This window comes from Saccostrea echinata, unplaced genomic scaffold (assembly GCF_033153115.1).
Source record: "Saccostrea echinata isolate AGI-Se365-2 ecotype Australia unplaced genomic scaffold, CSIRO_AGI_Sech_v1 ptg000003l, whole genome shotgun sequence".
NCBI classification, from domain to species: domain Eukaryota; kingdom Metazoa; phylum Mollusca; class Bivalvia; order Ostreida; family Ostreidae; genus Saccostrea; species Saccostrea echinata.
The window spans coordinates 14,115,750-14,187,838 of record NW_026889752.1 but is presented as its reverse complement, the minus strand read 5'-3'; the positions used below and the strand labels follow the sequence as shown (position 1 = coordinate 14,187,838).

General features: G+C 34.8%; 4 protein-coding genes across 4 annotated transcripts; 3 read left to right on the top strand and 1 right to left on the bottom strand.

Moving 5' to 3' along the window:
• Nucleotides 1-9,122: 9,122 nt before the first annotated feature.
• On the top strand, nucleotides 9,123-16,423 carry LOC133178608 (MAM domain-containing glycosylphosphatidylinositol anchor protein 2-like). The gene is made up of 3 exons (XM_061313341.1): nucleotides 9,123-9,235; nucleotides 14,215-14,390; nucleotides 16,276-16,423. The coding sequence occupies exons 2-3, from the start codon at nucleotides 14,250-14,252 to the stop codon at nucleotides 16,357-16,359; spliced, it is 225 nt and encodes a 74-aa protein (XP_061169325.1). The 5' UTR covers nucleotides 9,123-9,235; nucleotides 14,215-14,249; the 3' UTR covers nucleotides 16,360-16,423.
• A 7,286-nt stretch (nucleotides 16,424-23,709) lies between these two features.
• On the top strand, nucleotides 23,710-25,819 carry LOC133178915 (uncharacterized). The gene is made up of 2 exons (XM_061313573.1): nucleotides 23,710-23,789; nucleotides 24,622-25,819. The coding sequence occupies exons 1-2, from the start codon at nucleotides 23,715-23,717 to the stop codon at nucleotides 25,816-25,818; spliced, it is 1,272 nt and encodes a 423-aa protein (XP_061169557.1). The 5' UTR covers nucleotides 23,710-23,714; the 3' UTR covers nucleotide 25,819.
• Nucleotides 25,820-43,380: 17,561 nt separating this feature from the next.
• LOC133178913 (uncharacterized) lies at nucleotides 43,381-45,552 on the top strand. The gene has a single exon (XM_061313572.1). The coding sequence runs from the start codon at nucleotides 43,495-43,497 to the stop codon at nucleotides 45,550-45,552; it is 2,058 nt and encodes a 685-aa protein (XP_061169556.1). The 5' UTR covers nucleotides 43,381-43,494.
• A 12,337-nt stretch (nucleotides 45,553-57,889) lies between these two features.
• On the bottom strand, nucleotides 57,890-70,648 carry LOC133178492 (uncharacterized). The gene is made up of 9 exons (XM_061313186.1): nucleotides 70,644-70,648; nucleotides 70,009-70,039; nucleotides 69,800-69,886; nucleotides 69,548-69,709; nucleotides 69,277-69,381; nucleotides 63,112-63,216; nucleotides 61,963-62,103; nucleotides 58,026-58,165; nucleotides 57,890-57,976 (listed from the first exon to the last, which is right to left on the bottom strand). The coding sequence occupies exons 1-9, from the start codon at nucleotides 70,646-70,648 to the stop codon at nucleotides 57,901-57,903; spliced, it is 852 nt and encodes a 283-aa protein (XP_061169170.1). The 3' UTR covers nucleotides 57,890-57,900.
• Nucleotides 70,649-72,089: the final 1,441 nt, after the last annotated feature.

Here is a 72,089-nt window from a genome sequence, read left to right as displayed (position 1 = left end):
ATGTATACAATCACAACTCTCTTTTTTCACCCCTTCTTATATATTTTTTTCTTTGCAATCCTCATTCATTTTTTTTCTTCCAAAATCAAAGGGAGGGGGTTGCATTTCCCGATACCCATCTGAATCCGTCACTGCATATCATATTTAATTATGATCAATTAATGTGGTAGTTTAATTGTTTGGAAAATCTGCTAAGAACGAACTATTTTTTTATCTCTACCAATCTCTACAATTCTTACCTATTTAATTGTTTTCAATTTATTCGTTTTAATAGATGTCAGAGATAATGAAATAAATTCTCAAGTAAATGTTAAAACGTATTTTAATACGCTCCCCGTAAGTTGTCTTTTGTTCTCAAGTCCGCTGTCCGAACTGCGATGTCAGGTGTCTGAGATTCCGAAAATGTTCATTACCACCTGTAGTGGTTTAGATTTCTATTTCATAGCCCTCGTTTCGTAAATTATATTTTGCAAGTATTTGTTGGTATTTCAGTCTGATAATTCTATTTACCCTATGTTTTCAGTTGTTACTTACGTAAAACCCTTTTATTATTTGTCTTTTATAAGTTAGGACATGTGTTGACATTCCACATGTTTTACTTTTTAAACAGGAAGTGTCATCCATGTTGGGAGTCTTTCCATAGTACTTTTGGTAGCTGTGTTCTAATTGATTAAGTTAGTTGTAGGATCTTTGATGTTTATTGGCTTTTATTTTTGGGCCTATAGCTAGGGTATTTAAAGCCGTGTTCGTGTAGTTTTATATTCTCCCTCACTATGTTCGTCCAAATATAAAACAATTATATTTTAAGTATGATAGTAATGAAAAAAACTCACATGTTAGGAATGGTACTCGCTATAACATTTTATTTTGCATTGCCTTATATAATTATAATATTGATTCAGTCTATTATAAATAAATTTTTCATTAATCAATACATTCAGAACCGTAAACATACATAAAATATCAAATACATAATGTTTATCTCATTTTTAAATATTAACGTGTACACCCGTAGGTTATAGCGAGACTCGATAATCGAACATGAATGAGTGAGGATATATATAGTATGTGATCACGTGATAAGTATGGAATGCAACGAATTTAATTTTATTTATATTCTCCCTATGTTCGTCCGAATATAAAACAATTATATTCTAAGTATGATAGTAATGAAAAAAACTCATATGTTAGGAATGGTACTCGCTATAACATTTTATTTTGCATTGCCTTATATAATTATAATATTGATTCAGTCTATTATAAATAAATTTTTCATTAATCAATACATTCAGAACCGTAAACATACATAAAATATCAAATACATAATGTTTATCTCATTTTTAAATATTAACGTGTATACCCGTAGGTTATAGCGAGACTCGATAATCGAACATGAATGAGTGAGGATATATATAGTATGTGATCACGTGATAAGTATGGAATGCAACGAATATAATTTTATTTATATTCTCCCTATGTTCGTCCGAATATAAAACAATTATATTCTAAGTATGATAGTAATGAAAAAAACTCATATGTTAGGAATGGTACTCGCTATAACCTAGATTCAAAGGGTAAAATATTATGGTTAATTTATTTTCTTTGTTTATTATTATTTTCGATATATAATGTAATGGTTATAAAATTATATTCCCAAATTTTTAGATATAACACATTGATTTTCCACGTTGTCTTTTATGTATCCGTCCTTAGCAATGTCAGAACGCCATCTCCCGTGTTCTTTAATTGGTCTGTCCGGTAAACTGTTGTTCGCTGCGGCCGTCGCCCCACCACTACGTAAACTGTGAAGACAAAATTCTTTCCTGTTTAATCCGATATCTGTCAAAGCATCTAGAAAAATTTCCCTTGCTCTCGTGTACGAAAACGGAGTATTTCTCACAACTAGCTTGTACACTTTCTTAGATCTAAAATAACTCACTGATCTAAAAATATATTGATCGGAATTGAAATTCAAATCAGCAAGCTTTATGTATTTCAGTAACCAAGTAACTGGACATGTGGAATGACCTAAAGAAAAACCAAACGGCAAAACTGTAAATACGTAATACTTTTGAATACCGTCTTTAAACCACGAAAACCCGAGATATTTCTGATGATCAGGATGAATGTTTATATGATGATAACCGGAGCGCAAATCGAACTTGATCATGTAATAACCTTTTCTGGCGTACTGTTTAGCTTCATTGACCCCCTCGAATTTGATTTTTTGTTTTAATACAAACTCGTTTACGTGTCTTAAATCTAGCACTAATCTTTGTTTTCTGGTCTCACTGACTGAAACTGTCAACGGATTTACAACATATGGAATATCTGTAACTTCTATTACATATTCATTGCAAACTAATTCATTTATAGCTTTTGCAACAAAATCAGCATTATCAAAAGCAGATCTGTTGTTTTTTAAAATTTTGGAAGAAGGCTCTTGAATGAAAGGTATTACATAACCATATTTAATTGTACTTAACACTAGTTCTGAGGGGTTTAAATTTTTCTCCAAAAAATCAGAATGATTGGTCAATCTGTTTTTTACAACATTTTCACTTTTAGCAAATTCGAACTTATCATGTGTATTATAATCAACTTGTTCAACTTGACTGCTGTGAACTGGAACCTGCGCTTGCGGAAGCTGCTTGTTTTCCACGAGGGAGAACTGGCTTGAACGGACAGATTCTTGCTGTGTGTCCGGGCCTTTTACAATAGAAGCAGAGTCCGTCGTTAAATTGCTGGGATGCTCCTTGGCTGAAGTTATCGTTGCGCTGTTGTGAATAGCTTTGGCTGAAGCCACGAAAAAAGGAACGTGCATTGAATCCACTCCTGTTGGATCCTCTTGTGTACGGCTTGTATTGGTTCCTCTTTCGAGATGCTCGTATAACTGCTGTTCGTAGCTTATTAGCGTCTTCACTATTATCAGCGAGAGGATCGTCAAGATACTCTTGTACGGTATCCCAACCATGTCTGTCTGCAATCTTTAAAATCTTATTTCTTTGGTTTAACGTGTTTATCTCTGACTTGATTAGTTTTTCAATTTCTTTAGTTTTGCCTGCGTGCACGAGCGATTCTATATTCCTTATTGTTATTATTCTTTCTGAATTAAAGACAAATTGAATTTTTGTTCCCTCTTGTTTAAACTCGAACTTCTTTGGCTGACAAGCATTTGAATCTTTCAATTCTGTTTTTTCATTAAAATTATAACTCACGCTAGTAGAAGGTCCCGGAGGTACTGGTTCGGCAGACTGAGTTTTGCGTATTTCTCCCAGAATATCTTCCTTCTGTTGTGCTAGTGCTTTAGCAAGTGATGTATTAAATAATGAAACAGCATCTGCTGTAGAAATATCTTGTTCTTCTTGAAGAATTTTATCGTTAAAATCCAGATCTTGTCCCTGTTCATAATTCATTTCGTGGAACTCATGTATCACGTATACCCGTAGGTTATAGCGAGACTCGATAATCGAACATGAATGAGTGAGGATATATATAGTATGTGATCACGTGATAAGTATGGAATGCAACGAATTTAATTTTATTTCTTCACTTGGGTTGGGGAACACGACCTCATGGTTAGTTCCTCTTTACTGTGCTAAGAAAACCTAATGGTTTATGAGCACTATTTGATTAGTACCTTAGAGTGCTAAGAAAACCTCATGGTTTAACAGTACTCAAGGTCTTAGCTAGCTTTAGTTTCACTTTTTTCACAAGTTCTAGATTTTTGTTGGGAAACAGTTAGGATGTAGGTTTAATAGAATAAATTTATTTTCCCCTTCCCAAGTCCAGCCTGGTCTAGGGATTTGAGATAACAGGTATAATTTCTAGAACCACTATTTATTTATTTATGTTGTTGTTTATTTTCTGGGTTAGATTTTTTTAGAATCAAGATTTAGCATTAAGTATTATTTTAAGTTCAACTCTAGAGTGTTGATTAGTGGAGTTCATATTGGGTGATGTAGCTCATTTTCCTTACATTTTTCTAAATCATTGACACTTATAGCAGTTTTTAATAGGATTTTTAACCTTTTTCATAAGTATGGAAGCTCAGTAGGGACATAAATTATTTTCATAGGTTTTTCACATTCCTCCCGTTATTCTTGTTTAAATTTTGACTATTATTTATTATTTGTTATTATTTGCAAAGGTTAATTCTCACGTTATTAAATTTCTAAAACTTACAACTGTGTTTTCATTTAGCGTTGATCATAGTTCAGATATCCTCTTACCTGGGTTGACAAACATATCTGGAGATAGTTTACTGCTTTAAGCAAAGTTGGCTAGTAACTTTGTTAATTTATCCATTAAAGAGTTCTACTTCCGGTTACACACCGAACAAATCATCCAAATAATGTGAGGCTTCTGTAGTAGCAGCGCGCTTGCCACTCGATCAAGGAAGAGAATTTCTTGAATGTAGAACAGGATATCAAACACCCAAAGAATAAGCAATTGTCAAAATAATGACAGTCGCCGAATTTGAAACCCAGATGCTCGAAATCACCCGGCCAAATGGGCAATAAGCTGAATGCACTTTTGATATCTGATCCGTACCCCATCATGCTATTGATGACCCATCCTGCTAATAGTTTCTTCAGAATATGCGTTACATGTAACGGAACAGAGCGAAGCGTTAATGAAGTCATTAACAGAATTCTGGGTGTAGGGAATGGGTAGGGAATGAGAGGTGAACTTTAGTCAAGAGTCATATCACAAACATGATTTAAATACCACTACTTTTCAGGAGTTTTGTAGCGTAGTGGTAAACGTTTTAGTCTCAAAGAAATTTCAATAATACTCTGGATTTTTATTGCTAGGGTTCGAATCCCGGGAATACCACTTTATATTTTTTTGATAATAGAATAATTTTTGACGAGAAAATTTGTCGCAGAAAGTTTTGTTTACTTTAGCTTCATAGATTTCATAAATTTCAATAATAACTTATCTGTAAATACTTAAACTGACACTGACGGACAAACGGGAAAATTGACAACATAGAATTTTTGCATGATAAATGCAAATTTTGTTCAGTTCTTGAAGATATTAGGTTTAAGAAAATTACAGGTTTCAGAACCTAAAAAAATCTAATTTAATGGAGAAAAATAAAAGTAAAACAAATCTTTGTATAACCCATCACAAAAATATTGCTTCACTTCTTCCTCTTTATTGTACGCATGCGCTGAAAAGTTGAAGAATTTACCATGGTTTCAATTCCATAGATATAAATGTCGGATGACTGAGAAATTTGATATAATCTTCAAAAAAGATTATAATAACTTATTCCTTACTTCTGCTTGCCCCAATTCAATGTTGTTTACAAGTTTCATGCTAAAAATAAAGGACGCGTGACCTTGACATTGTTGACATTGACGATAAAAACAAAGCGATAGATACAACATTAATTTTGTTTTTCCGGCACTTACATTATGCAGGTTTTTTTTGTTTGTTTGTTTTTTTTTTTTTTTTGCTTTACAGTGCAGTTAAATTGTCAAAACTTCGCTATATTCATATTTCACGGAAATCTTTTGTTTTGTGATAAAATTTTCTTAAAAGAAACACATGGTTTTGACTCATTATGCAACTATTGAATATGATCATTGATATGCATCTGAAACTACGGGCAATCTACACGCCCTGTTCGCCAATATTCTGTGGATATATTTAATAAAACTGATGTTTTAATAGGAGAATTGATACTTCAATTTTTTTTGTTGGTTGCAGGTGTGTTGTTCAAAATCCTTGAGGTACAAAAATTATCTATTTTTTAACAGCCTATTTCGGATGCTTTTCCTTACATATAGAACATATTAAGTGCGCATATCCGCAGTTGGCTATGTTGAATCGGCCCCTATTTTAGCTAAAACAGACACCATTTGGGTTGGCACGTGAGCTGCAGCATGGGTAGATTCGGGCTGGGGACGGACAGCAATCAAGCGCAATTATAAATCTGAAGAACTGCGAACGATAGTTACTGTATTGTTCTGCCGCCTACCTCCAAGTTAGCATATCTGAATGATTTTCATATTTATATACATATTCATATGGATTTTCACAAAACATAACTTATTTGGAAAAATAGAGAGAGATAAGTCTATAATTTTGGTAAAACTTGTATTTTTCACTATAGAAATCAATGGAAAACGGAAAATAATTTTTAACCACCCCCCCCCCTCCCGTGAAACAAAAATTCCTTTTAACAGGTAAAATGAATTGTTATGTAACAAGTTCATACCAAAGCTTTTGTTGTTTCATGGGGGGGGGGGGGGATATGTTTACAGCCAAAAAAAAAACAACAAAAATGATCATTTTTCACCAATTTCAAAGAGGTGTACAACTTAAACATTGTATTTTTTTTTCAATCATATACGTGTAATTTTACATAAGTTAAATATAAGAAAAGATTTAAGGGTCATTTATCCATATCCAAGAATATTTTAAAATCTGGTGATGCTTTAGAGTCTGATTTCAAGGAAAACCCCCTTTATGAAGAGTTGAAATTAAGATTAATTAACTATTTGACACTAGTAGTAAAATTATTAATCAATTTCCATTGAACTCTTCTTTGCATTCAAAAAAGATTTTTTGGCCAGATTGCCATTAGTATTGACTTAAATAGGCGTAAATATAAGCGGGAATCGAGAGTTAGCATGTGTAGTTCTTTAATTTCTACCAATTTCGGTAAGAAATTGCTTGACGTACTCGGAATTGATCGTAGTAATTTCTCCAGTTCATGCCCGGAATTTCTTCGCTGTATTGCGAATGATAAGCATACATGTATACTGCACGAATTCCGGTGTGTGGAATAAAATTTTCCCATAGCCAGCTTTCCCCCTGAAGGGAAATCTGACAATAGAGCCAAATTCCCCGTCTTTGTTTTTCAGAGTATCAGAGTAGGATCCCCCCTTTTTTTTAATCAATGCTTAAATCATATAAACAATATTTTGGCTAAAAGTTTATATGGAAGTCAACTGATTTTTTAATGGAAATATGTGTTTTCTACTCAACAATTGTCAAATTTAGTATGAAGTCTTTAAAATATATAGTTCAAATCATTGTGTCAGCCCATAAATTTTAACTCGTATATAGGAAATTGTAAAGTAAGTCACTCAAAAAATCATGACTCGATGTCTCAACTCTCTCTCTCTCGGTGCAGTGGTACCTATTTGTTCACGAATTTTCAAATGTATCTCAATTTGTATGCCCAGTATTTTATCCATGTATGTCCTGTCCTCTCAACCCCAGCAGCGTTATATTGGGTTTGAAAGCAGTTAAGCAAAAACACTTTTAAAATTTTGCAAATTTTCAAAATTTTGAAATAAATAACCAATTTTTAGTTCCATGGCAATTACATATCAATATTATGTACATGTTGTTTGAAATACATTGGAGATTGATGTATGTATGTTGTTTTGTCACTCATATAGAGACGTCACCATATACCGGTGAAGGGCTTCAAATTTAGACCTTTACTCGGCACTCAGGGCCATTGAGCAGTGAGGGATCTTTATCGTGCCAACGCTTGTCGTGACACGGGGGTCGGTTTTTTAAGGTCTCATCCGAAGGACCTGCAACTTTCACTTCAAAGGACGAAGGAACAGTTGCTACCTATTTTTTATCGACTTAGGTCAGTCGCGGCGGGGGCTCCAACCCACGACCTTCCGATCTTCCGATCACGGAGCGAGCGCTAAATACATTGGAGAAAAAAAATCCATTTGAAATAAAAAATTCATTTTTTGTTTCTATGGATACAGTCAAAATTTGCCCAACCAATACCTTATTACCAATTTATTTTCAGAAACCAGTTTGACCTGATGAAAAAAAATTGATTCTTCTAAAACTAGTTGGACAGTGTCTGAGAAAAATAAGATTTAAGATTTTTAATTTTCATACTTCGTGTGTTTAAATGTTACAGTAACTAGTCGCCATTTTGAAGAAGGTAGAATTGTAACAATGTGTCGCCTCTTCCCCTCATACATAAGTATAAGTCATGATGTTTTATTGGGGGGATTGGTTCTGGAGGAAATCGCACTCTATAACTAATACACAGGGTAGGGTTTCCCCCTATGGAAATCCTACTCCAGAGCCATTTTACAATAGGGGAATTCCTACTCTTTAGCCTATTTTCCGGGGGGAAATCCTGCTCTAGAGCCAGTTTCCGTGTGTGTGTGTGTGTGTGGGGGGGGGGGGGGGGGTTAGCCTTCTAAAAAGGCCTTCTCTATAAGGCTAGTGCCCTTTATGAAAGTGGGACATGGGCACCTATATCGTTCCCAGCATAAGCCTCCATGTTTGGCATATCCCAAAGTTGTCTTCCGATGTCGCGGCAGCTCTCTTCAAGAAACTCTAGTGAAACCTAGCTGCCTACCCTTATTAACAAGAAGCTAAAAATCCTCTCATCGCCCGGGGGGCTAAATCAGCTTCCTGCAAGGACGTAAACATTCCGTCCGAGGTCGAGGAATCCATCGTGGTCTCCATTCGGACTTGGCGGACGGCAGCTTAGAACCTCCTTCCACATCCGCTCGCTACTTGAAACCTCTGGTTCTTTGACTTGTTCTTGCCCTGGTGAAACTGGCAATAGGATTGGTCTTCTCGGATCTTACGGGTGCCTAGCAAAGCTTTTCTAAATTCAGTACAGTTGTTCTAGGAGTCTTAAACGATACAGTTGTTTTAGGAGGCTTAAACAATATTTCAAGTGCAGAACGCGGGGGCTGGTTACTTGAGTAAGAGGAGCGTGCACCTCTCTTTTATACTCAAAGTAATCGTGGGAAAGTGTGAAAAAGAATTCTATCATTTTGTTTTCTGATATAAATAAAATGCGTTAAATTTACAAATATTTTGTTTAATATAATCTAAATAGTGTTTAATGATTTATTTTTTCAAACCTCAACGATATAAATTGAATTTGAAAACATCAACCACTTATTATGAAGTCACTGTTAAATTACATCGACTTTCTATAACTTTTAACGTATTACGTATACTCAAATAGTGTAATATAAGGGAAAACATTACAAATGCAAGTATATTTTTTACACTATATCTTCCTACCTAATTCAAGATAAATAGAGGGGTGTACCCAATTGTCTCGTTATCTACACATGTATATTTATGTTATAGAGCACGCCAAGTCGTTACACTGGTCCTCAGTCTCCTTTCGATGGAACGTTTGCTTACATCGAGGCCTCCGGTAAACGCTGGGGAACCACTTACATATTGACCACCACAGGAACAGTGTTTGGTAATTAGGGACTTATATTACACTTTGTTCACTGACATATTGTACTTACGCACCTTTTCCAAACAAAGTTTTTATGCTTCGAGATATAAAATACGAGTATAGTACATCTTGTTTAAAAAAAACACAGAATATTTATTTATTATACAATAAAGCAAAAGAAAGTGAAAGGGGAAAAAATGTTGCTTAATAGAGGGTTTTTATATACAGTCACTTGTTAATAATTGGTGAAATATGTGGAGATAACGAACGGTATTCGAGTTCAAATGTCCAATAAATCATTACAAAATAGGAGCAGAGCAAACACGGACCTCTAAGACATCAGAGGTGGGATCAGATGCCTTGGAGGAGTGAGCATCCCCTGCCGACCAGGCACACTTGCCGTGTGCTCTTTGTCATGATCAGGAAATAACGGAAAAATTTGTCGACAATTCAGTGTGTAAATAATGGCCTTACAATAAGTATGACAAGAGGCCCATGGGCCACATCGCTCACCTGAATAACTTTGGTCATGCTGTTCTTTACCAGATTTCCCCCTTTTAATATACCTATTGTGGCCCCGCCCTACCCCTGAGGGTCATGATTTGAACAATTTAGAATCTACACTACCTCAGGATGCTTCCAAATAAGTTTCAGCTTTATTGGTCCAGTGGTTCTTGAGAAGAAGATTTTTAAAGATTTTTCTTTTATATTTCAATGTAAAACTTGGATTCCCTATTGTGTCCCGCCCTACCCCCGGGGGTCATGATTTGAACAATGGGTGCTTCCACTTAAGTTTCAGTTTTTCTGGCCCAGTGGTTCTTGAGAAGAAGATTTTAAAAGATTTTTCTTATATATTTCAATGTAAAACTTGGATTCCCTATTGTGGCCCCGCCCTACCCCCGGGGGTCATGATTTGAACAATTTAAATTTAGAATCTACACTACCCCAGGATGCTTTCATATAAGTTTCAGCTTTTCTGGCCCAGTGGTTTTTGAGAAGAAGATTTGTAAAAAAATTTTCCTATATATGTCAATGTAAAACTTGGATTCCCTATTGTGGCCCCGCCCTACCCCCGGGGGTCATGATTTGAACAATTTAGAATCTACACTACCCCAGGAAGCTTCCATATGAGTTTCAGCTTTTCTGGTCCAGTGATTCTTGAGAAGAAGATTTTTTAAGATTTTTCCTATATTTTTCAATGAAAAACTTGGATTCCCTATTGTGGCCCCGCACTACCCCGGGGGTCATGATTTGAATAATTTAGATTCTACCCTACCCCAGGATGCTTCCGTATAAGTTTCAGTATTTCTGGCCCAGTGGTTCTTGAGAAGAAGATTTTTTAAGATTTTTCCTATATTTTTCAATGTAAAACTTGGATTCCCTATTGTGGCCCCGCCCTACCCCCGGGGGTTATCATTCGAACAATTTAGATTCTACACTACCCCAGGAAGCTTCCATATAAGTTTCAGCTTTTCTGGCCCAGTGGTTCTTGAGAAGAAGATTTGTAAAGATTTTTCCTATATATTTCAATGTAAAACTTGGATTCCCTATTGTGGCCCCGCCCTACCCCCGGGGGTCATGATTTGAACAATTTAGAATCTACACTACCCCAGGATGCTTCCATATAAGTTTCAACTTTTCTGGCCCAGTGGTTCTTGAGAAGAAGATTTTTAAATATTTTTCTTATATATTTCAATGTAAAACTTGGATTCCCTATTGTGACCCCGCCCTACCCCCGGGGGTCATGATTTTAACAATTTAGAATCTACACTATCCCAGAATGCTTCCACATAAGTTTCAGCTTTTCTGGCCCAGTGGTTCTTGAGAAGAAGATTTTTTAATGACCCCACCCTATTTTTGTCTTTTCTTGATTATCTCCCCTTGTGAGGGGACTTGGCCCTTTATTTTAACAATTTACACTCCCCTTCACCAAAGAATACTTTGTACTAAGTTTGGATAAAATTGGCCTAGTGGTTCTTGAGAAGAAGTTGAAAATGTGAAAAGTTTACAGACGGACGGACAGCTAGACGGACGACGGACAATGGGTGATCAGACAAGAGGCCCATGGGCCGCATCGCTCACCTGAGCACATTGGCTGGGCAAAAGCACAAATCAGTTCAGTATTGAAAAGATTACCGGGAAGGGGGGGGGGGCTTGAATTTTAAACTACCTGATGATGCTTCCATGTCAATATAACAAATGGCTTTGTTGTTCTTGAGAAGATTTTTAAAAAAATTTCCAATATATTCCTTTGTAAAAATTTGATCCCCCATTGTGGCTCCTCCCTATCCCAGGGGTCATCATTTGAACTTTAATCTACACTACCTGAGGATGCTTCCATATCAGTATGACTAAACATAGCTTTCCTGTTCTTGGGAAGAAAATAGTTTTTCTATATGTTTCCATATCAAAATGACTAATCATGGTTTGCAGTTCTTCAGAAGATATTTTCCTTTACATTTCTATTTAAAACTTTGATCCTCCATTGTGGCCCCATCCTACCCATGGGGGCCATGATTTGAATAAAATAGAATCTACACTACCTTAGGATGCTTCCACATAATAATACATCAATCAGGGCTTTGCTATTCCTGAGAAGAAGATTTTTAAAATTTTTCCTATATATTTCTATGTTAAACTTTGATCCTTCATTGTGGCCCCACCCTACCCCGGGGGGTCATGATTTGAATAAAATAGAATCTACACTACCTTAGGATGCTTCCATATAAATATATACCATCTGGGCTTTGCTGTTCCTGAGAAGAAGATTTTTCCTATATATTTCTATGTACAACTTTGATAGTCCATTGCAGCCCCGCCCTACCCCCGGGGGTCATGATTTGAACAAACTTGAATCTACACTACCTGAGGATGCTTCCATATAAATATTGCTCATCATGGCTTTGCTGTTCTTGAGAAGAAGATTTATAAAGATTTTTCCTATATATTTCTATGTAAAACTTTGATCCTCCATTGTGGCCCTGCCCTACCCCCTGGGGTCATGATTTGAATAAACTTGAATCTACACTACCTGAGGATGCTTCCATATAAATATGACTCATCATGGCTTTGCTGTTCTTGACAAGAAGATTTTTAAAGATTTTTCCTATATATTTCTATGTAAAACTTTGATCCTCCATTGTGGCCCTGCCCTACCCCCGGGGGTCATGATTTGAACAAACTTGAATCTACACTACCTGAGGATGCTTCCATATAAATATGACTCATCATGACTTTGTTGTTCTTGAGAAGATTTTTAAAGATTTTTCCTATATATTTCTATGTAAAACTTTGATCCTCCATTGTGGCCCTGCCCTACCCCCGGGGGTCATGATTTGAACAAACTTGAATCTACACTACCTGAGGATGCTTCCATATAAATATGACTCATCATGACTTTGTTGTTCTTGAGAAGATTTTTAAAGATTTTTCCTATATATTTCTATGTAAAACTTTGATCCTCCATTGTGGCCCTGCCCTACCCCCGGGGGTCATGATTTGAACAAACTTGAATCTACACTACCTGAGGATGCTTCCATATAAATATGACTCATCATGACTTTGTTGTTCTTGAGAAGAAGATTTTTAAAGATTTTTCCTATATATTTCTTTGTAAAACTTTGATCCTCCATTGTGGCCCTGCCCTACCCCAGGGGTCATGGTTTGAACAAATTTGAATCTACACTACCTGAGGATGCTTCCATATAAATATGGCTCATCATGGCTTTGCTGTTCTTGAGAAGAAGATTTTTAAAGATTTTTCCTATATATATCTATGTAAAAATTTGATCCTCCATTGTGGCCCCGCCCTACCCCCGGGGGTCATGATTTGAACAAATTTGAATCTACACTACCTGAGGATGCTTCCACATGAGTTTCATCTTTCCTGGCCCTACGGTTCTTGAGAAGAAGATTTTTAAATGAAGCCATTATTTTTTCACTAAACCCTAATTATCTCCCCTTGAAAGAGGGCGTGGCACTTCATTTGAACAAACTTGAATCCCCTTTACCCAAGGATACTTTGTGGCAAGTTTGGTAGAAATTGGCCCAGTGGTTCTTGAGAAGAAGTCGAAAATGTGAAAAGTTTACAGACAGACAGACGGACAGACAGACGGACAGACAGACAGACAGACGGACAGACAGACGGACGCCGGACAAAATGTGATCAGAAAAGCTCACTTGAGCTTTCAGCTCAGGTGAGCTAAAAAGCTCACTTGAGCTTTCAGCTCAGGTGAGCTAATAAAAGTCAATCAGCTTTTGACTTGATGAAAGGATGTATTTGATGACAAGGTCATTGTATGGACCACAGAACTTACGAAATGATGACTTTAAACGAGACTGCTGATATTCTTGTTTCATCAACATTTTTGTCAATAACTTTACCTCGTTTTAGAAATTGTTCATACGTAGAGCATGCTCTGGCGTATCGAATCAACTGAGAGATATAAACCCCCTATGCAGGTGATAAGGTTATATTGCTGCATAAGTATAGGAAGGTGAAGATTGAAAAGTTAAAGTCATCACGTTTATCATAAAGCTTTGTTGTTAGATTACCATTAACGTCCTTTTAGTATGAGGGCAATAGTCAAATCAGCCCCAAAGTAAGAACTGCTACTTTGCAAGTTTTTGCGACGCACTGGTAATGGCATGGTTTCGTTCCATGTAGGACTATTAAGATTTTTTTCAGTGCATTTACTTTGAGAAATAAGTAGTTATACAGTTACTTGGTTTAAAAGTTAAAGTACGTTTTCTGTAGGTACGCAAAAATTTGTTTACTTCTAAAATGGAAAGACACCTTTTTGGAAAAATTGATTCGTTCAATTGTTTTCCGAGTAAAACTAACCCGCATTTCATTATGTTTTGGAGAAAGTAATTGGTTCATGAGTTTTTTTTTTACAGTTCATGACGTTACTGTGCTATTTCTCTTACATTAAAGTTTGACCTCTGAGTATTGCACTTAGCAATCGTTATTGTAAATAAATACTTGTTTACATATTCAGCCCAGCAGACTTGGTGTCTCTCCTTCGTGTACAATATGTATGGCAGACATATGGGAACACTACAAGTAAATGCAGGGTCTTCTGGCTCCCTTTCTACTTTATGGTATACATCTGGAAATAAGGGAATTAACTGGATTACTCAAAGAGTTACCATTCCTTCAACTGCTAACCTTGTGGTAAATGAATGATTTTTTTTATAATTTTGATTATCTCGCTTTGTTCTTTTAATTTGTTTTTTTTAATTACTTATTCCATTTTGCTATATGATCTACGGTTTCCTTTTTAGAGAGAGTGTTATATAAAGACCAAGAACAATTAAAAGTCTCTCCGGCACTTTGAAAATTTTCCGGAAATAACGTGGATTTATTACTTCAATACGAGATTTTTTTTACCAAATTTATTTCGTCTGAAAAAAAAGAAACGAAAATGTTAAATTTATTTGTACTTGTTTAAAAAAAAACATTGAATTAGATAACTACTTGAACTCCCATTGACTAAATATAGGGTTCTAATTTATAAGAGAAATAAGTGTAATAAGCACTGCACCATGCGAAACAACAATGTCCCTACCTCAGATTAGGCTATAAAATTGAAATCATATGCCTGACTTTATGTACATTTTTTCCACAAAAAGTGCAAAAAGTATACCTCTTCAAAATTAAATTGGAAAGCAGCAGGTGTTTAAGTCTAGACAAAGATTACTTAATAAATAAAATGTGGGTATGATTTTTGTTAGGTCACGTGAGTCACTCAGGTGACCTAAAAACAAGGGTATTTTGCCAGATTTGAACATTTGGGCCATTTGGTCAAGTGTTCTGGTCCTGACCAGGGCTCTATTAATTCTACTGAGGTACTACCCTTTGCTATTCACCTTTGATAATTAATCACTGTAAAGAATTTATTCGAAAGGTTAATAGAATAAGAGAATTATTCAAGATTTTTAATTGTATAATACAAAAAGTACTTTCATAGTTTTAATGCTCAGGTAGACGTGTAAATAATATATAAATAAATATGAGACAAAAAGTAACTTTTTTAAATGTTCTTCAAAGACCAAAAGAGGCGAATGTGAGAGGTAATAATATATGAGGGTTGGTTTGTTTGTTTTACACATGTAATGCTGTTTAACGTCCCTTTCGAGAAATTTTCACTCATATGGAGACGCCACTACTTGCCGGTGGAGGGCTGCAAATTTATACCTATAGTATAGGATTTGAATCGAGGCGTCTTCTAGAGTAGAGGGGGTAGCGATATGTGTGTCTTCACAACATAGTGCGTCGATGAGATCAATAAAATAAGACATCAGTTCAGCAATAAAGTTACAATAAATCGTGGTAAAACTATAGCTCTACAGTTCAGAAACATTGTGCAGAGCAGGCCCGAAGCAACCAAAACTTGAGGGGCCAATTTCCCAAAATAATTTGACAAGCAAAAAAGTATTAATAATAATATCAACTGTCCAAATTCCGTAATTAATTTGCCAGTGCTCGACCTTGCAGCGACAAAAAAAAGGGGGGGGGGGCGAGCATCTAAAGGCATAAAATACAAGAAATAATATCCGACAAAATAGCGGCGGTGTAAATCGAAGGTTTTTAGAATACTTGGATCTGTAGCTCTCTGGTTATCTGTCGGAATTTTCTTAACCAGAGAGCTGCAGCTACTGTATATATAGCATAGACTTTTCTCTTAAATGTCACAAATATGCTGTAATTTGGAACTATGAACTATTTTGAAAAAAAGGTCAAGTTCATGGGACACGTGGTCGATTACCATGGTATTTTACAAAAGCCATAGTGCTAGACAATATATATGCAAAATATCAAATCTATACCACTTACAGTTCTTGAGTTATAGAATGTCTTAGATAGACAGACGCCGGGTAAAGTGATCCCTACATGCTCTGCAGGCGTCACAAAAATGACTTTCGGATTTTTGGAACCTAGCTAGGTAGTAAGCAGGTTAATTTGCTAATTAAAATTTCAAGCAACACCCCCTTCTTATACACTGGATACAATAGAGACAAAAAGATAAATATTGTAATAATACATTGCATATTGACAGGTTGACATAAAAGGCATCCGTGGCTGGGGATACCGAGGTGACATCGCTCTAGATAATGTGACCATGACTCCAGGATCTTGCTGAGGCTGGTAGACTACTGTAATTGTTTGTAATGTTAACAAAATTCATCATTTTTATGATTGTATGTGGAAACAAAAATTGTTACTTTTGTTAAATTATGATCCATGACATGAACAAGTAATGCAGTTTAATTTATTTTCATGTTTATGTTATGCATTATAAGATGCTAAGGAGCAAAATTTACGTTTTGTTAGCTTGCCACTTTACTGCTGTAAATTGATAGAATACAAAAATCACACTAGGCATATACATGTACTTTGCTCCAAGGGAAATAAATAACGACAAATTAAAAAAATGAAATACATTGATGATATTTATTTACCATTGCAATTTTACTAGTATTTTATGATGACATAAATTGCATGTTATTGATTGTGATCACTTTTCATTAGACTTATCTTTCACAAGACTGAATAAATTTTGAAAACAAACATTTTACTGTTAGTGGCTTATGTTCAATTTTCCAACTATTAATTTTCAACTTAAAACGTTGTCTATGGAATTATATGTACTCTATATGCGGACTGATTTATATTGAGGAAATAAAAGATTCACTCAAGAAGAGAATGTCAGGGCATATTTTGGAAATAAATAATTTGGGCCATCAACATCTTTGTAAACATTTCAATTCGCCTGAACACTCTGTTCTCTTAATGAGGTTAGAATTTTTGGGGGATAATATCATCCAACTAGCAGTCCTACTTTGAGTACTACATTCCGTAGACAACCAGAAGAATACTGGATCAGAAAACTAGGCATGGCCTTTCCGTATGGTTACAACGACCGCATAAATAATGTTGGAAATCGTGTGCGAATGTGAATGTGATGGAACTCTAACAATACGCCTAGACGTACATGTAGGCAGTTTTAGATAATTATACTGGTTAGAGATCAGAAGTATGGTGTCCGTCTGTAAACAAATTTTCAAAATGCTTCTCTTCAAATTTTGATCTGATTTCAGTATAACTTTACAAACATGTAAACTACACAAAGATACATAATGCTATACATCAGTTTATGCTTTCGATAAACGGTGTTGCCATGGTCACTTGAAATAAAAATTTCTTTGAAATACTTTGAAAAATACTACTCCTCCTACAGTTTTGACTTGATTTTGAGGTGACTTGGCACACAAGTAGACTACACTAAGATACATTATTCTATGTATCGGTTTTGATTTCTTTGAATATTTTCACGGTTATTAAAAATAGAAATTTCTGTGAAATACTTTGGTTACTCCTCTTACAGTTTTATCTTATTTCATTATAACCTTGCACACAATTAGATTAGACTCTTAAGCTACATAATTTTTTGTAACGTTTTTTGATTGGTAACTTAAAACTAGAAATTTCTGTGAAATACTTTCAAAACACTACTCTTCCTTCAGTTTTGGTCTCATTTCAATATAATTGGACACTCAAGTAGACTACGCTAACACACATAATTTTATTAATCGTATTTTGATTTCTTTGAACGGTGTTTGCCATGGTTACTAAAAATAAAAATCTCTGTTAAATTCTCTCAAAAAGCTTCTCTTCCTAGAGTTTTAGTCTGATTGAATCTTGTCACAAACGTCTCTACTAGATCATTAATCTATTTATTGCTATTGCTATTGCAAAGTTAAAGTACAAGTGCTACTATTTTCTTCCTTTGTTATAAGTACAAAACCAGTAGAGCTACAGCCTTGTCAGATACTTCTGGTTCATTTGGCGACAGAAATTTATTTCTATTATGAATTCTGTCGAAGATTATGCCAGACGTTGGGCTTAATATGAAAAGGAAGATCTGGACCCTTTGTCAGAATGGAAATACATGTATATACGAGAATTGTATAAGAAATTTTTAAAAAGGCAATTCATATTCATGCAACCTATCTATCCTATCGTTTTCACTAAATCGGAGGTGATAAAAGAATTAGAAAGACTATATAAACAATATATTATGGTTTCATCAATTAAGAAATAAGGTATCATTTTAAAACATCTAGGCCTATCGGGATATAAATACGGGTTGGTCACGAGATCAAATTCCATAAAGCCCGAACATAATGCAGGTTTAAATGTCAAAGTAAGTCGTCAACTGTAAAGGTCAGTGCTTCTCACAAAAGTACTAATAGTACGTAGAACTCACCTATTTGACTGGAATGTAAAAAAGTATTAAACACTGAAATGTGATTTTGAAGATTTTCATCTTTAGAAAATGAACTTTGAATGTTAGATTTCCAGACGTAGAATTAAAACCAATTTTTTCTTAAATACTGCTATAATAAGACGATATTATTATAATATTTACATTTGCAAATGTTTTCCTTTATATAACACTATTAAAAGTAACGCGTATCTATATCCGTATAAACACGGGTTCCTCGCGTCATAAATGTTCGACGCAATTTCTCAGTGACGTCATAAAGGGTCGACGCGCAATCAGTGGGTCAAACACGTGCCGTTGGGTTTGAAAAATAAACGTATCACGCGTTTAAGATTATAATCAGACAAATATAAAATATGAATAAGTCACAAATGTAAATATAAGTAATAAGGTATTATTTTAAAACATCTATCGGGCTATAAGTACGGGTTGGTACGAGATCAAATTTACCATAAAGCCCTTCGGGCTTTATGGAATTTGATCTCGTGACCAACCCGTATTTATATCCCGATAGGCCTAGATGTTTTAAAATGATACCTTATTTCTTAATTGATTAGATATATCGACGATGTATTATCAATAAACAACAGTTACTTCCATTCTCGATATATCCCAGTGAACTTGAAATAAAAGAAACCACAGAGTCTGCCACATCTGTTTCATACTTGAATGCTTTACTGACTATAGACAATAAGGACCAATTAACAACTAAATTGTATGACAAATGAGATGACCTTAGCTTTTCCAACGTCAACTTTCCTTATTTGTGTAGTATGTATATCCCACTATTATCTGCAGATGGCGTGTACATCTCCCAACTTATTTGATACTAAAGAGCATGCTCCGAGTACGATCAATTTTTAAACCGAGTCAGTCTACTGACAGTTAAGTTGATGTTACAGGGATTTCAATAATCCTGTTTGAAGTTAGCATTTCATTAATTCTATGGTCGTTATAATGCCCTTGTTAGCAAATATAACCTATCATTGGGTCGTATTTTGACTGACGTGTTTCATACCAATTGTTAGGCCTTTGTTTTTATAACGGAATATGACAACGGAATGTAAAGTAAATAATATACGCTACCAATTTTGATGCACCAGATGCGCATTTCGACAAATTTTGTCTCTTCAGTGATACTAATGCCGAAACTTTGGAAATCCGAAATATTTAAATACAAAAAAAAAAGAACATTGAACAAATGAAAAAAGGGGGTGCCAAAGACTGGAGCCAAATACGTCGAAGGATCAGAGCTATGCATGAGGGAGATTATCCTTAATTTTGAAACAACTTCCTAGCAATTAAATATATATCCGTATTTTCAAGCTAGTATCGAAGTACTTAGCTACTGGGCTGTAGAGACCCTCGGAGGCTATCAGTCCACCAGCATACGCCTCCACCCAGGGGTCATAATGTAAATCATATACCGTACCAATTTTGATGCACCAGATGCGCATTTCGACAAATTATGTCTCTTCAGTGATGCTCATGCCGAAACATTGGAAATCCCTAATATTTTTAAGCCCCCCCCCAAAAAAAAAAAAAACATTGAGGAGCTGAAAAAGGGGGTGCCAAAGACTGGAGCCAAATGCGTCGAAGGATCAGAGCTATCTAAATGTACGTTGTGTTGATCAGGTAGAGGAATATTCAAATTAAGTACAAAACAAAGATCTAACAATTGGTATGAAATACAAGTCAAAATACGACCCGGTATTTAAGGTTAGATATACTGATAAAGTCATTATAACGAGCAATATATCTATTGTATTGACAAAGTTTCATTTTATGCTATTCTAATGAACGTTCTTTCTTTAGTCGCCCCTTAAAGAGGAAGGGGGTATGTATCATGTTTAAATCCGTTTCAGCAAATATTTACTATTTAATTTTATAGTAATTACATATACTTTTAATTAGCAAACCAGGGTCGCTCCCTTGAGATTCCCTCCTAGTTCCACCAGCAGTTTCTGTAGGTAAATTTGGCTGTAAATGTCTCTCGATTTGTTATGAGAGTGGTCTTACAGAATAATGTTTGTAAGAACATTTGCTAGCATTGAACAACCATTCTAATTTTTATGGTAAATAAATCAAGTAATGTAGTGGACGTTAAGACCCAATGAACAATGTTGAATCTATTGTATAAACTGAACTTGATCTAAACGGACTGAGGTTTATATCCACAGCTAGATATCATGTTTTTAAAGTACTAAACAGCGTTAAATTCCTTAAGATATGTACAATATCTCTTCTTATTTAAAATTAATCCGTGGAATTATGGTTTTTAAATCCATTCCTGAATGATTAAGAATTACGTACAGCTTTGTAATTCTGGGATAAAGCTTTATGGTCGTGACAGTACACGGTGGAGATTTTAGTGGACTCGGGGAGAATTCGGTAATCTAGTGCCGGACAATGGCGTTTAGACGGACCACGTTATGTCCCTGACAGCTTTTCCTCGCTCCACGGTTTGTATTTTTACTTTCTTCCTTACGACAGCTACTGTGATGCCTCAGTGTTTAAGATTTGGTCTATTGACAGCCATTTCACATGGTTCTGTTGCAGGATTACAAGTAACCGTTGACTTTCGTAAAACTGGCATTGAGAAAACTTGCAAGTCCGATATGTCAATATTGTCCTTCCACGAGAATTGCCATTTTTAGTGTCTCAATATTTCTTTGGCGATTGAAGTTACTGATAACGTAGAGAATGGGTTTTTAAATCTCTCCGACGGTCACGCTATTGATCATACACAAGATGTGTGTATACCGTTGATTTGACAGAACAATCGAACTATCATTGATCTTCGGTCCAGATTTAGGCATAGCTGGTGGTATGGTATTCCCTCTTTAACGGATCCGTATGTTTTGTTTTTTAAGATCTCCGATACCTTATGTAATCATAATTTTTATCCATAAATACCATCGAGACTTTGAACAAAAGGTTAACACGAATCCAGATAAAATCTTGAAGTAAGCGGAACAAAAATGGACTACACAAGCTTCATTGTTTTTTTGTTTTTTTTTTTATAAAAATTATTTATTTAATAACAAAAGCATGCAACAAGTTTGATATTAAGTGTTAGTGCTCAAGATTTGTACATTTATACAATGTTAAAAAGGACTTATTCAAATAACGACCTTCTGCTTAGAACCGTGAGTAATATGAACGTATAGCAGATAGAGAGAGAGAGTTTATTACGTTGTATATGTAGATGTCATTGAAAGCGGACAACACTTGTCAATTTACACTAATTTATGAATATTTATATAGATTTTTTAAATGATAGTGCTATTCTGATGTTGTATTCACTAAAACTGTTGCTGTCTCGGATACAAAATTTGAGTTCATCCGATTTGCATCGAACTTAAAAAAGCCTGCTTCCCCCTGAGGCAAATTATACCACCGTCATTAGTGCTTTTCAATTGAAAATGGTAGTTGTGGATAAATTCTCGCTTTATGATTTTACACAGAATATTCTCAACAATCTTTAAATTAATGTCATGTTCACATTATTCTGCACTTTCACTCTATAAAAACTTTGTCTTTAAAATTCCTTTACAAAGGAGCATAGTTTTGCACACATTTAACGCAAACCTTTAAAATTTTATCACATTTATTGTATCGCATGTATAGTTTTGTTTTTCAAATTAAGGTGGGGGGGGGGGGGGTTACTGAAGAGTTCTTAACAGATATAACAATCAGATATGTATTTATAAATAGATATAACAATCAGATGTGTATTTATAAATAGATATAACAATCAGATGTGTATTTATAGTTTCTTTCGGTTGTCGCCATTCATACTGAGCTCTCTCTATTGTTTATTATTTTAAAGAGAGAACAGAAGTCAATAGACATAAACGTCACAGGCACTAAAAATACATCAGTCGAACCTTCCTATGTGTTAGAAATCCCCACATACATGTAACATACTTAAATGGCAATGTGGTCAAAATATAATTAACCTATGTGTATATAAGTATTTATTAAAACAGAAAGGTTCTTTTTTAATAAATTCAATTCAATGGATCTACCTTTGAAATGTAACGGTACGCCGAGTTTAAATGTATACAAGGCGATACTATATGAGTAATGAGTCATGAAATAGACTTGAATTGGAACTGCCACATTACCTAGACATTTTAAATTGTCACAGTAGGTTTAAAGTTAAATGATAATCTTTTTTTAATCGACATGCTTTTAATCATTTGCTTAAAAAAATCCTACAAAAATGAAAAAAATTCATCGTGTCGACGGATGCACGAAGTAAACCTAAATATCAAGCAGACTTTTTCGTCTGTGTAATTGGATATAAATTAACTCATTAGGTTAGGTACTCAATGAACTTATTCCGATTTTAAGTTACCGATGTTTATTGTAAAGTCAGCAGACAGAAAATTCGAAACAAAATAAGCTACCCTTATAACTTCAACAACTGTTAAAACTAATTTAAAGTCAAAAATCAAAAAGAGCAAAGTTCAGTGACACCAATCAAACTTCTGAAGTGGTCTCTACTGGACGGAAGAAAGGAAAGAAGGGAATAAAAACTGATGTTCCGGAGTCGACTGATATAGTTACAGGAAATCACGTGATTTAGATAAATATAGGCTAGGCTAGGTTGCGTCAATCCGGAGTTACCCTGATTACCCCTCTCTAAAAACCCCTCAAGTTATCAAGAGAATGGATACAAAGCAGTATGTCAATTTAAAGAGACCAGTTACTCCGCAAAATCTTTATCTTTCATTTTATTAATTATCGGCTCTATAAAACAGTAGGCATAAATTTTGATTTACATTGCGGACGGAAAAGTGGTCTTAAACAAACAAAAATGTCAATAAATTAAAAAATCTCAGCGGGCCCTTCGATCTATAATCTTTAGAATTGATTAAGATTAAATTTATTTCAGATAGCTTTTCATTTCGATATGACTAACTATCACTATACTTTTATCAGCTGTCTGCCCCTTTATTCAGTCATAAGTTTTATTTTCAGTGAGAAAAGAGATTAGGCATTTGTAAAAATATTTCACCACTTTTCCATGTCGTGATCTCCTTTGTCATTGTGCTTTCCGTGTAATTATAACTATTGTTTGCAAAATCCTACTGCAAACAGAGTAGAACCTCTTTCACGTGTACGTCACTACGTAGCAAACAGAACACTTTCTCGGTTTTTTTTTTTCAAAGACATTGTGGTTAGAATATATTGTGTTAAAAATGGGAACTAAAGTGAGATTTCATTTGAAACCTGATGTTCACATCTTTGATTCAAGTGTCGCGTGTGACTGGCAGGTAGGAATAGTATCTTGAGAATAACATCATAATTATAGTTATGAATACGTTAAAATACAAATATACACTACGGAGATTTCGCAGCCAATAGATCAAAATGCAGTTTGACTTATCAGACTTGCGTCTAACAATCAAGTACGAGATACATGTTTTTAAAACACTTTGGATAATTGTTCAATCTATTGTAATACAACTAGCTGATTACACAAAATCAGTAATAATACGCACACACAAACAAATCATATTGACTTTGGACGCATATACGATTGCACGTTTTTTTGTTTGTTTGTTTGTTTTTGTTGATACGATATATGAAGACCACTTGTTACATAAATTTACACAGTTACACTGCATAAATCACCTTCGAAGGCGACTCTTCCTGTACTTATCACCCCTGCTCTGCGATCAATCAGAAACAAAGATCAGCAGTGTTGTAAATTCCTACTCAATTCGAGGATTATACAAAATTTCTGATTGTAGACATACATACCGGTAATCCTAGGTTACAGGGTTTTCTAAGAATATCATATCAATACTTGTAAATTAATAAATTTTGCAAATAATTTCGTAAACGTACACACTACTACACTAGGTATGAGATGATGGACATAAACTATACTAATATAGTATTGCATAGTAAATTCAATTAAAGGTTAACTTTCATTTTCGATAAACAGCTATGAAATAGCTAGAGTACGAAGGTGGTTTCGCTTGGCGGATCTAAGTAAATAAAGTTAAACACAATATTTGTACAGTTACATGAAAATAATGCCACCTCAAGTTATTTAATAAATAACAGTATAATCATAGATTTTCCTTTTTTCTTCCTCAGTTAAGCCGTTCTAATACAGTTCCGAAAATGGTAACGTCTTCTTCAATCCGGATATCGGAATCTGTCAGTATCAGTGTCGATGATATCTATAATATTGCAGAGCGGGAAAGATTGTGTTACTCCGCCCGTGGTAGGCGACATGCTGTTGCAACGGCACAAAGCCAGACCTACAAGATGGATGAAGTTTATAAGTCAAGACCTCACACAAGTGCCAGTGGATATATCTCTAACTATCGGCGAGACTTAGTGACACCAACAAAAAGTATTCGCAGTGAACCTGTGCCTTCTAGGGTTTCTTCGCGAGCTGGAGGGGATTTTGATGACGAAAACGAAACTGACGAATACCCCATTAATTATATAAATACCCCGTCTGTCTGCTGTGAGGTCATTGGTCCCCAGGCTTGCGAAGAATGTATTCGAGCTCATCGAAGAAGAATAGAAAAAGAAAAGTTTGACGCCCGTTTTCCAAACTTGCGAATTTCGAGTCAAAACATCACGACTTCAACACTCTTACAGCGTTATTTTCCACATCTTACGCATGAAGACATACTGGTAAAACTGGCAAGAGGTGAAATAGCTGTACCTAATATACCATCTCGACCAGCGTGTCGAGATCAAAATGATAAACGCTTACGTGATAGAGACGCAGTAATCCAAAGACGTGCACAGGAATCTGTAAAAATAAGCAGAGCCAAACAATCCATCTTACAGAAGAAAATCAAATCCACTTTGTTCTTCGTAAATATCGAAGATTTAAACATGAAAATAAATTCAGGAAAAGTGTCACGGTCACTTGGATTTAATTGTAAACCATCAAAGAAAAAATCTACTTCAACTGAATTCGAGAGTGTTTTCCCGTCTTTTGTGAGTCCAAGGAAGGTCAGCTTTATATCGGAAGCAAGTGGGAGAAAATTCCATTACGAGCCTCCACTCCTTCCTAAAGAAAATCAGATCCATGAGCCTGGCTTCTTCGCGGGATCTGACTCTTCCTACAAATTACCAGAACGACTTCCTGACACAATTGAGTTCGTTCAAAATGGGATAACAATTAAACGCAGTCTGTCGACGTTATCGGAGCCGGAGGAATCCTCAGTTCTAACATTGAATGAATCTGTCTTAGAAGGCGAACGCAGTGATACAGATGACGATATATCTTTTAAAATGTTAAAAGACAGCAGAACCTCCGAGACAGAATGATCCTCGTTGTAAGGGGCTTCATTAAACCCATTCATCCAAATTACATTTCATGATCATGTGCATCGATATAGACACTGGAATAAAGTTTCATCAACCGTTGATATTTTTATATATTGTAAATTTAAACACGATATTCTCGAGACTCTGTAATAAAAATAGTAATTTGATTTGCAGACCTTTAAAAAAAATATGTTATATAAATTACCATAATGATCAAATATTTTGAAGATATCTGCTCTTCGACTGATATCTTCAAAATGTTTGATCAGGAACGACAACTCTTAAAATTTTTATTTAATTTTTTTTATTTAATTTAAATATCTGAAAATGAAATTGAAATCTTTTCATGCAGCAATTTTCATTTCATGCATCTCAATATGATTCGATGTTCTTTGAAGTCTTAGAATAGTCTAGTGAAAAGTTAACATGAAAGAACAGTATTCAATCTCAAAAGTCCAATGAAACGATACAAATTTGGAGCAGAAAAAACATGGACCTCAAAATTTAGAGGTGGGATCAGGTGCCATGGAGGAGTGAGCATCCCCTGCCGACCGGTCACACCCACCTCGTGTGCTCCTTGTCATGATCAGGAAAAAAACCTGGAAAATCCGTAGACAGTTCAATGTATAAATAATGGCCTAACAATTAGTATGAAAAACGTCAGTCAGCATTTGACTCAATGATAGGTTTTATGTGCTGACAAGGTCATTGTATCGACCATAAAACTTGCGAAATGACGACTTCACACGAGACTGTTGATATCCTTGTTTCGTCAATTTTTTTGTCAATAGATTGCCTCGTTTTAGAAATTGTTCATACGTAAAGCATGCTCTTGGGTATCATATCAACTGAGAGACATAAATCCCCTATGCAGGTGATAAGGGTACTAAGCAGTCAAGACAATGAGCATTTACTAGTTTGCTATATGAGAAAAGAGTACTTTTATTATATTTAATAACAGTCATTTATCGATTGAACAACCATGTATACATAAGATTATGCTTCTATCAAAGCCTAATATAATTTTTGAACTGTAAAAAGGTAGGGATCTCATATTTTTGCACAAATATTGTTTGGTACGAAAGGTATTGCCCATGCGAAATACCGACATGACTGTCCGCGTGACCCCAAACTTTTGACTCTTTCTTAAATGGAACGCCTCAACTGTCTTATGTGGATAATATTTATGTTTTGATGATATTTCAACATCATATTTAGGTACTTTGACATTATATGCTGATACTTTGACATTATATGCTGATACTTTAAAATGATATGCCGATACTTCATTATATGGTGCTTTAGAAATAGGTTAAACATCGGGGTCATGATGCGTTTAAAACGAAAGAAATCGTCTAAAACGCATGTAACGGAAGGAGTTAAAGTACCGTAGGTTCCAGCTAAACTTTTAGAAACTAGAGGTACTGTGAGCACTGAGCTCACAAAATGATATCCCTCGTTCCAATATGAATGTAACGACAAAGTCCATATTTTGGTATGGGAAAGCCCAAATATCTGTCGGATCAAAACATAAAGTAAGAGGTCACAATAGCACTGTGATAAAGATTCTGTGAATGTATCACTAATTTTATTCAGTGGTATAGGAGGAATTGTGGATAAGAAATGGGTAATCCTGATATTAAAGAAAGAATTGCACTGTCCTTGTTTTACTATGGTGAACCTGAAAACGTGTCCGATCATAAAGTAAAATAAGAGATGCACAATGACACTATGTAGCAAAGATTCTGTGAAAGTCTTATTTAATTTCATTCAGTGGTATAAGAGGAGTTGCGGATAAGAGATGGGTACCCCAAAGCGTAACAGATGGAAGGACGGACGTACAGATAGACGGACACTCCCAAGTGGGGGTATACATGTATTTATTATACCTCTACTGATTTTTCACTATATAAGAGTAAATCGATATATTTTGCTGATTCCCTGAAAATCACCGTAAATGGACTGATTCCCTGCAAAAAGGTGCATCAGTTTGATGAACTGATACACACCTATTCGGAACACCTAGCAATTTCTTTTAATCGTATGAAAAGTACCGATATGTTCCAAATAAAATCATGAATATTCATGATGCAGATCACTTAAAGTTATATATAAGGAGGCGGGGCCTAATTTATACGGGAAAGAGTATCGTGTTATTGTGACGTCATCATAGTAAACTAATGTGAACTGAGGGATCACACAACTTTGTCACAGTGTAAATTATTTAAATAAAATAAATAAAGTTGCTTGCATATTCTGATACATGTATTTCATAGACAATTGATTATTGTATCTTATAAACATTTGATTCAAATGCGAAGACTTTATTTATTTATTTTATCTACATTCTGAGTAATCAATATTTTCATTGCCCACCATAATAAAATAGAATTGCAGTCACGGGTTTAGTTTAATTTTGGTATCGGTATAATAAAACAGTTAAAGTATATCATTGAGGGAGTTAGCAAGACTCCAGTTCCCCTCGAGCAAGTCTATTTCCCTCGGCTGCGCCTCGGGGAACTGGAATATTGCTGACTCTCTCAATGATATACTTTAACTGTATACTAACAGGGCATGAAACTCGCCCCCATGTTTGGTTTCGGCTCAGGGGCACTTACTGCTAACGAGAATTTCTCACCCAAGTCGGGGTTTTCTCAGACATCGGAAGCTGTCATTTATTAAAATAAAATAAAATCAGGTTGAATCTTGCAGAATTTTTTGTTAAATATATAATGAGTATATACGAATATAACGTCAAAATGTAAATTGTAATCCGTAGTCAAATTTAACATAAAAACAAAGGCCAAACAATTGGTATCAAATATGTCACTCAGAATACGACGCAACGATAGGTTGTATATATATGCTTACAAGGTCTGCGACTCATACGACCATAGAATTAAAGAGATGCTGACATTAAATGAGGTTGAAATCTCTATAACATCAACTTATTTGTCAGTAGCCTGCCTTTGTTTAAAACATGATCTTTCTCAGAGCATTCTCTTGAGTATCGAATAAGTTAGGAGACATCAATACCATTTGCTGGTGATAGATGAATATTACTGCATAAATAAGGAAAGTTGACGATGAAAAAGCTGAAGTTGTCTTGTTTATCAATATAGTTTAGTTGTAAGCTGACTACAGTCAGTAGAAAATCCAATTATAAAAGAAATGCAACAGACTTTATTTCGAGTTCACTTGAAAATATCAAGTGAATACATGAATGGAAGTAATACTATAATTGTTAATTGATAAAACGTTGTCGATGTGTCTAAATCTCGAATTAATGGCCACAGCAAATGTTTTCATCTAGTTTTTGAATAAATTCTGCTTCATAGTAATATAAAAACAGATCGGCTAATAAAGGAGCACAATTAGTGCCCATGGAAATTCCTACAGAAGACCAGGTCTCCAAAGATTACATTGATGTTGTCAATGAAGAACTCCAGAATCCTTTTAAAATCAACTTCAGAGTACTATGTGTAGAATCAGATGATTTTTTAACAAAGTAATTTTGTACATGAACCAATCAGAAGATATGAAAAATTCCGAGATTCATTTTTATTGAAGAAACAGTTGTCTATGATATGAAAAAGTTTAATTTTTGTTTATCGTGAGGAATGGTTTAATACAGTGAAGAAAAGTCATATAGTTTGATGTTACTTTTGAAAAAAAATTGTGATTTTAAATTTTCTTAAAATTCTTTGAAGTTTTTGATAACCGACATTCGATTTACATCACCTCTGGAATATGTTGTAGCACAGTACATGTGCGTCTGCAGTTTCTCCATTACAGCATTTAATATTTTTAAGGTTAGTATAAAAACAAGATGTGTTTGTGAAACATTGATGCCCCCGTATGGCAACTCATAACAAAGGTTAAACTTTCTCAAATGCAAATCAAATATGTTGGTAAATAAAGTAAGGTCTTTTCTCGAGGAATATACCTGTGAAATATGAAAACCCTAGCAGCAACCATTGAATAGATATGGAAAAGGTTAAAGTTTTTTAAAAGTAAGTCAAACATCAAGGTCAAGTTCAAATTGTCAAAATTAATGATGCCCAAAGAAAGGCCTTCTCACAAGAAATACACTTGTGAAATATGAAAGCCCTAGCACCAACCGTTCAAAAGTTATATCCAAGGTTAAAGTCTTTCAAAGGTAGGTCAAATTCCATGGTCAAAGGGTCAAAGTTGTTGGTATGCAAAGTAAGGTTTTGTCACAAGGATTACATATGTGAAGTAAGAAAGCCCTAGCACCAACCGTTCAAAAGTTATTGCCAAGGTTAAAGTTTTTCAAAAGTAGGTCAAACTCCAAGGTCAAGGTCAATGTTGTTGGTAGCCGAATGAAGGTCTTGTCACAAGGTATACCTATGTGAAGTTTGAAAGCCCTAGCACCAACTATTCAAAAATTACGGCCAAGGTTAAAGTCTGAAAAATTTTGCTTAAGTGGGTCAAACTCTAAGGTCAAGGTCAAAAATCAAATTTTATGGTACCCGAAGAAAGGTCTTGTCACAAGGAATATATATGTGAAATATGAAAGCCATAGCTCCAACCAATCAAAGGTTATGGGCAAGGTTAAAGTTTTTGCGGACAAACAGATTGACAGACAGACGGACAGGGCAAAAATTATATGCCCCCGAATCTTCGATTACGGGGGCATGAAAAATAGGTACTTAGTAGATCAATTGCTGGGCAAAGTATCTTTGTTTGTAAGGATTTTTACGAAATTTAGGAATCAAGTATAGGTAGGGTTGATCGAATTCACTTTGACTGGAACGTTTGTAATCTCCCTCGGGAGATGACACATTAAGTTTGTTATCCAGAAGTGAAGTCCTAGTGTAAGCTTCCATCGATAAGCAGGTGGTCTGGCAAATGACCTGATGATGACACGATTTCTAAATATAGAGATGTACACAAAATTGAGCGTTCTGTCTTACTATTACAAAATGGCCCACCTTAAAGTAAAACTACACAGGGTTCATGAAGAATAATAGAGGCAGTATCACTTGGGTGGTGGTCTTCAAAATACACATAAACATTGTATCTCGGCTATTGCGTAAAACGATGGTCAGCGTGCGATGATCAAAATACACAAAACATGGCATATTGAATGTATCAGCCAAGGCGTGGATCCAAGATTTACTGACGAAAGAAAACATGCAGTGAAAACATTCACGTTAAATGCATATATACAATGGCAAAAACTTAACTTTCATGTTTACTTAATAGTCAATCGATAATTTACGGAAGCCCTGGAAAGACATTGACTTACTTGTTATGACTTATTTGTTATAACTTATTTGTTGCGAGTTATTTTTTATGATTTTTTTTATGCTAGTTATAACTTAATCTAACGTAGCTATTGAGAACGTCTGGCTTGGCTTACATTTATTATCAAAATGATATGTTTAGTCTTAGTTTAAATGTTTAGCGTCCAGTACAGTTGTGACTACTAAATTCTTATCTGTTGATATCTTGTAACTTTGTTGTTATAACTTAATTTTTATTTGTTAATTCTTATTTGTTATTTCTTGATACTTAAAAGTTATTACTTAAATCTTATTTTTTACTTCCAGTTCGCATAATACGGAAGCCCTGGAGGGACATTGACTTACTTGTTATGACTTATTTGTTATAGCTTATTTGTTGTGACTTATTTGTTATGACTTTTTTGTTGCTGGTTATAACCAAGTGTAACATAGCTACGGTTAGATTTTTTTTACAGACATTGTAAATATTTAAAATAAATAAAGCATATTTACAACAGGTAAATAATACAGGCACGCTGCATCAGAAGGGTTGCCCCCTTCCACTTTTTTTCCCAAACATATTCATTGAAAATATTCATTGAAAGGCGCGCCCTTGTCCCATCTTTTGTTTCAGTATGGTTCGTCAAATCATCCCATGGGAATGTATTATAATATAAAGTATGTTTGTTGGAAAAGTTGTTATCCCCCCTTCCAAGAAATGAAAATGTTGAGTTTGAGCCCCTTTTTCCCCTTGTCAAAGATTGTTCAGATAAGTCATCGATTTTTTTTTTCTGCCCCCCCCCCTTTTTTTTCAAAAGCGATACTACTGCCTGTAATAGCTGAGAAAATAATGTAACATTCCACTGTTTTTTCTGTGACATTTATGAAGCCAAAGACATGACATTTCAGGCTTTCTGGAAAGCCAAACTTGTAAAAGCATTAAGACTGAAATATTTCATCCTATGAAAGTGAACTGTGAAATTAATATTGAATCTTAAGATTTGTTTAATTTCATTTTCTTTCAAAAACATTGTGTGTATGGGTTGTTTCAAAGGAAATTTTCTGCCAACTCTTTTAGTTCAATTGAAAACTTCTTACTTTACTAATGAGCTAATCAACCTATATGTATTAACATCAACGTCGCTGATTTTAATGGACAGACGTCGACGTCAACGTACTTTAAATACCGTTGTTGTAGAGTATTCTTTCTCCTAGCTATCCCCCCAGGAAAATTGACTAAAGTAGTACCCCCCCTCCTCACGGAAATATGACATGTATATAGTAGATCTGGCTATATAGTAGATACTTTGAATAAAATCATTGCTTGAACATGAGTAAAAATCTAACTTAAAGTATTAAAAGCTTTTTTTCACTCATATTTCAATATTATTGCATGTTGTCGGTACAGAGAGTAAACTGGTCTTAAATGGTTAAAAATCCTAAGCTATTTATTGCCAGCGCTGTACTACGTTAGTCTCTTTTACTGGCCAGGAACACGCATGCTCTAATTCATGAAAGGACAATTTGAGAATAAATAATGCCAGTTTCGAATTATCTTCTGAAAATACAGATTATATGAAGTTTCGAGTTTTGTTGACTTAGCTGTAAAAAAATAACAATTAACTATTCCTTATTAATGCAAGATGTCGCTCGCGTGGCGCAGTGGTTAGAGCATCTGTTCTAGAGTCGTGGAGTAAGGAGCTGATCCTTACGTCGCGGGTTCGAATCCACTGCGGGACGTGGAGAACGGACCTTCGGATTACAACGTATAAACCGAGATCCAGTGTTGCAGTAAGTGTTTACACGAAAAAAGATCCCTCACTTCTCAATGGCCTTGAGTGCCGAGCATAGGTATAAATTTGTAACCCTCCACAGGAAAGTGGTGGCGTCTCCATATGAGTTAAAATTCTCGAAAGGGACGTTAAACAACTAACAAACAAACAAACAAAAACTGTATTTAGACCCGTCTCCTTAAACCGCACTTGACATTTGGTACTTCTAGACTGTGACTTCATATGACAGCGTCTGCTCTAGAGTCGCGGCGTAAGGAGTTGATCCTTACGTCGCGGGTTCGAATCCCACTGTGGGACGTGAAGACCGGTCCTTCGGATGAGACCGTATAAACCGAGGTCCCGTGTCGCAGTAGGTGCTGGCACGAAAAAGATCCCTCACTGCTCAATGGCCGTAAGTGCCGAGTATAGGACAAAAATTTGCAGGTCTCCACCGGCAAGTGGTGGCGTCTCCATATGTGTGAAAAATTCTCAAGAGGGAAGTTAAACAAACATACAAACAAAACAAACTTCATATGACGTCGTATTGCATTACCAAACCGAAACCTAACAGTGATATTTTAATGAGGACCGTTTTATTGTCCCCCGCTTTCGTGAAAGCGAGGGGACATTACATCTTATCCGTCTGTCTATCAGTCTGTCCGTCTGTCAGTTTGTCCGTCTGTCAGTCCGTCTGTCAGTTTGTTCGTCTGTCAGTTTGTCTGTTACAAAAACTTTAACCTTGGTCATAACTTTTGAATGAGAAGAGATAGGGACTTCATATTATATATGCACATTACGTGTGACAAGACCTTTCCAAATATACTATGATTTTTGATCCCGTGACCTTGTCCTTGAAGTTTGACCTACTTTTAAAAAATTTTAACAATACTTTTAATTGCTCATAACTTTATAAAGAGAAAAGATGGGGCTTTCATATTATTTATGTATTTTACCTGTGACAAGACCTTTCCAAATATACTATTATTTTTGACCCGTGACCTTGACCTTGAAGTTTTGCCTAGTTTTCAAAAATTGTATCTTTGCTTATAAGTTTTGATTGAGAAGAGATAGGGCATTCATATTTGACATGTGTATTACCCGTAACAAGACCTTTCCAAAAATACTATGGTTTTTGACACCTTGACCTTGAAGTTTGACCTATTTTTCGAAATTTTTATCTTTGCTTATAACGTTTGATTGAGAAGAGATAGGACTTTCATATTTGACATATGCATTACTAGTGAGAAGGTGTTTCTGAGCATGCTATGATTTGACTCCTTGACCTTCGTGTTTGACCTAATTTTCAAAAAATTTAACGTTTGTGATTACTTTTGAATGACATATGATAGGCCTCTCATATTTGACAAGTGCATTACCTGTGTCAAAATGTTTCCGAATATGCTATGATATTTGACCCCGTGACTTTGATCTTAAAGTTTGATCTATTTTTTTAATCAATGTTATTAACTTTTGAAGGAGCGAAGATAGGGCAATCATATTTGACAAGTGCATTACCTGTGACAAGCATTTGAAAATGTACTATGATTTTTAATCCCATGACCTTGACCTTGAAGTTTGACCTACTTTTCAAAAATTTTAACATTGCTAAAAGCTTTTGATTGAGAGAAGATATGGCATTTACATTTGACATGTGCATTACCTGTTTCAAGACCTTTCCGATTGTATTCTCTGGGTTTTTTTTTTTTTTTTTTTAAATATTTTTTTCTCATGTGCATTACTTGTGACAAGACCTTTCGGATTTTATTATGATATTTGACCTCATGATCTTGATCTTGGAGTTTGATATAGTTTTGAGAAGCTATATTCTTTGCTATAGCTGTTATTTATTTAATAATTTATTTATTTATTTATTGTATAATGCACAGATAAGATAGGACACACAAATAAGACAGTTACAATATTAAGCCATAAATAATAGCATCCCATCCACTAAATCATCGAAAGCGGGGGACCACAATTCTTTGAATTTGCTTGTTTACTATAATGTTTTATCTGCAATATATCCATTAAATCAATGTTTATTTTTTGTTTAACTTTTGTTGTTATTCTCGCGAGAACGTAGCTTTAACAAGCGTTGCATTAAGGGTCCAAAGGTTACTGCGGAAAAAAATTCCTTCGGATGAGTTGTGCACAGTCCGAATTTTCTCTTCGCACAGGCGTTGTCGTTAGAGGACCTCAAGCAACATAATAAATGACTATAATATAGGAGGATTTTATCCAAATACAGTAAAATAAAGGAAATTGTTGAAAAATAAGAATATAAAGGAGACTTGACATTGAACAAAAACGCATAGCAGACACCCTGGCTGTCTCAAATATAGTATCTATACAACGCGTGATAGCTCGAAACCAATTTAACCATTCTGGAAATCCAGGAGTTATCTTTCTTATCGTTAATCTTAAAGTTGTTACACATACAGTGATTCTTCTGCATTCACCTCTCTCTCTCTCTCTGAGAGAGAGAGAGTAGTGTTTAATATGTGGTCATTTTAATAATTAAAGATCAATTGAATAAACAATAATTAGCACTAAGTGGACAATGTTCACTTCTGTCTGTGTCTCCCTTACATGTATATGTCGATCAGAATACTATTCTGTCGAGTCTGGCCACAGTTATCTGATTCAGTGAAGATGTACATGTATTATCTGTCACATGCGAGAAGGAGGTGTCTTTTTACTCAAATAAACAAATCTAATCCAAAAAATAATGTTGACAAGCAAAAAAAAAAAAAACCAACCAAACAAACAAACAAAAAAAGGGGGAGGGGGAAGCTGCATTCTTTCAAGTCATCACTTTCTATACATATACTCTCCTTACTATCTTACGAGGGGTCCACGTTTTCTACGGGGGTCTACTTTTGATTACTTTACTAAGTAATTTTAATTACTCTGAAAATTATGGAGGGCCGACCCCCCCCCCCCTTTTTTTAAAGATCCTCGCATGTCAGTCTTTCAAAGGCAAGCAGTTTGCTTAATTCAAATAATTGACTTGTACTGCAAAAATCGAATGACAAAGGCATACGTATATGAATTTTCCCTGAACTGTATCGACCAGGTGACAGTACATGTAGCAAGCTTGATTAAATTCACTACCTGAAAATGGGTACTAAGTTAAAATATTTGTTGTTTTTTCTAAACCCCTAAGCGTTAATAACCCAATCCAAAATAACTCTCGTTAAAAAGTGTGTAGTATGTCTCTTGAAAGTTCACAATGAGTAATTTAAATGCAGTTTTTGTACAATATGCAGTCAGTAATCCATTTTCCTCTAATACCTTTAAACTGGATTATTGTTGGGCTAATATTAGAAGCATTAACAAATCACGCCTGTTTTGAAATCGAAAAATCGGAAAAGATAAACGAAATGGCGGTAGACGAGATTGGAGGTTTGTAAGATCACAGGTCATTGCTTAACTTAAAGGAATGAGAGAAAAACAGGAATGTTCAATAAGCGATTTAAATGTTTTAAGTGATAAGTAAACTTTGGGATACTTCAGATCTGGTGCTGTATGCTATTGACACTTTGGAATAAATGACTCTTTTGAAGGCAACCTATGGCGATGATGGGTCAGGTTTTTCAAAATTGTGAGGTAAGAAATTTCCTTTAGAAATGCTTAACTGATTTTTTTAGCTACATTTTTTTTTTATAGAAAGCAGATACAAGAGTTTATTTCTGGCATCTTGTCTATTTCAATGAGCCGTGACCACCTGAGAGAATTTTAAGAAAAATTAAATCAAAGAGGGATTTAAATTAATTCTACACGACACACGTTTTCTGATTATTTTCGCTGCACATAGAAATTAATCTCCACAGAAAACATTTATATGAATATTGCTTCCATTAGAAGATCGGTGACTCTCGGTACTAAGATTTATGGGTGGTAAGATATTTTAGGATGGTATGATAGCTTCAAAGCATTACATAATAAATCAATCAGTCGTTGTGACGTGATTTTTATCTAACATCGATGAAGTGATGCCAGACGACATTTTGTCAACTTTGATCGAAGACAGAAATACAGAGCGATACTGTTACACCACTGTTAAATATTCCCACACAGTGTGACAGCTATAAACAGTTTGAAATCTATAATCTGATTCTCACATTTAAGTTATCGAAAAGTCTTGGGAAAATTCACGACTAAATAACCATTGTATCAAAATCTATTTTTTTAAAAGACTAATTAACTTAAAGACTTCTTGCCCATTAGGACGGTTAGCTATCTTGAGTGTAAATAAAGTAAGACCATGAATAGATCCCATAAAAAGAATCAAGAAAATGAACTAACCCCCCCCCCCCCCTTACCCCTTTCCCTTTCAACAAAGAATATTTTTCTTATATCACCTATTTATCCTTTTCGGAAAAACTGTTGATCTGTCATTGGACTTTGAAATATGTTTACTAGATGGTGCAAGGGGGATACCCTTTATGCACTCTTGCTACTGTCACGTGTTATGGTGACAGCGAATGCCCAAGAGAAAATATATATTAACTTTTCTCAGTAAGATTTATTTTTTTACGTCATGGTCGAAAATATTCAGGAACCTGAAGGATATACAGTAGGGTAGTTCGTTAGATGGATGTATATTATTTGACAGCAAATGTACAAGATGTTTTATCGAGTATATAAAGGTTTAGCAATATGATCCCCGACTATGGACGTATTTCACTCTGTCGCATTTTAAGCACCCTGCTGTTTGAATGACTTTATGACCGATTGACAAAATATCACTCCATTGTTGACAGTGTCTATGACGACTGCCTCTATCTACCGTCTGCTGTTCAAAGAGAGATTTTACACAGCTTTGTTTTGTTGATTGACCGTTTGAATTTTATTCACGGTATTTGTAATTACGGATTAGATTTTCCTCACTGAATGAGATATCTTTTATTCATTTAACATACAATAAACGAATAGGAATGTGTGCAGGTCTGACTAATCGGGACAAGGTAAAATAAAGGTATATGTATATATATATATATATATATATATATATATATATATATAATATATATATATATATATATATATATATATATATATATATATATATATATATATATAACTGTGCGTGTGTATGTTTTTGTGTGTATTTCATGGTTTAATATAACATTTAAAAAATAACGCACACTAAAGGAAGTAAAACTGGCGTTATCTCTATTTAAGGGTTTACTCAGCGTAATCGTATTGACTTTTTCCTCATTCGCTACGACGGGTACGTGAATTTGTCAGAAGTAAAAAAGATTACAAATCAACACAAGTTGCCATTTTAATCTTTTGTCAATACCCATTTCATCTGACCATGATTGTCGAAATAAAAGAACAGTTAGGGTTATATAAGGGGGAAAAGTATCACAATTTGTCAGAAAAAATATTGCAATATATCATGATATAATTACGTTTTATACATTTGCTGGGTTTTCCCTAATTTTAAGGAAGGAAAAAGTAAATTTTAGCTTTTCTTTACCAAAAATTTGACTTTAATATATTTTTCCTTTCTTAAGCCAAGGTTCAAGCAAAATAAAGATTTAACCTTTCTTTTTAATAGGTAAAAAAGAAATTAGACTTTTCCTTTGGATTTTTAGTGAGTTCTGTCATGGTGTTTACATGTTTACACTCTACATTTAAAGACAACATGCACATTATATATGAATATATACAAGTACTTCAGGAATGTATCGGAAAAAAATATATCGATACTTCATTTTTATGTATCAATGTATCAAATCGCCCCCCCCCTTTTGCTTCTATGTTTTGTTACACCCCTAATATTGATAATAAGGAACGAAATAACAAATTGTTGTGTCGTCATTTTCTTTCTGACAGTGATTGTACATATAATTATTTGTAAAGTTATCTGCAAGCGGATAATACACACTAGTTGTCCATTTAAATTCAATTAACACTAATTTTTTTTTTTACTGATAACCAGCGAAGTAATAGACTAGTATTTGACCAATACCATATAACTTTAAGAAGTACTCCTACAAGTAAGAGCCTCGGTAAACGTCCCTACGCTCCTTTTATACATGTTCCTCGGACTCTTACATCCGAAGGCCATTTTCTAACGAGCTCGTTCCGCCAGAGATTTTGGGCGGAATATATATATACGTGTTGCATGGGGTATAAAAGTCACAAGAAATCCTAAAATCTACTTTATTCAGTATGCATCATTGTTCATTAATCAAAATCGTCATTATTTCAATTTGTCACCAGAATTACTTTCGACATGACTTCATGCTAATTTTGCGGATTGGTAGTCAGAAAACGACAATTTCAATAAACTAGTTTCGTTTCGTCAGATATTCTGCATTCCACATTCCCGAATTTCAAACAGACGACTTGTTTTCATTTCTGCTTCGATTTTAAAAATAATGGATTTATCGATAATAAGAAAGATTAACATTGTTTTATGTGTAAGTTTTATCGCAAATAGTAAATATTTTATTGTTTCGTGTCATTCTTTAATGTTTAAAGCCTGAATTTTTAATTAAACAATTTATTTCCACTAGGGATTTCAGCGGCGAGAATTTTTACAATGGATGCTAGTGGTTACGCCAAGTCAAAAGTATCTCGCCGTGAACCTCTAGCATGCTGGAGTACTTTAAGAAGCACCTATGAATCTATAATTTCTTTATTTTAATATATGTAGAATAAAGACTTGCAAATAATCACAAAAATAATCACAAATATACAAAGATATAATCTAAATACTTATCAATAATGAACACGAGAGAGAGAGAGAGAGAGAGAGAGAAAGTAGTCTGATTTGTTGTTAATTTTAGCTATCAAATGCATATCAAATCCAGAATACCGGTGCTGTAGTGTAAGATTTCCCTCAAAGCCAGCTTTCCCCCGGTATCTCTAAAGTAAGATCCCTCCTCTTTCCCAGAGAAGGATTCCCCCCTTTCCACTTTCGAGACCACTATAAGCAACGATATTTTGGATGGAAATTTTTATGAATGTTGATTTATTCTTTTAAATGAAAAAAATGAGATTTTTTCAAGTCATTTTTTTCAATTTCACTTTGATTTTTTAAACTATATTTCAAATCATGGAATTTCAAACCAGATGTTATTTCTAAGAAATTCAAATCAGTCAAACGTGAAACTTGTATATGTAGGACTCGATGTCTCAACCCCTTTCGTGGCCAAGTGGTATACCTGTATGTGTCACGAGTTTCAAAATGTATATCAGGCCACGTTCAAAAATTAAATACCGGTACATTTGCCCATTCTTCATATTATTTAGATGGTCTATCTATCATCTTGTAACATCTTGTGAGCATTTGAGTCGTGAAGTTCTTCAGTTGGTCGAAAGAAGGCAAAAAAAAAAAAAGCCATGAGATACATGAACACATTTACATATATACAAAATATCAGGTCAAGTAAGGAAGAGTTAGTATATATATAAAAGAAGATTATTACTGAAAACATGCCAATATCTTTTTAACAAACAAAGACAGCTTTATCAGTGGGTCTACATCTGTGGTGGACATAAAGTTCTCAAATTTATAAGTATTTACATTAGAAAAATATTTCTTATCAATAAGTTTCATACATAATGAGGAAAAAAAGTACACTCCACTACATAGTGGAATTCAAAGGGAAGTGTAATTTGATTAATCATTAGTCCAATCAACAAGTAATCGGTAGCTGGTCACCTAATTACAGATCCTTTCAGTTCTTTATTTCGTGGGACGTACATCCCATAGGCATTACAGTACTATATAATAATATATTTATCAGTTACATACATAGTACAATATCATGATATACACTTACAAACTTGTGATACATACATTCTATTATTTAGCTAACTGTTTTAAACATTCTAATCGTAATTTATTAGCATGATATATATATTTCCCTAACTGATTTACATTTTTAGTATTTGTACTACAAAATAGTTGTATTACTTTAAAGACACTTGGTCTTCGGGAGTAGTAATGTTTGATGAATTTGTCTCTTAAATCATGAAAAACTGGACAAATGAATAAAAAATGAAATTCATCTTCAATATCATTTAAATCACATTTCCTATCACTCCTTATTAAATTATCATACCTTCCCGTTTCTATCTTTAAATTATGTCCTAGCTATCCTACCCAATAATTTTAATCATTCAATCAAGAAAAAAGAGCCATGACTCAAGTTGGTTGTTGCCTCGGGTGCGCAAAGCACGCCCTCGTCGACTGTATAACAACCTCTACATATATACCTCACCAAGATTTGTTCTTTTTGTCTTAAGCCACCAAACACTTAAAAAGAAGGCGTTTTCTACGTACATGTAATTAGTTCCTCTTCGTGTACAGATGATAATAATTCATTTGTCCACAATCTTAGACGTCTGATACTTCCAAAATTTGTTTTATTTGAACCAGTGATATTACATCTCATAGGTATACAAAATATGTACATATATATTTATACATAAGATTTGCACAGGATAAGTGTAGTATATGCTATACAATATAATTACATGTGGCAATTACATAAACAATAGCATTTAATGTATTATCATTTCTTATTGTCCACTATTTAAAACATCATTTCTTAATTCATAAGAAAAATACAGAAATTTACCTAGGTTACATAGTTCTTTAGTATTTGTGGAACACATTAACTGTACTAATTTAAATACTGATGGTTTTTTTAAAATTATAATAACTCTTGATATATTTAATTCTTATTTCTTTATATCGAGGACAATTTAATACAAAGTGAAATTCGTCCTCTATCTCATCTGATACAATGTATACATATTTCACATTTTCTATCTTTTTTTCTATGTTACTATACCTTCCCCTCTCAGATAAAAAATAATACAGTTTTTTTGTCCTCTCTAAATTTGATATAACGTTATATAACATTTTTGAATAAGTTTTCCTATTATATCACAAATGTAATATGTTTCACATTCACTGAAGAATGCTGAATCACACCGGAAACAGTTATGTCACACACCGGAAACAGTTATATCACCCGGCGGAAACAGTTATAACATCCTCCCGATCACTTTCACGTGTCTTTATGTTACGCATTTGTAGCTCGGGTTCGACATTTCATGACGTTGGTTGCTAAGCAAGCGTAAACAACGGAGCGCAATTCTTAACGTCATGAAAGCATTTTTGGATTATTCGCCTAAACTTAAATAATTCTAGACGATTTTTTAATTCAAAAATGTTATATAACATATACCACATGACTTCTCCGGTGACAATACCAGAATGTTTGCCCCTCCGTGACAGGAAAGTCCTGGAGTGTTATGTCACCCTCTGCCTTCGGCATCGGGTGACATAACACTCCTGGACTTTCCTGTCACCTTGGGGCAAACATTCTGGAATGTCACCCTCGAAGCCATGTGATATATGTATAATAATAAATAATTATTCAGATTAAGTCGTTATGAAAAAAATGTAGAGTGATGATATATGTACATGATTTTCACAATCAGTTATCAATTTAAAAAAAAAAAGAAAAAGTCGATAACATTTGTATGATTCGGTCATATTTTTATGGTATTTATTGGTATTTAAAATTCTAATAATATGTAATACATGATTTTAAGTAAACATACGCCCGATATCGATGGCATATCCACCCTAAATGCACGCGTCTCCGATCTACCGTAATGCTGGCTTAAAACATCGATCTAAGTTGGTTTAATTCTGCTAAGTTTTTCATATACATGTTTTGTTTTTTTTTAAATTAGACTACAGATATTTTAACTAGATAAGATATGATATCAGTGATATTGCATTACTTTCACACGACTTTCTAGAAATAAAGTATATTCACAACACAAGGATGATATCCCTCAATTACTTGTTGACAAAAAATGTCTTCAATGTAAGGTCTTCTGTGTAAAGCTGTGGGGGAGAATACTTTCTATAGGGAAAATTTTCATGTGACTTTTAATAGCGAGACGTTTTCACTCCTAATGATCCAGGACCAAATATTTATATTTAATGGAATATTTCACCCTGTCAGTTTTCTTTTTAAATAATATCAGCTCTTTAATGTCGATTACTGGTTTAGGTAAAGTCATATCGAATTTCCTAAAAGCTATTTAAATTCTACAGAACTTAAAAGAAGAGAATTTGTTCAGCAAAGTTAATGTTGCACTGTATGCATAATAAAAAGGGATTTCCTTTGTTACATGCCAAAATATATTTTACTATTTCCTGTTTAAACATTTCACATTCATCCTTATTATTTCATGAAAAGTTCAAATGATGCACGCACACACTGACTAGAATTCTCGATTTAATAAACATATCCAACAGAAAAATACTTAAAATAGCCATCATAAAGAAGGAAATTGAAAACATGATGTTGAATTTATCTGATAAATGTTTTAAAAAAATTAAATCTACATGTACACTGAATTTCTCAAACGTGTATTTATTTCTTGCAGATTAAGGAGCCTGGCATTTCCTCAAGTTCTAGAAACAGCAATTAACGTATCTGTAATCCACGATCATTTATATACGTATCACTGAATGCCTCATGGAAAAAGTGATCGACGAAAGTTTGAATAAATCACCTACCCGATTAATCCTTTAAAATGCCTCTAATCACTAACAGTTCAGTCAACAGTTCGGTTGACGCTTCGTCAACAAGGACAGAAGAATGAATGCAGCTGTGTTGACTTCTGATAATTCCAATTGGAGACCTACAGTTGTTCAGATCGCGCCGTTTTTGCACGACAGCAGAAGTTTTCCAAAATTAAGACCTTCTACCTCAATTACAAACCCTAACTCCGAAAGTAAAGAAAAACGGAATTACCCAGTTTTAGCTGTCACTCGCACAAATTCGTTCATTACCAGCGATTCAGATAGACCAACAAATGATGACGGGTTAAAGGTGCCATTCTCCGGAAGACCTCCAACAGAGTTCATTAAATCATTTTACCGAGGGAAAATTCTTAACCACGACAACTACGTGAATGCATCTTTTCCTGACTGTGTTGATAAAAAATGTTCTATTCAGGATTTAAATTTTCAAAATTTGGATATTCACAGAGAACCTGAAATTGAAAATCAGATGGATCAATCTCAGTTCCCAGCAATGACTAATAATAAAACCACTAAATCTGTTTTATCAGAAAGAAAATTCTTTTATGGCACAAATGGAATCATGCGAAGTTTACATCTAACTCCAGGAGAACTTGAGTTACAAAAGCATAAAGAAAATTATGCACGTGAACAGGCTCAGAAGAAAAAGAAATATAAACTGAATGTGAATCAGCTTCCACGAAGTACCACACCAATAAATGACCATGACCCCGATAAGCTGAACATGAAACAAGTCATCCAATTTCTTCAAAATAAAAGTGAAATAAAAATAGTGTCTAAAAAGCAACCTGGAAAATTATCTATAAACTGTGATCCCCAAAAATTAAGTACAGTTGGTGTACGTCCAAAGACCGAGACAATTATAGCACGCCAGCGGATCAGTCCTGACTGTGTCCGTCCTAGTACAGAGCTCCCAAAAGAGGATGGGAAATCTGAGTCAGAATCCAGGATTGCTAGTAGGAGCTCGTCTTATAGTAGAGATTCTTATGGATCAAGATCTGTTTTGTCTACCCAAAGTGTTCCTATAATGGACTCTAAAGGAAAGCGAAATCATTCTAAAATGAACCCATCCTCCAGGTCTGTTAAGGATAGAGGGCGGCATTCACGTAGAAGTGTAAAAGAATTCAAACTTCATAGATTTTTAGCTTTAGCCCCAAACGGAATGGGACAAACTACGGCTCCAAACAACCAGGTCGAAGAATCAGGAACAATTTTCATTTCAGATAAGGAAAAATGCAGTGAAAGACAAATTAAGAGAAAAGCCACTGATGAATTTCAAGGCCGTGTTACGTACCGTTCTCCCATGATAAGAGAACAGGTACCGGCTTATCAATTCAGTGAAAATAAGCTAGAGGGCAACAAAATCAGTGCTAAGGAGGAAACGGGTACACGGAAGTTGGAGCAGAGAAAAGTTTCTAGAGCGTCTAGTTTGATGCATCGCAAAGCTCTATCACAATTTAGAGAAAAAGTCCGCCTGATAAGAGCTGAACATTCTGAAGAAGATGACGAACAGAAGAACACAACAATAAGACTTCCAAGTGTCCATGACTACGAGGATAGTGTTCGACATCTTGAATCAGAAGATGATGAAGCCATATCTGCTGACATTTCTTACCCGGAACAGGATGAAAAAGGACAGGAAATTGCATCTCTCTTATCCAGCAGGTCCGACCAAACGTGTAACCGTAGTGTTAGTTACCATCCCTCGCTTGTTATTCAAACAGATTACCTGGATAACAACAACAATAACAACAGACAACTCGTGGTAAACATTCCAAAACAAACTGATGCAGGTAATAAAGAGATGATAAAGTTAACTCTACGTCAGGAAAAAGATGTTACACGTGAACAAAGTTACATGCATGATATTGCAACGCCGAGAGAACACAATGTATATACGATGATGTGTCAACATCTCAAACAAACTCTACCACCGTCAGGTGACAACAGCTTGTACAATAGGAGAGTGTATCGTATCTCTGCAGTGTCCATAAATGAAGACGAAAAGTACGATACACTACCGGACGGAGCATCACTGACGGTTCACGAGACCTTAGCGAATAGCTGTATCAAAGTTAGGCAAAAACTGAAAGGAGCCGTTCATAATGAATAACACTCTTAATTCAACAATTAGTTGTCATTTAGTTTAGTTGAAGATTCTTTCTAAAAGAAGGTAGACTAAACGAAAATTGTTATATTTAGGCTGCGAAGAATTTATTCTAAACATACAATAAACTAGTATTAATTGTAACGGGGACCGTTACAGATGTTCCCCAAACGCTCCCCAACTTCCTTTTGGTGTCTTATTCCCTGTAAGCTTCATTAAAAAAGGCAGTCAAGTATATTGGGTTTTTTACGCATTACACGCGGGCGCACGGGCATGCATGTAAAAAATGACCATGTCAACTTGTCTACACTTTTAATACATCTTTATATTCAAATTTCATCAAAAGATAAAAAAAAATTCGGCTATATTAAGTATATCTGTCATTTTACGCATTGCAAGCGCGCGCACGTGTATGCATGTCCATAATGACCATGTCATCTTGACAACACTATTAATATATTTACATATTTTGAGTATCAAAGCATTTCATCAAAAAGTGTAAAAGTTACAGCTATATCAAGTAAATTGGTCATTTTAGCATTTCATGCGCGCGCATGTGCATGTTGACAATGTCGTCTTGTCTACATTTATAAAGGGTCTATATATTCTGAGTATCAAAGCATTACATCAAAAAATGTAAAAGTTATGGTTATATCAAGTATATTGGTAATTTTACTCATTGCACGCGTACGCACGTGCATGCATGTGCATGCTGACCATGTCATCTTGTCTACACTATTAATATATCCTTATATTCTGAGTATTAATGTATTTCATCAAATGATATGAAAGTTTTGGCTATATCAAGTTTATTGGTCATTCTACTCATTGCACGCGCACGCACGTGCTTGCAAGTGCATGCATGTGTGCGCTGATCATGTCATCTTGTGTACACTTCTAATATTTATTGATATTCTGAGTTTCAAAGCAATTCATCAAAAAATGTACAAGTTAAGTCTATATCATTTGCATTGGTTATTTCAATCATTGCGCATGCGCACACGTGCATGCATGTGCATTCTGACCATGTCATCTTGTCTACACTTTTAATATATCCTGATATCCTGAGTATCAAAGCATTTCATCAAAGGATATGAAAGTTATAGCTATATCAAATATATCTGTCATTATACTCATTGCACGCGCGCGCACGTGCACACACGTGCATGCATGTGTGCGCTGATCAAGTCTTCTTATGTACATTTCTAATATATATTTATATTCTGAGTTTCAATGCAATTCATCAAAGAATGTACAAGTTAAGTCTATATCATTTGTATTGGTTATTTCAATCATTGCGCATGCGCACACGTGCATGCATGTGCATTCTGGCCATGTCATCTTGTCTACACTTTCAATATATCCTGATATCCTGAGTATCAAAGCATTTCATCAAAGGATATGAAAGTTATAGCTATATCAAGTATATCTGTCATTTTACTCATTGCACGCGCGCGCACGTGCACGCACGTGCATGCATGTGTGCGCTGATCAAGTCTTCTTGTGTACACTTCTAATATATATTTATATTCTGAGTTTCAATGCAATTCATCAAAAAATGTACAAGTTAAGTCTATATCGATTGTATTGCTTATTTCAATCAATGCGCATGCGCGCACGTGCATGCATGCGCATTCTGACCATGTCATCTTGTCTACACTATTAATACATCCTTATATTCTGAGTATCAAAGGATTTCATAAAAAAAATATAAAAGTTACAGCTATAACAAGTATATTGGTCATTTTACGCATTGCACGCGCACGCACGTGCATGCGCGTGCGCGCAAAATGACCTTCGTTCCGCAAATCTACATAACATTCCTATTAACCCTAAAAAGGTTTCACCTCAATCGGATGTGTAGTTTCGGAGATCACTCACGGACAAAAAAGTACCCAGGAAGAAAAATAATAATAATAATAATAATAAGAAACAGAGTAAAAACAATATGTTCCCAAACTTCGTTTGGGGAACATAATTAAGAACAGAGCTTGAACAAATCAAAAAAAAAATGGTACAAATACGGTATGCATTAAACATAGTTTCATAAAACAGTATTAGGATCAGTTTTTAAATCAGTGTTTCAATGTTTGGATTATTGTTTAATCCATTAAACGACAGCGTTTTAAATGCACTTTGAAATGTACCCGATGGCGGTACTGGAGTCTAAATGAGCAGAAACAGGGGTCTCTGAAGTTCAAGGAACAATTTTCACTAAGGAATCCTTTTTCATATAGAAAATCAGTTAAAACAACAAAGAAGCGATAAAACATTTGATCAACAATTGAGGTTCGCAATTCACATGCAAAATTTGCCAACCCCTTTTTCTATGTGGAATATTTGGCTGAATTATAGAAAAGCATTTTTTAAAACATCCTGTTAGCTAAGTATAGATATACTAGGATCACTTTAAACCGCACTTTTTTCCTAAATGCATGCAGATATTGAGCTGATTTTTGGTATATGACTTTACCTTGATTAGTTATAAATTAGGTTTGCATTTCGTTCCGCTTCAATGATTTTTGACGGAATTATGGCATTTTCAATTTTTAACGGGAACCAGATTACACTTGCGGTAGGGGACTAGAATTGCTAATGCAATACTTAATGGGGCGCCCCCCCCCTCTCTCTCTCAAAATAATGAAGAAAATAGGAAAAAGTTTAAAAGTTAAGTTTGTTTTAGTTTCATAGTTTAAATGTACTTACACATCAAATTAGGTAAATAGAATTTATATCATTAACAAACTTACTAACAAATAAACTTTTTTATTACCTTAGCTCTGGCGAGTAAGATTTTTTGTTCGTTTGTTTAATGTCCCTCTCGAGAATTTTTCACTCATATGGAGACGCCACCACTTGCCGGTGGAGGGTTGCAAATTTTGACCTATACTCGGCACTTAGGGCCATTGAGCAGTGAGGGATCTTTTTCGTGCCAGCACCTACTGCGACACGGGACCTCGGTCTATACAGCCTCATCCGAAGGACTAGCCTCCACGTCCCGCAGTGATTTCGAACCCGCGACGTAAGGATCTACTCCTTACATCCCCACTCTAGAGCTAACGATCTAACCACTGCGAGTAAGGTAGCGGACAGTTTCTAGGCAAGGAAATACTGCCTTTCTAGTAAGCTAGCTTATCTATTGATCGCCCTCCCTTTCTAATAAGCTACAGCTATAAGCTAAAACAATCCCGTATTGGTTAGAGCTATTATCCGCATTCACTCGTTATCTTATAAAATGAAGCATTAAAGAAATTCCAGCATCTCCAAAATGCAATTTTATAAGCTTCTGGACATTGTGAACAATAATTCCAAACATTCAATCTATTTAATGCTTAGAATAAACATCTTATGGCATTTTACAAATGGGCAATTAGTTATGTGTAGGGACTTAGCAAGCAGTGTTTTTCAAAGTTTTTTTGGGGTGGGGTGGGGTGGGGTGGGGATGGGGATGGGTGATAAGCAGCAAGGTAATAACAGACAAACAAATATAAATCCTGATTAACTGTAAGAGGCATAAAAAGGAAAACTTTCTAACGATATATTTATTTTATGGGAAAGGATTGGGGGATTCTTTTAAAAAAAAAATCGGGAAAAAGTAACACGAATACCCACCTTGCCCTCCCCCCTTCCCCCCAGTACCACTGGTTTAAAAGAAATGAACGGTTGCAAAAAGTCTGGAGTCTCTTAAGTTCATGTCAGGACGAGTCTTGCAATGTCATAATTCTAGGAGAATTTCTAGGATAAGTCTTAAGTTAGGACAGATTCAATGACCTAAGTTAGGACTGAGATATCTCTTAAGATACATCTTAGTCCTAGGAAGGTTTCGATAGCATGCATTTAGATTCAGACTGATCTGTCAGAATTTAACACTTTTTCATGTGCTATTTTAACATTTTTTGTGACAGAAAATGATGAAATATGAAGACAAGCTCATAGTCCATGAAATATATGGAGATAACGAACAGTATTCAAGCTCAAAAGTCCATTAAACAATACAAAATAGGAGCAGAGCAAACACGGACCTCTACACATGAGAGGTGAGATCAGGTGCCATGGAGGAGTGAGCATCCCCTGCCGACCGGTCACACCCGCCGTGTGCTCCTTGTCATGATCGGGAAATAACGGGAAAATCCGTCGACAATTCAGTGTGTAAATAATGGCCTGACAATTAGTATGAAAAACGTCAGTCAGCATTTGACTCAATGATAAATTGTCCATTAAAACAATATAAATCGGGAGCAGAGCAAACACGGCCTTCCAAAACCATCACCGGCGGGATCAGGTGGCATAGGGAAGTAAGCATTCCCTGTCGACCGGTTACACCCGCCGTGTGCTCCTTGTCATGATCGGGTAAATGGAAAAATCCGTAGAAATTTCATATGTAAATAATGGCCTAACAATTAGTATGAAAAACGTCAGTCAGCATTTGACTCAAATATAAATTGTATTTGCTGACAAGGTCAGAATTTGACCCTAATGATAGATTCTATTTGCTTATAAGGGGCCAGTTTATAGAGGAACTTACGACTAAGACCAAAAAAACTTCAGTTGACTGTAAAATTTTGCAAAATCAATTATTCTGTTTAAAATTGCCATCGTAAAAATATTCCTTTTAAAAAGATTAAAAACATTTTTAATATGATGTAAACAAGCATTCTGAGAGTATTGCATTAGCAATATTAGTCCCCTACCGGCAAGTGTAATCTGGTTCCCGATAAAAATTGAAACTGCCATAATTCCGTCAAAAATCAATGAAGCGGAACGAAATACAAACTTGAACTAAAACTCATCAAGTTAAAGTCATATACCAACAAGAGGCCCAAGGGCCTTAAGGGTCACCTGAGTATGATACAACAATTTAGAGGATCCATAGAGTATAAAATGAACTGAAAGGTGAAGCTTTGTTGCCCAAAAGCAAGAAAAATAGGGTGATCAGGATCAACAAAATAATTAGTCTAGTGTTCATTAACAAGTCATAAATTATAATTAGTCTAGTGTTCATTAACAAGTCATAAATTAGGTTCTGATCTGTTCCCCATTTATCTTCAGTAGAATACAAATTAATAGAGCCCTGACCAGAAAACTTGACAAAATGGTCCAGATGTTCAAAAATCTTTATTAAAACTTTACTCTTTTTGCCTCTGATATGCCCAGGTGCAGAGAAGATTTTCAAAGAAATAATGCATTTTTTACTACATATTCACTATATAATCAATAGAGCCATCCCCCGTCCCCACCGAGAAACACCAGAGCCTCTCACCCTGGGACCAGAAGTTTGCTCATCATACATGTAAGTAATCACTTTGTTTATCTGATTAACACTAAGGAGCAGACAGGATTATTTAACAGAATTAATGCATTTTCACTATATAATCAATAGAGCCCCGCCCTAACACCAGAAGCCCTGACTCTGGGGCCATGAAATTCACAATAATTGAAGAGGCACTCTTGCTCATTATAACTATGTACTTTAACTTAGTTTATTTAATACCCAGGAACAGAGAAGATTTTCAAAGAATTAATGCATTTTCACTATATAATCAATAGAGCCCCACCCCCCTTTTCATCAGAACCCTTGACCCTTGGGCCATGAAAATCACAATTTTGGAAGAGGCAATCTTGCATAACAATGTTTGTTTAAATAATACCCAGGGGCAGAGAAGAAGATTTCCAAAGAATTAATGCATTTTCACTATGTAATCAATAGAGTCCCACCCTAACACCAGAACCCTTGAACCTGGGGCCATGAAATTCACAATTTTGGAAGAGGCACTCTTGTTCATTATAACTATGTACTTAGTTACTTTATTTAATACCCAGGAGCAGAGAAGAAGATTTTCGAAGAATTAATGCATTTTCACTATATAATCAATAGAGCCCCATCCTAACACCAGTACCCCTGACCCTGGGGCCATCAATTTCACAATTTTGGAAGAGGCACTCTTGCTCATCATAACTATATACTTGGTTAGTTTATTTAATACCCAGGAACAGAGAAGAAGATTTTCAAAGAATTAATGCATTTTCACTATATAATCAATAGAGCCCCATCCCCCTTTTCATCAGAACCCCTGACCCTGGGGCCATGAAATTCACAATTTTGGAAGAGGCAATCTTGCATATCATAACAATGTAGTTTGTTTAAATAATACCCAGGGGCAGAGAAGAAGATTTTCAAAGAATTAATGCATTTTCACTATTTAATCAAAAGAGCCCCGCCCTAACACCAGAAACCTTGACCCTGGGGCCATGAAATTCACAATTTTGGAAGAGGCACTCTTACTCATCATAACTATGTACTTAGTTACTTTATTTAAAACCAAAGGGCAGAGAAGAAGATTTTCAAAGAATTAATGCATTTTCACTATATAATCAATAGAGCCCCCCCCCCTTTTTCACCAGAACCCCTGACCCTGGGGCCATGAAATTCACAATTTTGGAAGAGGCACTCTTGCTCTTCATAACTATGTACTTAGTTTATTTGATACCCAGGAGCAGAGAAGATATTCCAAAAAAATAATGCACTTTCACTATATGATCTTTATAGCCCAGACCTAGCACCAGAACCCCAAACCCTGGGGCCATGAATTTCACAATTTTGGTAGAGGGCTCAATGCTTATTACAATCATGCCAACAGTTTGACTGCTTGATGTCCAGGTGTAAAGAAGAAGATTTTTAAGGATTGCATTAATTTTGGTGGTTTTAGCCCCACCCCCCAGGGGGGCAGGGACCATGAAATTCATAATTTTTGTTCCCCTTCACCCATAGATGCTTTATGCCAAATTTGATTGAAATTGGTTAAGCGGTTTCAGAGAAGAAGCTAAAAATGTTCAAATGTTAACGCACGTCGCACGACGACGGACGAAAACGGATAGCAATAGGTCACCTGAGTGACTCAAGTGACCTAAAAATCAGCTCAATATCTGCAAGCGTTTAGAAAAAAAGTGCGGAAAAACAAGTGGGACAGACTGACAGACAGACGGACAGCTAGACAGACGGACGGACAGACTCAGTGGAAACCTATAGTCCCCTCTGGTTTCACCGGTAGGGGACTAATTAAAAAGTTATAGGCAGAATTAAACTTTAGTCTTAGTTTTAGTCTTGGTCTAAGTTCTTTCGTAAAACGGGCCCAGGTCATTGTATCGACCAGAGAACTTGCGAAAAGACGACTTCAAACGAGAATGTTGATATCCTTGTTTCATCAACTTGTTGGTTAATAGCTTGCCTCGTTTTAAAAAAATTGAGCATGCTCTCGAATCAAATGGGAGACATTAACCCGATGTGCAAGTGATGAGGGTTAAAGCTACATAAATAAGGGAAGTTGACGATAGAAAAGTTGAAGTCATCACGTTTATCATAAAGTCTTTTTGTTAGGTTACTATTAATGTCTTTTTCTAGTAAAATATCCAAGTATAAAACAGATGTGTCAGACTTTGTGGTGTCTTTTATTTCAAGTTCACTGGGATATATCGAATCGCCAAGTGGATTGAAGTAAGTATTGTTAATTGATAATACGTCGTCGATATATCTAAACGTCAAGTTGAAGGCCACAGCAAGCGTTTCTTTCTTCTCATGTATAAGTTTTTGAATAAATTCTGCTTTATATGAATACAGAATTTTTCTGCTAATAACGGGGTGCAATTGGTACCCATGGAAATTCCAATAGATTGTTGGAAGACCTGATCTCCAAAAACTACATGTACATAGATTTTGTCAATCAGAATCTCAAGCATTTTTTAAATATCAACTTCAGACTTCAGAATGTTTTTAACAAAATAATTTTGCAAATGACCATTGGCAAAGTAAGTATATTTACGAGTTCCATTTTTATTGAAAAAGCAGCCGTCTATGATGTTAAAAAGCCTGGACTTTAATTTATCGTGGGGAATGGTTGTATAAAGTGTTGCAAAGTCATTCGTTTTGATGTTATGATTTAGTAAAATTTTGTGATATCAAATTTTTGGAGTTGTTAAGTATCCACATCTGATTTCACCACTTCTGGAATATACTCCTGAAGTTCCTCCTTCACTGCTGTAAATATTTTAGTGAGGAGTAAAGAAAGAGGCTTGGTAGAACATTTACTGGAATCCGCTATGTTTCTTTGTTTGTAAGTATTTTTATGGAGTTTTGGAATCCAGTATAGGTATGGTAATTCAAATTCATTTTGATCATTTGGAATATTAAAAATAATTATACAGTGTATTTAAAACTGACTTGGTTTTGAAGAATTTCCTCCCTAGAAAGGGAGCTATGGGTATAAGTTGGATTACCACTTGCAGAATTAAACAATACAAATGGAAAGTTATAGAATACAAATGGAAAATTATACAATAAAAATGAAAAATTATACAATGAAAATTTATACAATACAAATAAAAATTATAGAATACAAATGGAAAATTGTAGAATACAAATAAAAATTATACAATACAAATGGAAAATTATACAATGCAAATGGAAATACAATAAAAATGGAAATGATCGAATATTGGAACGTTTTACATGCCATAGGGAAAAAAATCTTTAAAATTCTTCTATTTAAGCAATCTATCACCAGAAGGCGTATTACGCTTCGCTACAACACCTCTGTTAACGTCTAAATGCCAAGATTCTTGGCAAAACTTACCCTGACCTATTGCATAACAAATTATAAATTGTAAAGTTATATATTTTCGCTTAAAAATTTAAAGAAAAGTTTATGTATGAAAATTAGAAAGAAATATATCTGTATCACCGTATCTTACAAGGGATTATTTCTCGGCGGGATATTGCATCACTCATTTAGAGAGATAAGAAGAACGTGGAAAATTTAAAACGCATTGCCGACAAATATCAACATGGTTTAGTTTTAAAAGACAAACAACTTGCAGCATTGACACATATACAGAAAAGTGAAGGTTATACGCTTGTTAATCTTCCTGTGATCAAGGCCACGCGTCTCCGCATCCGTACTACTTTTTAGACGTTGACAGAGGTATAAGTGGAGCGTAGCGGGAACGATGACTCTGGATAGAGATTGCTATTTAAGAACAGCAAAGCCATGATTAGTAATATTGATATGGAAGCATTCTGAGGTAGTGTAAATTAAAGTTTGCACCCCTCTACAATACTGAACTGATTTCTGCTTCTTCCTAGCCAATGTGCACAGGTGAGCGATGTAGCGCATGGGCCTCTTGTTATTAGTGTTGCCATGGTTATAAGAAATAGAAATTTCTGTGAAACTCTTTGTTAACGCTCCTCCTCTTAGTTTTACTCTGATTTCAACATAACTAGGTATACAAGTAAACACTAAGATACATATGATAATTCTCATTATCGTTTTTTTTTTCCGAACGGTGTTGCTATGGTTAAAAATTAAAATGTCTTAGAAATTCTTTTTTAAGGCTACAGTTTTGGTCCAATTTCAGTCAAACTTTTTACAGAAAAAGACTACACTAAGATACGTATTTTTTTTTCAGTTTTTTTAATTATGGTGAATGACGTTGTCGTAGCTACAAAATAATAGAAAAGCCACTTTCCTTCAGTTTTGATCTGATTCCAATAAAACGTTTTACACAAGTTAACTATTCTCAGACACAGACTCAGTCTACAGTCTCGTCAGAGACTTCTGGTTGCTATTTATGTAATAATAATCAAATTGGAGACGAATTTCATTACTTACTGGAATGTAATGTATTATGTAATATTCGAAAAGATTTTCTGTTAAAGAAATACTATGTACACCCAAATGTTATAAAATTTTGTAATTTAATGACAAATACTGATCCATCATTCTTAAGAAAATTGTGTATATTTATCACCAAAATTTTTGACACTGTCTGTCCTCCTGTAATCTCTGCTCGTCCATAATTATTGTAATGTATATATATATATACATATATATATATATATATATATATATATATATATATATATATATATATATATATATATATATATATATATATATATATATATACCTCTTGTACCATTCATATGGTTTTTGAGAGAATAAATGAATGGTTGTTTGTAATATCTGAAGGTAGAAACACTCAACACATTATATCAAATTATAATTATATTTCTTAAAATTCGAGTTATTAAATAAGAATGCATATAAGCATATGTGATTTTATGAATTTTGTATATTGTAAATAATATGTTGCGCTGTTTGCTTGCCGCTTTATTGCTTGCTTATCCCTTCGAGAATTTTTCGGAAGGCTGCAAATTAAGGCCTTTCGGCCTTGCACTCGTCACTGTTTTTAGTGCCAGCACCTTATGCGACACAAAATCTTGGTATATTTTGCCACGGATTTGAATGAGGCTCTGTCATTGAATAATACACGTCTCATGCCTGCAGTCTGTATTTCTGTAGACGACGAGTTACAAAATATATATAGATGGCCCATCTATACTTATAAATTAATAAATTTTGCAAATAAACTCCGAAACGGGTGCACCAGAGTTCTTACTTACTCCTCTAACAATACACTAGATACAAGCTGATGTCCGTAAACTATATTTAGATTTCACTCGCATAGTAAGTATCGTACATAAAATTAAAAGTCTACTTTCTTTTTCTATAAACAGCCATGAAATAGCAAAAACGTGAGTACGGTGGCGTTTCCGGTTGGCGGATCTAAGTTACTGGCAATTTTTAATGAAACTGATAACAAGCAATAGTTTATTTATTTCATAAAACGTCATCACTGAATTATTCAATCAAAACTTGATCTAAATGATGTAAAAGAAATAAGTTTTGATAACCGATTAAAAAGGGAATGTGCGAATTATTTTCGTCATTCACCGATCTTAATATTGACGGAAGCTTCTAGAACATCAGATACAGCATCGAGCCCGATGTTAAAAAGTAAAAACGAGGCGATAATAGCTGTATGAACATAAAAAAATGCTTTGTGTGAATGGTCATTGAAGAAAATGGTAACCATTGATAACATTATAAGTTGTTATATATCGAAAGGCTATTACATATACATGTATGTAATAGGTTTTCCTAATAAATTTATCGGTAAAATTAGTATACATGTATTTCCTTGCTGACTGAGAGCATCGTGGCAATGAACCCGAAGAACAATTTGTACTGCTTAATAAAGTTGCTTACATGAAAAGAGAAAATTAATAAATAAGGTATTGTTCAAATACAATTAAAGCTGTAAAATTCTGTGCTTTAATCAATACATTTCAGTTTTTTTTCTGAATACAGTATCAAATACTCGGTCTATTCATAGGGCGTTAAAAGCTGATTTTTACACATGTACTTGGGTCTTGGTTTATAAATATGTATGTACCTTATTGATATGTAAAAAGAAAGTAAAGTACATTTTTTACATATCAATAAGGTACACACATATTTATAAACCAAGACCCAAGTGCCAGTGAATTTTTACTCCCCCTCCCAAAAACAAAAATCATTTTATCAGTAAAATGTGCATATTCGCTGCTTTTATCCTTGACGGAAATGAAATAAAAGCATCTGAAAAGTTTTTACAAAAAGGAGGGGGGGGGGTTGTTTGGAGACTGACGTACATCTACTTCCTGCGGGGTTTTGTACAAAGTATTTCTTCCTGCTATAAGCCTGTAGGCCGTCAGTAGAAACTACAATATATTTTCTGTTGGTAGTGGTGTAAATTCAATTCCCCGTGCTTGCGCGGGATTTCATCTAGTATTATGCAAAAAAATATGCTAGCATTATAAAAGAAAGCGAGATATTCACATTCATGGCAATGCTGTGATTAAATTTAGAGTAGCCCCCTTTTTAAAAGTGGCGTAATTAGTAAACAACAAGATAGTGATTGATAAATTGAAATTGATTTTGCGGCTCTGGAGCGAAGTGTCTTTTACAAAGCCTTCGCTTTAACCACTGCGCCATGTGTGTAATTGTGGCTATGTCTGTGAAGCAAGCCACTAAACTTTTCCCTTTTATTGATCTCTAAACTCAAGCTATTTATCATTTGGCTTGAGTTGTATATTTTATTAGTGCTAAAAAAGTAAGAAATCTTTTGTCAAGAAAAAAGTAATATTTTGTAGGAATTATCATTGTAAATAACAAAAAAAAAAAAAAATCATGCTGTATTGCTGGCATAAATCATATTATAATTTTGATATCATTCAAATCCCAAACACATTTTGCAAAGAACAATACAATACATAAACTCTCTGAGGCAAATATGTATGTACTTCATTATATTTTAATGATTATAATGTTTAAAATTTACAGAATTTCTCAGTGCATTAATAGACAAGCAATTCCAAAAATTTACATTGTATTTATTTGAATATATTATTTGAAATGTTGTGCACTTGTAGCTATTGGAAAAGAGATCTTCTTGAAGTATTGCCATTGGTTCTCCAAGCTATTGATACTGTGCTTCGTACTGTTGAGAAATCCGCAGTCTTCTTATATATTCGATACCCCAGTCTTTGAGATATCTCTAGAAATGTAACAATCATATAAGAAAACACGAGATTTCAACGTCACATGCGACGTGTTTTACATTGTAATGTCTTAATAAACATATAATATACCTCTCCATAGCTTATAGTTTTCTTTAGTCTTCCATATACAGGTCGCATTTCCTCATCCGAAAACAAGAATCGTTGTAGTTCCAGTGGAATAGGCTGTAAAGAAAATTTACAATTGAACATAAGGCAAACTTTCGTATAAGATTTGGGGGGGGGGGGGGCAACGCATGTACAGCAAACCAAGCCAATAAGATTTTAGCGCTCGTGCAGGTGCGTTTTCCCTCGAAATTGTCATATGCATGTACGTCTTCCCATAGTATCGTAATATAGATCGACATTTTACATTATTTCAAACAATTCGCTGAAAAATTAGAAAGATATATCAATCAGAATAACTGTCTCTTTTCTTAAACGATTCTTTAAAAAAAATAAAATATGTTTAATGTTGCTACCCCAGTGTAAAATATACATGCAGTGTCATATTCGGGTCGACTTAGCGTCATGCATACCGATTTATGTTACGTGGGTACATGTAATTTAGTCCGTAATTATTAATGGTGGTTTGGAGCGTTTGTTTTTACTCTGGTTGAATTACATGTACTTGTAAGAAATAATAGATCCCAAAGAAAAAAAACAAACCCTTAGACATGTTTTTTTTGTCATTGTTACTGTTTTAGCAGGTAATGAAGTCTGGAAAAGAGTTCCTAATAGCGCTACACAAAATTTTAGGTATGCTCGCTGCGCCGCCTTGACGTCAAAATCAATTTTGTCTTCATTATTAGATTTCTATACCGCGCTTAAATTTTTATGATCTCCGTATTTCTGATCGAAATTCTATCATACTTGCACAAAATGAAGTCAAAATTAAATTGAAAAATTATATATATAAATTGAATTATTTTCACTCTTACTATAGGTCCACCGGGAGTTTGAACGTTGATCTTACATATTTTCAATATCTGATTTCGTGACTGCGCCGGGTACCCTTACCATTGATACATTAATATAACATTGAAAAGAAGAAATAAAATATTTGTAAGATATTTCTTGATTTAATTAATTCTTAGTGTTTGTCAAATGTATATGCAAATTTTCAATGAAAAACGTTCATTAGAAAGAAAAATATACACAATGTCTCAATAATTTCCGAACAGCCCTCGTACATATATGTTTAATAATTTGTTAAATTCGTTGAAAACTCGGAAAGTTATAATCATTTCAAATCTTAGCTAATCAGCACACTTAAGTGCGGGGTTTTTTTCTAGATTTTTTTTTCTCACATATTTTTTATACAATCTCACAATATCAGCATACTAGTATGTCTTAAATTTCAAAGTATTTTATTCAATAGAGTTAAGCCAATAAAGTAAAAGCCAATCAGAATTCAGCACATGTGCATACATCTAGCATTCAATTTTATAGTACTGTACAAGAACATATGATACTTATCTATATTATAAATTTTATACCGTTGTGCTGAAAAATAAAGAAGTTATTATAGTCATTTAGAGTTTCAGCCAACCAGAGTGCGCATGTGCTAGAATTATAGTATAAATCATATCGTAGAACTCAATGATTGTGTCAGACAGTCATGTTGCATTCAATTTTATAGTACTGTGATATAAGAACATGTGAGCGAAAAAGACCTTCGTTCCGCAATTCTCCACATCAAGCCTATTAACCGTTAAAAGGGTTCATCTCAATCGGACGAATAATAGTCGAATAATCAGTCTCCAAATATAATAAGATGAGAATATTTTTTCTAGCAACGACTAGGTCTTTCGTTCAGTATTTAGTAATGAGATCAAAGATCAAGAGATACAGTCACTTCCGGTTGGACAGGAAATGTCGTCATTTAAAAAAATATATGTTTGTTGACTTTTATTCAATATCACTCTAGTACATGAGAAAACATGCGATTTAATAATAACTACTTCAAGTTTGACTTGCTAAAGGACACGGTGCTTTGGTGCAAAATTCGGCCCCGTGTCAAAATTAGATAATATTCCTCAAAACTCTTTGAGAGAGTATAAATTTTCATGAAATTATCAATCTATGCGTGTTTTAGCTTCAGTCATTAGCAAAACCCACAGATCAAAGGCCCGAGGTCAGTAAAATTGGCTGGGAGCCAGTAAAGCTGAAAATCAAATAAGTCCCAGGGGCCTGCTGGATTTTCTTTAGGCCTAAATTTGAAACCTAAAAAGCAGGTATTTCCCAAAAATTAAATAAGAATCAAAGCTGTATGACTCAATTGGTCGTTAATCTTCTTTAACTAATACATCTGACAGTGCTATATGACCTGCTTGTTCCTAAAAACGATCGACTTTTTTAGCTCACCCGAGCTGAAAGCTCAAGTGAGCTTTTCTGATCATCCGTTGTCCGTCCGTCTGTAAACTTTTTTCAACTTCTTCTCAAGAACCACTGGGCCAATTTTAACCAAACTTGGTACAAAGCATCCTTGGGTGAAGGGGAGTTTAAATTGTTAAAATGAAGGGCCAAGCCTCTTTCCATGGGGAGATAATCAAGAAAATCAAGAAAAGGAAGACATTGGAAGAGGTCATTACCCCCGGGGGTAGGGCGGGGCCACAATAGGGAATCCAAGTTTTACATTGAAATATATAGGAAAAATCTTTTTCTCAAGCACCAGTGGGCCAGAAAAGCTGAAACTTAAGTGGAAGCATCCTGAGGTTGGGTAGATTCTAAATTGTTCATATCATAACCCCGGGGATCAGGGCGTGGCCACAATAGGTATTATAAGGTAGGAAATCAGGTGAAGAACAGCAGGGCCAAAGTTACTTAGGTGAGCAATGTGGCCCATGGGCCTCTTGTTTCTTAATCCGAATTTCCTCCATTCCTCTGTTCATGTGAAATACATGAAGTTAGCCATTACATTATTTTTATCTACTCACTCAACTAAAGATTAAGTCTTATACGAGTTATTTCAGATACAAAAATATATTTAAGCTTGAATTTATACAAAACAAACAAAAAAAACTTTGTTAAAGTGTGTCACTACTTCAGACTCAATCAGCTGATCAGCAGATTTCTTTTCATAAAAGCAGGGACGGAGATAAAACAGCACCTTTAAATTGAAGATAATGATTGCACTACTTGAGTCTCCTGTTTATATTCTCATTCTTAATCAGATTAAGCAATAGACATAATTTCAAAAATTTGAATATCAGATTAATCATAAGGCCTATTGATATATCAATATTTATAAGCAACACTTTTTTCTGATATTTGTAAATGTACAGAAAATGGACGGGGACTGATAATTTCCCCAGGGCCCTGTAGTTTTCATTGAATGGCAGGTCCTACGGGCCTGTGGTGCAAAGTAGTTTTCATGGCAATTTGTTTTGAATTGTTTTATTTTTAAATAAATATCTCCAAAGAAACACCCTGCAGACACCATACCGCCTTACAACGCTCTCCTATGGTCAACAACAATTTTTGAAAAGGTAAAATTAATTTTTCTATGATGGTGCGATAGCAATATTGTCTAGTGTATAAGAGGATTGAAGGAGTAAATTCAAACCTCCCCCCCCCCCCCCACACACTTTCGGGGTCTTATTGGTTGCGGTGCACTGATTATGACATTATAAACTCAAGTTAGTTTTTCTGATCACCTGAGGCCTGTTCAACAGAGCGAACGATCGCGAGCGCTCGCGAACATTTCTGTTGGAAAGAAAAGGAATTTAAGGCGAGCGCTCGCGAACGTTCGCTCTGTTGAACAGGCCTCTGTTGTCCGTCGTCCGTCCGTCTGTAAACTCTTCCCATTTGGCTCTGGAATATGTCGGAAAAGGAGAAAAAATCAATGGTACCGTAGATTTACTCGATCTGAAAATTCCACTTTTGTTTCTGGCTCGGGAAAAGTTAAGACAATTATTAACTTTAACATTGCATGAAAAAAAAACATAATTGAAATGATGTAGATCGCAAAATTAACTTGCCATATTTCTTTTTCCACGGATCACGGTGACTTGTCTGACGATATACAGAAGGGCTGTGGCCAGGACCCGGAGGTTGCTCTCTGCCAGTCCAGTGAACCTCTCTAAGGTCAGCAGGCGGTATTCTACCGGCTTCAGGAGAAGCTGAAAGGAAGACATTCTCCTTAAACCCAGTACAGAGATAAATGTGATGTAATATTATAACTAGCATGAACGATAAGTGTTATGAAACTGTCTAATCTGACACCTGTGCAATCCATTTCAATCTCAATTCCGATCCTTATGTAATTTTCATTCCCATTTTACTGTTTTCTTTGTTCTTCACACTGTGAAATCTGACATCCTGTCTATTCCGTCACAAATGTTGTCTCATTGTGCGTGTCGGATTAGTTTCATATTTGAATATTTTACTGACTATAGACGATAAGGGCCAATTGCAACTAACTACTAAATTGTATGATAAACGAGATGACTTCCGCTTTTCCATCGACAACATTCCTTATTTACATGTACGTAGTAATATCCAGCTATCACCTGCATATTTAAATCTCCCAATTTATTCGATACTCAAGAGCATGCTCCGAGTACGATCGATTTTTAAACCGAGGCAGGATACTGACAGATAGGTTGATGTTACAGGGATTTTAATAAGTCGTTTAAAGTCAGCATTTCGTAAATTCTATGGTCGTTATAACGACCTTGTTATCAAATATAACTATCACTGGATCGTATTATGGCTGATGTGTTTCATAACAAATGTTAGGCTTTTGTTTTTATACTTAATTAGACTACGGAATGTTCCGTTTACCTGATCAATACATAAACAAGAATGTTTACCTCCTAGGCACCTGTTTCCTTGTCTACCCCCATGTTAAACTTTTATCCCAATTTGTAGCCCCATCCTACCCTCAGGGCCACGATTTTAATAATTAAAATTTAAATCTCTACTTTGTCAGGAAGCTTTCACTTAAGTTTCATCTATTATGGCCCAGTGATTCTTGAGAAATTTTTAATATTTTTGAAGACCTTTTTTGCCTTTTCTTGATAATATCTACCTTCTCAAGACAAAATATTCAAGGCAGTTTATCCCTGAGACATTTATTTCTTATTCCACCTGTCATTTAGTACTTAGGAAATGAAAACATGTCTCACCGTGGTTATTAAACCTCTAGTTATGAACATTCCAACAAGCAACATGAAAGCCTCACCGTCCCCTACGTAAACAGTCCTCATGTTTTCATCAAAGTGTAGTCTTTCCTATAAAAATCAACGACGCAGAGGACTAAATTGCTATATTGACTGTAAAAATACAAGTTCTCACATCATCTATTAATATCTAATGTCTACTAATTATGACACATTGACAAAAAGGTGTCGTGATAAATAGGAAGAAGTTCGACAACTGTGTCCTTTCTATAAGTTTATAAAATCAAATTTTAAAAAACTTAATATTCTGAATAAAATATCAAAGTTTTAGTGAAGGAACCTTTTACTATGGTCCGAATTAATCAGGGTGTGAATTAACTTGACCCCTTCGAAGCAATGTACATTTACACCAGGGGGTCGTAACATAAAGGGTACTTAAGTCTAAGACCATGCTTAAGTAGGACTTAAGTACAGTCTTAAACTTAAGACCGTAACTAGAAACGTGCTAAGATTTGACAATCTTAGCAAAACTTAGCCGGCCGGTAGAGGTGACTAAAGTATGTCTTAACTTTCTTAAACATATATTTAGAACTATTTAAGGTTGTCTTTCTATGTTAAAACATTCCTCTATTTATATTATGTATTAAAAAATAATTTTCGATATTTAATATTCTGGTATAAGAATTTTAGTTTTTCTTCGGGGGGGGGGGGGGGGCACTGATTCCAATATCACTCTCTAAATGGCATATACATGTACATGTAAATGCAAAATATTATTTTTGAGATACGTTTGAAATATTAGTGGGACCTAGGTTATAAACACTAATCATTATAAGTAAATTGTATACAGTATTCATTGATTTGTTTGTTCACTGTGAAAAAATGAGATGAAATGATTTTAAAAATTGCCGGTGAATTAAAGGATATGACTAGAAAACAAATAAAGGTTTTCTGTAAATTAGATTGAATGTAGAAAGCAACAAGCGAGGATTTAGACAGGGTTCACTACCGTTCACTAACGTTCCAGAGAGAGAGAGATTGTTGATAAGTTAGAGATATACGAAAAATTATTGTCTGAAAACAATTCTTTTCCATCTTTCATTAAATTGTAAATAAGTATATCATAAAACGTCTGCAGTCTCTGCGTGCTGATATGGGAGGGAAAAAATTCAAAATGTCTCTATTGTTTTGCACTTTTTTTTTTATTAGAGTTTCAATTTCAAATACATACAAGTTCGGTTATCGTGCCATATCTGCGAGAATGACAATTTGAAAGCAAGTGAACATTCGTCAAACGAAAGAATAACAAGAGGCCCATGGGCCACATCGCTCACCTGAGCACATTGGCTAGGAAGAAAAGCAAAGATCAGTTCAGTATTGAAAAGTTAATGGGGGAGAGAGGGGGGATGGGGGATTTTAAACTACCTGACAATGCTTTCATATCAATATAACAAATAACTTTGCTGTTCTTGAGCAGCAGATTTTTTCCCATATATTCATTTGTAAAAATTTGATCCCCCATTGTGGCCCCACCCTACCCCCGGGGGCGCTCATTTGAACAAATTTCATTTTATACTACCCAACGATGCTTCCATATCAATTTGACTAATCATGGCTTTTCTGTTCTTGAGAGAAAGATTTTTTCCTATATATTCCTCTGTAAACTTTAATCACCCATTGTGGCCTCACCCTACCTCCGGGGGTCATGATTTGAACAAACTTGAATCTATACTACCTGAGGATGCTTCCATATAAATATGACCAATCATGGCTTTGCTGTTCTTAAGAAGATTTTTAAAGATATTTTCCTATATATTTCTATGTAAAACTTTGATCCCCCATTGTGGCCTCACCCTACCCCCGGGGGTCATGATTTGAACAAACTTGAATCTATACTACCTGAGGATGCTTTCATATAAATATGACCAATCATGGCTTTGCTTATCTTGAGAAGAAGATTTTTAATGTTTTTTTCTATATACTCTTATGAAAAACTTTGACCCCCCCCCCCATTGTGGCCCCACCCTACCCCCAGGGGTCATGATTTGAACAAACTTGAATCTACACTACCTGAGGATGCTTCCATATAAATATGACCAATCATGGCTTTGCTGTTCTTAAGAAGAAGATTTCTAAAGATATTTTCCTATATATTTCTATGTAAAACTTTGATCCCCCATTGTGGCCTCACCCTCCCCCCGGGGGTCATGATTTGAACAAACTTGAATCTATACTACCTGAGGATGCTTTCTTATAAATATGACCAATCATGGCTTTGCTGTTCTTAAGAAGAAGATTTTTAAAAGTTTTTCCTATATATTTCTATGTAAAACTTTGATCCCCCATTGTGGCCTCACCCTACCCCCGGGGGTCATGATTTGAACAAACTTGAATCTACACTACCTGAGGATGTTTCCACATAAGTTTCATCTTTCCTGGCCCAGTGGTTCTTGAGAAGAAGATTTTTTAATGATGCCATTATTTTTTCACTAATTCTTATTATCTCTCCTTGAAAGAGGGCGTGGCCCTTCATTTGAACAAACTTGAATCCCCTTCACCCAAGGATACTTTGTGGCAAGTTTGGTTGAATTTGGTCCAGTGGTTCTTGAGAAGAAAATGAAAATGTGAAAAGTTTACAACAACAACGACAACGACGACACACAACGGACAAATTTTTGATCAGAAAAGCTCACTTGAGCCTTTGGCTCAGGTGAGCTAACAAACGGTAAACTGAAAACATCGCAGTCTCGAGTGATAAACAATATTCACGCATTTACAATGAACCACTAGTGCCACTTTGTGACCGTGCAATATTTGTTTTCAAATACATTGTATTTCGAATAATTTAAACAGAATTAACTTTAATTAAATACGAAATCTAATCTAACCTAGCTAAAACCGATAGGTAAGGACGTCAGCTTTAATACATATGTGATTAAAAACGTAACTAAATCATTTTTACAAATATATATATAAATAAATTGAAAAACTAGGATGATTCATAACAAATATTTTGAACATAAGTTTGACTTAGCTAAGACCTACCTAAGTCCGTTTTATGTTCCGGTTTAAGACATACTTAAGTAGTACTTAGGCAGGTCTTATGATTGCACCTAAAACATACTTATGACCCAACTTAAGTCAAAAACTTAGCAAGCTTTATGTTACGACCCCCAGGTTAGATGTCACGATTTATGCTACAATTACCCACGAATTATTAAAATTTCAAAATCGCTTTCAGTCGCCAGCTCAGTATTGATTTTTCCACAGCGTGTGGTATTTTTTGCGGCTGGAACGGTATGTCTACGATATCTGTTCGACAAAGTACGAGGTTTGTACGATTTAAGTACGAACTGAGGCGACTGCATTGCGAACTGGTTACGATTTTTATACGATTACGGATGTTAAACGCGGTTACACAAGATACGAATGACTACGATATTGCACGATATTCCTACGACGAATGACTATTTGATAATAAAATAAATATTATGAAATGCATATAGATTATAGAGAAAGTTGTTTGAAATTATTAAACATCATATTCATGTTGCTTGATCAGGGTAATAGCTACAGTGTGGAGCATTTGATTATGTTTAATCTCTTCGTGAATTTGTTAAAGTTAACACGGTCTACATAGGTTCTGTGACACATGCATTTTCAGTTTATTTCACTTTTCTTATCTTCTTTCCGTTTATTTTAGGTGGTATTTTAATTTCGTCAGGGTTAACAACAGACATCTGCCTACATCGTATTGACTCGTAGTTCAATCGCACGTGCCATCAATCGTCCTTTTTCGTATCTTGTGACATGACCCGGCGAGTTTTCTTTTGAAGTCAGCCGTACAATAACTGCAATACAGAGCACTTTTAGTGGGCGTTTCTTACGCAAATGAGCAGAAACTGTACTGTATCTGAAAAATATCAACGATACAGTACGGTTTATTTTTAGCGATGACGGAAAACTGAATCCGTGTCTTAAATGATATAGACATAAGAATCAATCAAATCGCATGATAGCGCTGTTAGTGTCTATTCAAAATCTGTTAATTAAGTATACAATTTTACAACGTAAAGTTACCAGTGGCGGGTTCAAAAATTTTAGAAAGGGGGCAGTGGGGGCAGTACACAAATGGTTTTCTTCGAAAAAAAAAAAAATGTTCAAACTGGAAAATCGAGGGTTTCGTGGGGGGGGGGGGGGGGTTAGACTCATAATCAGGCCTGACACTATATACGTGCGTGATCGTTTCGTGTTGATAAATTAAAAGTGTATACAAGTTTAGCAAACATAATTTACGAAAGCAAAAAAGAAAAAAAAAAAGGGGGGGGGTACCGACGTGCGCGAGTGAGTGCTGGATCTGCCTTTGGTTCCTCTACATTTTGTTTCAAACATGAAGGTAATATGCCCCCTTTCTTACATCTGTTTATTTCAATTTGGAGCCAAGAATGTTGTATACACATGTATGACGACCGGTCAATGACATCGTCGGACATTTCTCTCAAAATACAACCTCCCTGAAACATTTTTGCTTCAAATACATTCCCATAAATGATTCTTATGTATCAAAATGTTTTGCACTAAATTCGTAGCTTAGATTTTTAGAAAAAGTCAACAAGAGCTAAATAGAAAGGAAAAAACCTACGCAATCAAATATAAATTAAATTTTGGGAAAACACATTATATAATGCATCTCATAATTATAATTATTTAAATTGACAGATACCTGCACATCCACCTCACTTGGCATTTCAGTTGCGATTGCTAAAAATGGGGTACTAAATCAACTTTCTGCAAAATCATCTGATTGGTTGAGAGATACATACCCAAATACACATGTAAATTAGCGAGGTCATAAGAAAGGTCATGTCACAAGTCATTTAGAATACTCGTTTCCTACTGTATCGGAGATACAGGGCGGGGCCTGGCTCGAGCTATCGCTCTCGCCTTAAGCCCCGCCCTGTATCTCCGATACAGTAGGAAACTCGTACTCTAAATATAACATATTCGCGGGAAAGTCGTACTATCAATTCGAAAAACACTCTCACTAACTCATAGGATACCTGTACTAACTCGAAAGACGCTCGCAGCAACTTGTAGGACACTCGCAATGTCGCGAGTACTACGACGTACCGCGAAAGTCGCACGAAGATTTACTACGAATTTGTGTAACAGTGCAGTGCGAATGTTGTGTGATTGTCTACGAATACTTAAAAATCGTGCTGTGTCCACGGTTGTTTTGAACATGCTCAAAACAATCGCCGAGTTTTGCGATTTACTGCGATTAAACACGAATAAGGAAGATATCCTACGATTATACCTCCACGATGATCCTGATTTGCTGCGATTTTTGAATTCGTAATGAATCGTAGCTCTAAATCGTGACAGTTTGACAGGGACCTAATTACCTACGTGTTAGTACTTGACAACGCAACCTTTACTTACATTGTAAACTGACGATAAAAATCGTATGCATCCAAGTGTATTCTACATACTTACAAGTATTATATAATGCTTTTCATCAGATTAAATTTAAAAAAAAAAAACGCATTTCCATTTATGTTTTAATAGATTAGGAAAGTATTCATATAACTTTCATATTTTTTTTTTTTTTTTTGATTTTTCTGCAGCAGTTGGGAGTGTGTACTTTATTTAACACGTAAACTTCATTTGGCGGCATCCCGTTGAACAATGTGACAAAAGCCGGCTATATCTCTTCGAGCGATGAGTCCGACTGAAAACTATGAACATATTATGGAAAAACGAAGTGACAAAGAATAGGTTCGTGAGAAATTCAAACAATACTTGCTGAAGATCTCGGTCATCATATAATTACATGTATTGTATTTCATACTCTGTATTTCGAGCAATCACAAAGCATCCTTTTTATCAATTACACCAGTTGTGGCTTGCTAGGGAAATGTTTCGTCTTGTTCATAATGCATATTTTAACGATATGAATCGTCTGTGTCTGTAAGGATGCCGTTTAAAATGGCAAAATATGTTAATGACACAAACCCGCTGTTTTTGCTAGGGTTATGTATAACAGTTTTCTTTACATAAAATAAATCAAATTGCATTGTTATACTATGTACATCAGGGAAAAAATCGTTCTCATATCATGTTCTTATGTTCGATGTAAAAGGATGAAATGCTATATTTTTTTCTACTCACCAGTTCACAATGCAAGAAATAACCATCAGGGAACATGTTCCCCTCCCTTATCAACTCGTATATCCCTGATGATTTGTAGCTTGTGCCCAACACGCCTTTTGAAGGCTTGAAATAAATTTATACGGTGCATATGAATACTGGTACTATTTTTTTTAATTGTGGTAAAAAAAAAATTGCTATTTTTTTTATTCAAAGATGTATCAAGACTTGAAATTACATGATCAAACATCTATTCTTCAAAAGAATATACATAATGTAATTAATGAGTCACCATGATCCCGGATACTTCATATATGATGTTTTCTACAGCATATTCTAGTTGAGAAGAAATGCGCTTTGCATCAGATGTACTGCATCCATTGATGAGAAGTTCCAGTTCGTAGGACTCAGGATGTGTAAGATCATTTAGAACAGCAGACACTCGGCCTGTGGGCTGTTTATTTCCAAAAAAGATCAGAGTAGATTGAATGATAAAATATATATATTAATTTATGAAATTTTACATAAAATATTAGCAACTTACGTTTAGATAGAGTCTATGAAGTTCTGCTAAAGTGGACTTGATGACCCCATGAAAATGGTGAAGACTTAATGCTCTGGAGGCGATTTTCTGAAATCAATCCGAACAATACATTTACTTTTATAACTGATTGTGTTCTTGTTGGGTGGACGGGGTATTCTTTATCATTACACCCTTGTTCCTCTTCACTTTCCCTTTGCAAATCCCCTTACTTTCACCACTTTATCCAGTTCCCCTGCTTGGCTATAACACATGGAGAGGTATCATTTGTGAAGTCTGTTTTATATAGAAAGTCAAAGAGTTTCTAAATCCTTAAATGTACATATGTAAAGCTTAATTTGTACTGATATTGGCTCAGTGGTTCTTCAAAAAATCTTAAATCAAATCAAACTACACACAGACACATACCGGATACGCTTTCATAAGAAATACTTTTAGAAAGTGTAAATATTACTAAACGTTTTGGGCCTTCTAGACTTACTGATTATCAGAAATGTCATGTCTAAGGTCTGACGACACGTTCCTCGAATATCTGTTTTTGCATTCCTTTGTAATATACCAAAAATCTTAATAATTATCATTATCTTTTGATTAAACTATTTTCAAAATGTCTGAAAAATATATAAACCAAGAATCAGGATGTCAGCAGATCAAGCGAGTTCCATTATGGGATTATATAGAAAATGCCATCCTCAGATATCTTGCACAAATGCCTGTTGATATACTCCAATTTTTTGTGAGGAAACCTCTCAAAGTAGTAATATTTTAATCACAAATTATTGAGGAAAATTATATATTTTTGAGGAACGTGTCGTCTGACCTTAACTAGATGTGTATTTATACTTACGGCATCTTGTACAGTGAGTGTACTCTTCCCGCTATTCAGAAAAAAGAAGTTTTGTTAATGTGTATGTATAACATTACAATCACCGTTATTCTATAAAAACGTCTCTCTCTCTCTCTCTCTCTCTCTCTGTGCTTACGTGGTGGCACTAGTCCCACTGCCCATGATTTTCACATTACACCTGGCTTTTCGGTTGAACAATGTCGAATTTCCAGATGGCTATTCGTATGGTGGAATGAAAATTTAATGTACAAACCTATAACATAGGAATTTTGGTTGTTTGATAAATTCATTTCAAAATATCGGCTTACCGTCGAAGTAATTCATGAAAATTTCGTAATGCCGCTTTCAATCAGTCTTTATGCTCCATTCTACCTCGCCTTGTCATTCATTAAAACAATTAAAATGAACCTTTCGATACGCTTGTCATGTTTTCTATTCATCTAAAATCGATCTACTGCGTTCCTCACTCTAAGCGAATTTTACAATTTTGACTGTTAGATGTAACACATTCCACTAATGTTGAACTTTATGATCAAAGTAAAACTGGTAATACCCTTGAATAGAATCTTCACGGATGAAATAAGATGAGTTAACACCCAATTGATATTGTGTACATACGTAAAACATATGGAAAATTAAGAAAATGTGCCAATTCGAAATAAACACTATCATTATGATAACATGAATTCTGAGGGGAAAACAGAGAACTATAAATAATGGTTATTCATCAGAATTATTTACACAAGATTTGCTTGAGAACTAAAGTGTACAAAAACTTATTAAAGGGAAAATTAAGTAAGTGTTTAAAGTCCAAGTTAATTGTATATTATATATATATATCTGTATGTCGTGTTCTTGTAGAGGTCTTTGAATGCTCTACTGAACAAGTTCATTGAGTTTTAAAATTATCAAATATAAGGGTTATTTAGCTACTTCTCAGTATACCATGGGCCTTGAAGGACCCTCTATATACCAAAGGAACATATTTCTGGGACACTGAGAAAATTATAGTGTGTTAAGGTTTAAATTTTGAGTTTATCTATCACATTTTCAACCTAGGGTACCTTGCATTTACCCCCAGGAAAAATGTTCAAAGACAATGAAGTACTGATGAACAGAAATCATTGTTGTTTACTTAAGTCGGCAAAATACCTGCAGATGAAGTGTTCTACTATTCATCTTGGCCTATTGAAATGTTATAAATGCTTGATTTGATCACAAATTAAGTAATAAAATGTACATTTCAATTTATTTTATTCTTAATCAAAGGGCAGACAACTCTATCTGCACGAAATACCACAAAATCAGAACTCTTTAGTGTGTAGTGTATAGAGGGCTCTTAAAGTATTTCCACTCTCCTCTGATGTCATAGCTTTTTGCAAAAACTGTTATTAATTTAATTTCATATCCAGTAGGAATATATCTTTTGGAAGAATGCTTTTCAAC

Bases quoted from the DNA above. Each gene is read 5' to 3' on its own strand.
- LOC133178608 (XM_061313341.1), top strand. From the start codon at position 14,250: ATGTATGGCAGACATATGGGAACACTACAAGTAAATGCAGGGTCTTCT. The intron at 14,391-16,275 runs GTAAATGAATGA...GCATATTGACAG, and splicing joins CTTCAACTGCTAACCTTGTG to GTTGACATAAAAGGCATCCG.
- LOC133178915 (XM_061313573.1), top strand. From the start codon at position 23,715: ATGGGAACTAAAGTGAGATTTCATTTGAAACCTGATGTTCACATCTTT. The intron at 23,790-24,621 runs GTAGGAATAGTA...TTTCTTCCTCAG, and splicing joins GTGTCGCGTGTGACTGGCAG to TTAAGCCGTTCTAATACAGT.
- LOC133178913 (XM_061313572.1), top strand. From the start codon at position 43,495: ATGAATGCAGCTGTGTTGACTTCTGATAATTCCAATTGGAGACCTACA.
- LOC133178492 (XM_061313186.1), bottom strand. The intron at 69,382-69,547 runs GTGACTCATTAA...ATTTATTTCAAG, and splicing joins ATGAAGTATCCGGGATCATG to CCTTCAAAAGGCGTGTTGGG. The intron at 57,977-58,025 runs GTGACGTTGAAA...ACATTTCTAGAG, and splicing joins CAATGTAAAACACGTCGCAT to ATATCTCAAAGACTGGGGTA.